Genomic DNA, 72,089 nt, shown 5'->3' on the forward strand with positions numbered 1-72,089 from the left:
CACACGGACCACCCACAAAACCACCCTAAAACTATACCAACGAAGGATCTAAGACCACCATCGTACTCCTGAAGACCACACGAACACGATGGTACCAATTTTAGGTGAGTTTCACTTCGGAAAACATGGATTTCAATTTCACCGTGTGTGTGCACTGTTCATGCACACGTAAAACTTGATGTTTTTGGGATTTTGAAGCTTGTAGGAAGCTTGGTGAGGTCCTAAGGAGCCTCGGAGTACTTCGTTGGAGAAGTTTGGACGTCGGGATCATCGTGGTCAAAGTTGGCCGGAGCTTTCGAGGGTTTTTTCCGGTGAATCCACGGCGAGTTAGGAGTCGAGGTAGGTATGGATGTGTTCGTCTCGTCAATACCTTCATTTTGATATATAGTACGTCGAAAATGGTTAAGAAATGAAGAAGTTATGACACTTTGAAGTTTACCCAGAAATTCCGGCAAAACACCCACCGCCGGCGAAACCAGTCCGGTGACGCGAGGAAGAAGACGCGCGCGTGGGCAGCGCGTGAACATGGCGCGTGGGGGCGCGTGAGAGCTCCAAATTGAGTTCTGAAAATTGTCACGTGTTCGTGACGTCGTGTAGATCACCGTGGTATATTCATACACCCAAATTAAGCAACGTATGAGAAAGTTATAGACGAATGTTTGTGTATATGCGTTTAATTGATGATTTTATAATTATTCTTTTATAGGTGAAACTGGTACGAACAATGAATGTAACCAAACTAGGCGTGAGGGTTACGAGCCGGCTACTTATCAGTGAGTGGGCTTTTGTTTTCCGTATATACCTATATACATTTATATTCCCAGAAATAGATTAAAAAGGGTTAATTGATTTATGCCATGCACTTTATTATTATCGTTTATGCATCATCACATGCATTAGTAGCGGCATACATTTATATATGTGTATTTGGTGCTGTGGACGCACAGGTAAGTGCCCTGTAAGTGGTATTCATGTTTGTATTCAGTAGTAGCTTGAGATGCTTAGAGAGCTCATAATCTGCACCCCGGTGTTAGTGCTCCCGCCCGTGGCCAGGGCACAGTCCTTCACGTGATGTTCACCCGCACCACACGCTCAGCTTGGATCCAAGTTAGGTGCACAGTCTTGTCGTACAGCCCACATTAGGTGGTTCCGACTCGTAGGTGACCCGCGATTATTCGCACAGTCTTCACGTGATCGTAACACTAGAGCGTATATATTACACCCAGTCCTGTCGTACAGACCACGTTAGGTGGTTCCGACTCGTGTGCAGATTCAGTTATTGAGTTTGAGATTTGAGCTCTATATGCAGCCGTACAGGTCACGTTAGGTGACTCCCGGCTGCCAGATTATATGTTATTGTTATGAGTTATGCTTGAGCACTTACATTTATTATGAGATTCTGATGTGGCATATTCTCGAGCATGAATGGCATATTTTGGAGCATGATTGGCATATCTATACATACGTATATATGTTCATTTTCTGGGAAGTATACAGGTTTTACGGCAAGGGGTTAGAATGTATTTTGCTAAAGAGTTTTCAAAGAGCTTTGTTTTTGCCCACTCACGCTTTTGGTTTTGCGCCCCTCCAGGTTCAAGAATTGCAAAGCTGTGGTGACTACGAGGAAATTCAACGGTGTTCTGACAGAATGGACCAAATGAGGACTCACCTTCGGGTGTTTCATTTTAGAAGTTGTATATTTTAAAGCTTCCGAACTGTGCAAATGGTTACGTCACTCTCACGTGACGGCCAGCATGCCCTCCTTCGGGACGGGGTGTGTCACTCATAGTATAAGAAACTTGTAGTCATTCATTGTTCAATTAACGATAGATAGTTATTAAACTTTTATTATTGTATTTCCTGTTTTGTTGTTAAATTAAAATCAAATATAGTGATTGTCGATGCAAATTTCCGCTATCTTCAGTCTTGACAAAAATGCACCTGCAAAACAATTAACACCTTTGATCAAGGACCTAAGCCTCACGCACCCACGAGGTGGGGGGGGAGGGGGGGAGGATTAGGCCAATGGATCTTTGATGCCTAAGTTAGTTTATCTGAGGAGAATAAAGTGTTTAGGGCTTTTTTAGAGTAGCAAAAGCTCTAGAAATTTGGTAGAATATGAGGTATTTATAGGGATAGGGCAGGCCATAGTGTTAGGGTTTTACCCTACATGTGGTGGCATCCTATTGGCCAAGGTTTGTGGAGAAATATTCTCAAGATATTAAATAGGAAATAATATCTTGAGATAATGGAGTAATTATCCCTAATTGATTTAAATTGAGATTACTTACTTAATTGGAGTTAATCTTCAATTGTGAATGTATTAAAGATAGGATTTGGGTAATTAATCCTTATCTTTAATGCTTTGACTTTCCCTTGCCAAGGGCAGGTGAGCTGTGAGCAGTTGTATTCAGCTGCTAAGACTTCAGGGGTGTGAGCTACGCATGCGAGCATCTGAGAAGCATGCCCATTTAATGAGGGCAATCTTGTCTTTCTTGAGCAAAAGTCCACGTGTCGCCTTTAGAATTTTTGGGATTATTTTAGGCTCCACAAATACCCCGACACCTACTAGGCTACACGCAGGAAAAGGGTAGTCGGTGTAGAAATCCCAAGCTGTTTGGGCTTGTAAAGTTGTTTCCCAATTTGAATTTGATATTCTTTCTTGATTTGGAGATAGACTTCTTCCAGGAAAAGGAAACCAATTGCCCCTAATACCTATTCAATTCTGCCTTAAGCAGGGGATAAAATAAATTTGAAGAAAAATCATCACTCCAACAAAGAAGAGAAAAGCCAGAGGAAAATTTTCCCCCTCCCCTAGCTTTCTTCTTTTCTTGCCCTTACAAAGAGTTGTCTTTCGTTGTTGTTCTTCTTTTCCATGTCGCACCAAGGTAAGAAAAGTTTGAATTTTCTTCATCTTGAATTTTTTGGTAGTCTTGGGACTTGAAAAATTGGCTCGGTGGGGGCCGAAGGAGTGGGTGACACGCGGCAGGGAAGCCATGTAGCTGGGTAAGCTGTGAGGCTCTAGCCCATCTAGGCTTGAGCTTGGCGCGTGTTAAGCATGGAGGAGCAGGCTTGGGCTTACCATGGTGAGCAAAAGGGGGAGAGAGAGAAAGATTGACTCATCTCTTGGGTTGCGTGTTCTGACTGTCTTTATTAGTGGTAAGTGAACTGTTTTATTCTTAGCCTACTTGAATTTTTGTTGAGCTGCTCCATGACTTTAGTTTACTGATCGTCCTTCTTACTTTATGTAGATTCAAAATTTGGCTCAATTCCAAGAACTTCGGCCGATATGAAGAAAATGCACATCGCCTTGGGCGTTCCTACTAAGTATCTTGAGTGGCGCTAGCTGCTAAGTCCTCTTTGTTGAGAGAAAAGCGGGCTGTCTTCGAAAAAAGAGATAAAGCAGATAAAGGATGAGTTGTTTGCTCGTCTGATCGTTGTTGTAGAGCCTTCTGCCAATGAAGGTGGAAAGAATAGATTTTCCTCACCTGCTTATGAGGCTTCGGCAGAGAATAAGCTAATGACTTCTTCCGCTGTTTAAGGGCACGTCTGCTGCTGAGAAGCTTGTCATTAATCTGAATTCACCCAAGGGGACAAAAAAGTCCGTTGAGCCTGAGCTTGTGAAACTTGCTGCTTCCAATGTGGCCACGTTCATTGCTGAGAGCATTACCCGGCAAAAAGGTTCGGTGGTGCCCTTGGTGTCCGGGTTTGTGTCGAAGTGCTCGTCGGGGGCTAAGTTCGGTTCGGCTTTTGAGATGCTCACCATTATAAAGAGCGGTAAGTGAATTTTATTGCTAAGGTGGCGTTTGGGCCTATTCTTCCTTCTGTTACGACTAACTCGTCTTCTGAAAAAAGGAAATTTACACGGGTAACTGTGAAAGATCCACCGAGTTTGAGGCTGGAAAGTTTCTCGAGGTTTGTACACTGCTGAAGGCTGACCTGCTTAAGGACGTTGATGCATGCATGAAGAACTGACTCGTCTTCTGAGAAAAGGAAATTTACATGGGTAACTGTGAAGGATCCACCGAGTTTGAGGCTAGAAAGTTTCTCGAGGTTTGTACACTGCTGAAGGCTGACCTGCTTAAGGACGTTGATGCATGCATGAAGTTCGTTGATAATGTTGGAAAAGTTGTCATTCGCTCAGACTTTTTTGTGAAGCGTTCTGCCTACGCGATTAGGTCATCCCTGATTCCCACAATGCATAAGACTTTGATCCTTGCAGCTGAGTCTATGCACATTGATCAGGATGTTGTCAAGTGTGTTAATGAGGTTGAAGTGGCATTGATGGCTTAGTTTCGCTCGGTTGTTGAAAAGATCGAGAAGCTCGAATTTGAACTTGCCGGTTTGAAGGGTCCCTCTTCTTGTAGCTGGAGACCACGCATCAGGAGGTTGCCCATTTGAAGGCTAAGCTTAGTATGACTCAGGTGATGTTGGAAGCTGTAGAGAATGAAGTCAGTCGTGTTTCTCCGATGGTCAAGGACTTTAAACGTGCCAATTCATAGCTACGATCAGCTTGTTTTGCCAAGGAGGAGGAGCATGTCTTTATGCGTATTGAAGTGTCTCATCTCAAAGATATTCCCAGTAAGCTTGAGTCTAAGAAAGTGGATCTGCAGGGTGCGTTGTCTGCTAGCGAGAACCTGAAAAAGGAACTGGATAAGCTGCATGGGGCTCACATTGGGCTTGTTGAGCAAAATGTGCAGCTGAAGAATGAGAAAGCTGGTCACAAAGTGAAGCTTGTTTCTTGTTATGTAGATTTCTACAAGCTTGGCTATGTAGACCATCTTCGGGGCAGGCCGTTGGATTATGAGTTTTCTGAAAATGACTTCAAGACTTTCTTTATTTCTCCAATTAATCTGCTTGATTTCTCATTTGAAGCTGCCTTTGGTGGATCAGCTGAGGGTCAGGTAGTCCAGGCAGAGATAGGCTGAGGATGAGCTGATAAAAGCTTTGGTGGCTAAAAGCGATGCAGCTGTTGAAGACATGGCAGTCGATGGACCAATGATTGCACAGGTTGCCGATAAGTAGTCTTTTTGCTTGGACTTAGGAATTTTCTTCTTTTCCTTTTCATTATACTTTATTCAAACTTTGTTGGCCTTCAAGTCGGTTTATCTTTGCTAGAAATTTAATAAATAGCATTTCTTGCTGTGCTTTATTCCTTGTATTTCGCCATGTCTTTTGCGAAACTTTACCATAGGACGGACGGCTAGGTGAGCTGCTTCAATGAAGTAGTCGATCACACATCGTCACTTAGGTTTTAGTTTCGACTTCGGGGCTTCGGGAACCTTGCTTGCTTGAAGTGACTTGCAAAACTTTACCGTAGGACATGCAGTTATGTTGGCTACTTCGATGGAGCAATCACTCCCACGTCATCACTTTAGGCTTTAGTCTTGGCTTCGAGGCTTCTAGAGTTTTACCTGCAAAAGGAAAAAGGTGCAAGACTTTTAACTTATAGAGTCGGCAGCCGAACTTGTTGCCTTCATATGAAGCAGGCGAGTCTGTGTAGCTACTATAGTCGTGAATCTCGGCTTTAGTGGCTTCATGAGCTTTGACCCTCCCAGGACGTGTTGCGAAGTTTTTAGCTTATAGAGCTGGCGATCGGACACTTGTTTGTCATATAAAGTAGAGGAAGTCTGCATAGTTGCTTTAGTCGTACTTCGGCATTAGTGGCTTTTCGAGCTTTAGCCATTCCAGGGCATGTTTGCGAAGTTTTTAATTTATAGAACCAGTGGCCAGACACATACTTCTCGTAGAAAATAAAGGAAATCCACGTAGCTGCTATAGTCGTACTTCGACTTTAGCTCGTACAAAACTTAAACCATATACCATCAACCTGAAACGCTACTTTTAAATAAGCAGACGAGTCCACGAAGTCATAGCAGGTGTAAATCTCGGCTTACAAATTTCCTTGGGCTGTACGTCGTTGGGTCGTCAGCTGGGCGTCTTACTTACAGAAGCAGATGACTCGTGTGACCACTTTAGGCGTCATCCTTGGTTTTCAGAGGCATTTTAGGCATAAGATGTAGGCAAAATCGCACCTCAGAGGCCATATCTTTCCGAGTTGTAACTTGATTCTGCAGGTCGCTTAACTAGTATTGCAGAATTGAATCATTCAGTCAACTAAGTCTATTTTAAGAAAAAGACTATCTTGGCCAATTATGGGAGTCTTCCGGCGCAGGTAGTTTATACATTTAGGGGGAACTGAGTAGTTATATAACCTATCCACGTCTAGATATTCTTGAGCAGTTTACCCTCTTGCGCTAGAAAGTAGACCCAGATAGGTGTCGGGGAATTAGTTTACCCTTTCGCGCTGGAGAGCTTACCAAGATGGGTGTTGGGGGATTAGTTTACTCTCTCGCGCTGGAAAACATACCCATATGGGTGTCGGGGGATTAGTTACTCTATCGTGCTTGAGAGCTTACCCAGATGGATGTCGGATGATTAATTTACCCTTTTGCACTGGAGAACATACCCATATGGGTGTCGAATGATTAGTTTACCATCTCACACTGGAAAGCATGGAAGTGTATACCTAGATGTGTATTGAGGGATTGGTTTACCCTCTCACGCTAAATAGTATGGGTCGACACGGTGGGGAGCCGCATGACGAGTTTGGCACAATTGGGAACCACATAGCTGAGGTCGGCTAGGGCAATGTTACACAGGGCAGGAGGCGGTGCTCAACTGCCGGTATTGAGAGTAGTGGGAGACGATGCTTGATTGCTAGCGCTGGGCTGCTCCATTTATGAAACCATTTAAGTAATGAGAGCTAAGCATGTTTTCGATCCCTGATAGTTGGAAGAACTCTCCTGCAAGTTAGGCTGATGCGTCTTTCTAGTGCTCATCTACCTCCAGCATGGCTTTGGGCTAAGTTGTCGCATTTCTCGGAATGTTCGCTAATGTATGTTCTTTTAACGTTGTGCGTCTAGATTGTGCAGAATATCACGTCATGATGATTGCTGTGTATGTTTGAAGGTATGGCTTGAGCATTTGAGTTGCAACAACTAACGCCAGAATCAAATTTTTGATTTTTGGGTAGTTGTTTCCACATAGAAGAGAGCTTTCGAATTGTGGAATACAGGTGGTCGGGCTCCTCAACTCTTCTCGTATGAGGGTAGATCTCAGTGCTTTCTCGCACTTCTCCCATTTATCTCTCTGCGCCCTCTTGATTGTGTTGAGGAAGGGCTTAGATCAGTCGGTGGACCGCTAGAAGAAACGATTAAGTGTAGCTGCTCGTCTATTCAGACTTTGGATCTCATTCAGAATGGCGGGGGACTTCATATCCAGGATCGCTCATATCTTCTTTAGATGTGCGTTTTGCGTGGTCTGACCACTGCTTAAGGTCAAATGAGATGTGCTCGGCGTTGTCTTTGAGTTTCCATCCTTGACGCCATCTTCTTGACTCGTCTGCTGTGGTTGCTATTTGGTGGAAGTAGAATCGTCTTTCTGTACTTTAGCTGTTACCGCTGGGGCGAAAGACTTCTTCTTCGACTTCTTAAAAACTTGGTGTACGTCTTGGGTGTCGTGCCTTCTTTCGTTAGGGATCAGTACTTAAGTCTGTTTCCTGGCTTTTTTTTTTGTTTTTTTTTTCACTAAGTGGTTTATCGTCCGCCTTCTTTTGAGTTGGATCTGCGTCATTGCGTGGTTTCTTAGGCAGCTTTTAGGAGCGATTGGCCTCATTTTAGAGGGAGTGATTTTTTGCCAAAGCATAGGAATCTGCTTGGGTCAAGTTCTGTCCAATGATCAGTTCTCCGAAAAGTGGGTGATCTGCTGGGAAGCTCTTCCAGAAGGCTGAGCTTGCAATGTTGTCATTACATCCAACGATCCTCGCCTTCTCCACCTTGAACCTCTTGACATATGTGCCGAGTAACTCATTCAGGTCTTTCTTCATGTTGAAGAGGTGGTCAAATTTTTCTTGATCGAGCGGTAAGACAAATATCCCTTAGTGAAAACTAAGGAAAGCTCGCTGAAGTTCCAGATTGAATGCGATCCCAGGGTGTGGAACCAATCTTGAGCTTCGCCTTGGAGTGTCGTGGCAAATATTTTGCATATGAGAACGTCATTACTGCAGTAGAGGATCATGGCGCTCCGGTAGTGCATCAAGTATCCATCCAAATTTTCATCTCCTTTGAATAAGGTAAAATGTGGCGGGTTGAACTTCTGTTGGTGGCTCTATTTACTTGTAAACGGTGACCTGCTCATGTTGGTCAATGTGTTGGAATCCGCCCAGCTGCTCTGCTACGAGCCTTTGTACTTCCTCTTGGATTCGCGCTTGGTGGGGGTAGCGGAGCCTTCAGCTACCTTCGATGTTGACTTACTGGTCTATGTTGCTCTTTGGCATGTCTTACTCATCTATGTTGCAATCGCAATGCATGTGGTTCGTTTTGTGCTGCTCGTCATTGCGCTTCACGGAGACTGCCAATGGAACTTGAGCTGGACTGTTCACGTGCTCTCCTTGGCCCACCATGTGGCTGCCTACTTCAGTGCCTCGTAGGAGGATCTCTTTGTGGGCCGCCTCATGTGGACGCTTCGCTTAGAATGTCATGAGTGCTCGTTGGAGTGTGGACCCAACCTCGAATGCATACTGACTCGTGAGACTAGTCGGGAATGAATGCTTATCTGCGCATCTAGGCGGGAGAAGACGTTCTCCCAAGGGCCCCAACGAGAGTACACACTACCCGGACACATGGTTAGTGGTAGGCTGAGCAGATCTTTGCCGAGATGTTATTGGAATGAGTCATGTTCTTTCACCCTTGTCCTGTTTTAGGACACTTCATCTAGGGTGCGTTGCTTCTCGATACGCTCAAGAAGCTGGTTCACCAAGATGGTCTGCTGGGCTACGGCGCTCGTCAAATTGGCAACCTCCTAGGGAATATGGTGCTCGCCATTTGGATTGGAAAAGTCTAGATAATGGGCGTCTCCATGTGTGGTGGAAGTGTAGTGGATTGCAGGTATAAAGCTTGAGCCCGGAGTGAGCATTTCTCTAGAAAAGTGGGGTGAAAATAACCCTGGGTTGAACACGGGATCGATGGTCAGAATATGGATTGCCAAAGGTGGCCTCAGATTGGATTGGGCCACGGGCCGGGTCGCCAGAGCGAGTTGTGGGTGGCTAGGTGGTCAGGTCGTGTGTGTAGGTGTACTAGGCTCGCACGTGTGGCAGCTGGCCTTGGGGCTATCCTGCGCGCTGGGCTGGCGCTGGCTTCTTGCGGGCCTGGGCTCGGTTGGCAGCTAAGTGGGCTCGAGTTGCCTTAGCATTGAGTTGGGCCTGGGTTGCTACGGCTTGGGCTGCCTAGCTGGCGGCTTAGGTCTATTGGGCTCGGCTTGCGGCTTGGAGGTCTTAGGCCTCATGCCAGGGTTTTGAAGTTGGTGGCGCTCCAAGGGTAGCGATGGTTGCATCTGGGCCATGGCCTGGTGGCCCTGCGGTGGCTACTGGGTGGCGATGGCTTGGCTCCGCTACTATGCAGCTTCTCCTGCCGTCGCGTTGAGACTTGAAGATCGCCATCGTGGGGCTATGTCCTCGTCTCCAATCTCCAGTCCAAATCCTAGTAGGTACGTGGTTTCTAAATTTCCTACTATTGCATCCTTTCTCCAGGGATTGATCAAGAAACTTTTCTAGTTAAAATTAATTGATACGACATGTGAGAAATTCAACGTAATAGAAAATTCTAGAAACCAAATGCAAGAGACTTCTTTGAGTATTTGAATCAGCTCTCAATGAAAACACCAATTTGTCGATGCAAATTTCTGTCATCTTTAGTTTTGACGAAAATGCACTTGCAAAACAATTAACACCTTTGACCAAGGACCTAATCCTCACGCGACCACGAGGTGTGGGGGGTTAGGCCAATGGATCTTCAATGCCTCAGTCAGTTTCTCTGAGAAGAATAAAGTGTTTAGGACTTTTTTAGGGTAGCAAAAGCTCTTGAAATTTTGGTAGAATATGGGGTATTTATAGGGATAGGGCCGGCCACAATGTTAGGGTTTTACCCTACACGTGGCGGCATCTTATTGGGCAAGATTATGAAGAAATATTATCAAGATATTAAATAGAAAATAATATATTGAGATAATAGAGTAATTATCCCTAATTGATTTAAATTGAGATTACTTACTTGATTGGGGTCAATATTTAATTAAGAATATATTAAATATAGGATTTGGGTAATTAATTATTATCTTTAATGCTTTGACTTTTCCTTATCAAGGGCAGGTGAGCTGTGGACAATTGTATTCAGCTGCTGAGACCTTCAAGGATGTGAGCTGCGCGTGGAAGCATATGAGAAGCCTGTCTATTTAATGAGGGCAATATTGTTTCTCTTCAACAAAAATCTACGTGTCCCCTTTAAAATTTTAGGGATTATTATAGGTTCTAAAGTGGTCACAATGTTCTGAAGACTATTGAGTCTAGAAGAACGTGACTAAAACTATTACGAACGCCACGAGAAAATGCTTGACCCAAACTTTAGAGTTTAGTGCATTATTGTCTTATCCTATCATGTCAGTTTTTTGTCTTATGCAATCATGTCAGTTTATTTTGATTCATTGGATATGAGAGTCAACCAATAATTATGATACTATCACCTATGCATTGGCGATCTTTTGTTTTTTATGAAAAAAAATTAAGAAAAATTAATGAAAAAAGTTTGAAAACTTTAAACTTTAACGATAATAGTAAAATAAAGAGTAAAGTAAATAGTATCAGGATTGATTTTTTAGTATAAAAATATGATTTTTTTGTTAAAATAAACAGTATCGAAAACTTTTTGTTAAAGTTCTTAAAAATTTAATCACCTCATTAAGGCTGATTAATTAGGTTACAACATATCCGAGACAAATTTTTGCTAGGATCTTTTGTGGTAAGAACATGTTTCTGTTAGTTGTCGTCATTTGTATACAAAAACGTAGGAGTGCTGAAAGGACATGCTATTTTTGGGATGCTCCAGAGTGTTCGGTACTTTACGTGTTTTAATTGTTAAATTTTTATTTAAAAATATACAAATAAAGATCTAACAGTCTAAATATCTAAAATGACATATATTTTGGTGCACTCGGGAGTATTTTATGAAGGGACTGGTTTTAGATGAAGCTACCCCATTAACAGAGTAATGTTATACTTATTTATTTATACTATTTTTCTAATAAAGGTAGAGCTCACTATCACGTGAATTCTATCTCTATTAGTGAGATGATCTAAATGATATTACAAATAAATAGTAAGAATAATATTTTAGAAGAGAGAGGTGCGTGAGAGTTGAGGGAGGAGAGGGGTTTGTGAGTGACATTTAATAATTAATGGGAATAGAAAAGAAGTGGCAATGTTTGGATAAATATGCAAAAGGCTGTCAAAAGTATGGAATTGGAAATGAAGGCCCTAACCCTCCACTCCTTTTCTCTATAGTGTCATTATCACTGTCCCTCGAGTCCTTTATATACCTCTCAAAATTTTACTATATGCTACATTATATCATATACACTGAAATTTTGACCCTTAATTTTTTTATCATTGAATCTTAACTAACGATCTAACAGTAAAAAGCTCTCCCCCATTCTCTTTATGTACTCAAATATCTCTCATCCACCTACTACTCGCACAGTTACACCAATTTCAACAATAATTTACCGTAGGCTCAAACCTCAACTTAACTTCTGAAAAGGAAGAGAGAATCATGTGCGTGGACAACATTGATACGTTGTTACATTGTAAAATGGTTGTGAACTACATCCTATCACATCTTTTTACACTGAGTTTGAAATTATGAATCGTTTTGTTATTGAGTCTACAACAAGATGACACTCAAATAAAAAGTTGCTACGGTCAGTCACATCCACACACACCATTAATTTCTAACGAAAGTCAGATTAAGGTTTACATGCATCAACGACTACATAATAGACACATGCTCATGACTAGCGTTCTGTTCTCCATGACACATATTCACCAATGTTTTGTGTTACTAAGACTGTCTCTCTCTCTCTCTCTCTCTCTAAAGTGTCTAAAAGTTGAACAGTGGTGAAAGGTATTGGAGGGTGTTTCCAGGTGGCTGACAGGCATTGCATCAGATATGCACAAGAAATTAGCAACTAACAAATCAAGCTTTGGTTTTGGATTTCAGGGGGCCGGGAGGGAATCACATGACGCTTGGATTGCGTCACCTAAAGTTAGGAATTCATCTTATTTACATTTAATTCTATTGTTATCGTGGGTCAAGTTTGATTCTCATAAATAATGAGTTACTTAATTGTATTTTAAAGTTTTAATCCTTACTCTTATTCTTTACCAACTGTTAGACCTGCTGTTAGTGGTTTGTACTTTCCGAGTTATTTAACCTAAAATGTTTAAGCTTAATAACTTCATAAATCAATGTAGTATTCGTTTTTATTCTCAGATGTGTATGGACCCCTCAAAAAATGTTTGTGTCACGTGTAAGACTATTAGTAGAGTAGAGCGGGTGCCCACTATCGAGGACAAGTCCACATCAACCCTATGCCAAGAGTAAGTGCAACGGCCAGTCGAAGAGTCCAATCCTGCAGAAACCAATCCAATCCAATCCAATTATTCAAACTCCATCCTGCTAAATTGCACAATGACAAGGTTTTTAATTTACCGACATCTTGAATTATATTCATACACATGTAGGGTGCATTGCATGCGCATGAGTAACATCAACTCATTCCATAACATGATAGGCTGAAAGGTTTTTTGTTTTTTTTGAGTTGGAATCTCAGGATCGGTGTGAAAGTTTCGTGAGATTGTTTATCCCATAAAGAGTGTTCTTTGATCTTGAAGGAATGCCAAATAACTATATGAGAGAGGCAGAGGAAACAGAAGATATGTAGTACATTAAATTATTTTGTCATTTGCAGAAAATCTAATGGACAGTGAGATTAATACGCATTTTTTAGCAATCTGCACTCTAAGTTAAATATTTCACAATATTTTTTATAAAAATAAAAAAAGAAACTCATAAAAGAAGTGCATAAGTTCGAATCTTACATATGAGTGTTAATATATGACTAGCCAATCTTATTTGTAGACTTCTGATAATATGAGTAAATGGATGTTATTGCATTTGGTTTGAGTTCAATGAGTTAGTAAATGTGTATCCGTAATCAAAAGTTGAGGTAGGATAGGAGGTTTTTTTTTTTTTGTTTTTTTTTTTTGAGAGAGAGAGAGAGAGAGAGAGAGAGAGGGGGGGGGGGGTGTGAGAATTACCATAGGAAAAACACTAGTATGACTCAACCTCTACAACGGTTGTTGGAAAATCTATTCAGCTACAGTCCATACGCTTTGAATTTGGAGGAAATTGACGCTAAAATTAACAAAAAAAAAAAGGAGGATGAAAGCCCAAGCTTAACTCAGTAGTCAAATTGCCTTTGTCTATGGAGCAAGGACTATCATTATCTCCTCCATTCTTTCCATCATCTTTCATTCCCTTTTCTCGCATTCTTTTATTTTGTCTTTCTTTTGCTATAAAAAATTAATATAAAATTAAAATGGTTTAATAGTAATCGTTCAAATAAAAGGGGAGGGAAGGGGAGGGGAAAAAAGGGGAGAGAATCCTACTCCATGGAACAAATCTATTTTCTTATACTTTGGTGGGTCATTTATGTGTTTCTTTCCATTCTTTTGATTCCTTTTAAGGGTAATATTAGAAAGATCATTTATTTAAGGGAATTTTAACGAAAAGCTTACAGTACTATTCACTTTAACGAAAAACCACATTTTTACACTAAAAAGTCAATCGTGGTACTATTCACTTTACCCTTTATTTTGTCTTTATCGTTAAAACTCAAAAATTTCAAACCATTTTCATTAGTTTTCCTTTTATTTAAACCATATTGAGTGTAAATCATATGACGTGACTTTTATGATTGGATTATTAGTTAAATGTTGGTTAACATGTTTATTTTTTATTGGTGACACATTACATGATTATAAACGTTACATCCTACATCGATCAACGGAGAGGGGGTGATGTGCCTTATATGTACATGTCCACCTCCATATAGCACCAGGCCTTTTGGGAACTCATTGGCTTCGGGTTCCATCGGAACTCTGAAGTTAAGCGAGTTCGTGCGAGAGCATTCCCATGATGGATGACCCACTGGGAAGTTCTTCTCGCATGAGTTCCCAGAAACAAAACCGTAAGGGCGTGGTCAGGGCCCAAAGCGGACAATATCATGCTACGGCGGAGGCGAGACTAGGATGTGACAGAATGGTATCAGAGCTACTCTGTAGTTCGGTGCGGATATGCCGGCGAGGACGCCGGGTTCCCCTTAAGTGGACCAACGAAGAGGGGGTGATGTGTCTTATAAGTACATACTCTCCTTCCTATAGCACGAGGCCTTTTGTGGTCTAAAAAATTGGTCTACCTAGCACTACTCTTTTCTTTTTACGAGCATTTGAGAAATTTGCAGGGCCATGGCCAATGTTGGTCTCTTCCATGCTCTGCCCTTATATGATTTTTTTAATAAATAAAATATCGTATTTTTTAAAAAAAATTAGTAAAATTATTCAACCTATGAATTATAATCAACAACATTAGTTATTGTAAGTATTATTTTTCATATTGATTAGACGTGGGTCTTTCGTGGTTGAGATTATTTAGTGTATTTTTTATGAGTTTATAATTGGAAAATTATGGTTTTTCTTTTAGTATGTGTAACCTTAGTTACATTTGACATGCATGTCCTTTATGGACATTAATCAACCCCAACTAATTCATTAAGAGAAAAGGGAAGATTATTTGGTGGGCATATGGTCATTAATCACATGACTAGAACATCATTCATTTTATCTAAACTACCTATTAATAGAACATTTTTTTTTATCAATCAAAAGACGGTGAAAAGACTATTTAGTCTTTTGCCACACAAAAAAATGATGGGAAATAAAGTAATGTCACAAATCCAAATTTTACTGTTTATTGTTGAAACCTCACCTACAAGAAATGTTAATTAAGATATATCTTAATATTTTTTTTTTTTTTAAAACCCCAAAAATCTCCCACTCCCATTCCCATTCCCACCCACATTCTCTCCTCCTGATGTCCTTCCCATTTTAAAAACAAAAATACAAAGTGTGTAGGCATATGCTAATTTGTATTATCTATACTATTATTAACCTCTTTTCCAAAATTGTCCTTATTTACATTAATATAAAGAAAACACAAACTAATAAAATGAGAATAAGATGAGGATAAAACAGTAATTATCAGTAAAATAAAATTTAAAAGAGGAAATTGTAGTAATGGTTCCTTAACTTTTACTCAATTGGAATAATGGTCCCTTAACTAAAAATCCATGATCATAGGTCCCTTTGACTCATCAAAATGTGCAACTATGGTCCTTTTCATCAACTCTGTTAGAACTTCTGTCAATATGAGTTACATGCAACGCATATAAGGCTAAATAAAGGGGCAACTATGGAAAACCAAATGAGAAAAATTGTAGCAAGAAATGGTCCCTCAACTTTAACCTAATTGGAGTAATGGTCCCTCAACTTTAACTCAATTGTAGCAATGATCCTTCCAACATAACTTGTTTTGACGGAATTCTAACGGAGTTGAATAAAAGGACCATAGTTGCACATTTTGATGAGTTAAGGGACCAATGATTATGAATTTTTAGTTAAGGGACCATCACTCTAATTAGATTAAAGTTGAGAAATCATTGCTACAATTTTCTCAATTTAAAAAGAGGAGAAAAACTCCACATTTTCTCCCACTATTTTGTCCTCTCCTTAACTTGCAACTCCTTTTTTTCGGATGCTTGCCAACCTCATTAAAACAAACAAAAAACAAAAAAAAATTATTTGGAAAAATAAAAATAAAAAATTATCTAGAATGTTTGGCCTTTGCTAGTTTATGTGAAGCTACTTTACATTGACCTTTCGGGCCTTTTGGTATGTGATAATTTGTTGCATTTTTTGACAAAGTGGTTCAAGTATCAGGACTTGCTCGCCTTGAGCTTTTGTCCGGCCCTGAGGATTATACATATAAAACTTTGGCTAAACCGGAAATTGTGTGGTTTGATTTTCTGCATTTTCATTTCAAGTTTTCAAACAAACCATGATTTTTGTACGTTTTAGATGACTAGACATTTTTGGATGTGGTTGACTAAAAACAATATTTTTTGTTGTAAATGATTTTTTGTAAGAATGACTCTTGAGTCATGGTCTAATATATACAAATTTTGCTTGTTGAATTTCGTCATGTGGTAGACCTAAGAAGGATGTCATTAACTTAAGCTAAGGGTATATTCTTAATTAACATAAAAAGGTTTATGAAAAAAATTAGTATTTAGATATGTTTGGAAGTGTGTTAATATTGGCACTTTTAGGCCCACTAAACTACGGCAGGCCCAAGAAAGACTAATGAGCCCAAGGCCCAAGTAGTTTAAAGGATGATGTCCAAAGCGCTCAAGCCGACCGAGATGAAAAAGGAGCCACTCGATCGCTAGAAATATGTTGGCAGACTGATAGCTTTATGGCACAAGTCTTCAAAGGCAGATCTACTCAAATATCATTCATACTATGTGATGACTTGCAGTCAACATCAGAGGCCTAGGATGGGACATAAAGATGGTTGGAACAACGCTCGGTGGGACATGATGGGATAACTGAGGTCTGAATGGGATGCTCGACCCTCATAAACCTAAAAAAAATGTTATCCTCGACTGCAAAAACGTGACTTCACTGTCAGGAGCCTAGCTGAATAGGTGGAAAATGTTGTACTTTTATGCGCAAACGGAAGTGAATTCGAACAAAGTACCAAATATCAACGTCGTAGGGAAAAACTAAAACAAGCAATCTCAAAATAACACAAGAGAGTTGCGTGGTTCGCCATAAAAGCCTACGTCCACGAGCGAAGTAAGGCGAGGAATTTCACTAAACAAACGGAGATTACAAAAGAGTGTTTAAACTCTTATAACCCAAATCCCATAAATTACAAACCCTAAACCAAATGACCAGAGAACCCAAAACAAATGGAGAAGATTCTCTCAAATTGCTCTCTAACTCACAAAACTCACAAATTGACTTTCACCAAAATTGCCGACTGAAAGAGCCATAAATTTGCCACACACACATGACTCCAAACGGTGACATCTTCCCATATAACCCAATAAAAGAAAATTCTCTAACTGATGGTGTTTGTGGATGCAAATTTCTTCTTCCTTGATCTTGGACGAAATTGCACCTACAAAACAAATAACACATTAGGTCAAGACCAAGAGCCTCACGCGCCCATGATGAAAGTGGGGGAGGGGGGGGTTTGGCCAAAGAACCTCCGATACCAAAGTTAGAATTTAAGGAGAAAAGTGTTTAAGAGTTTTTGGAGAATTTTAGCAAGAGTGAAGACCTAGCTTTTTAGAGAAAATAGGGTCATATATATAGGAAATGGAGGTGGCCGGCCCTTAGAGGTTTTTTGTGTGAAAATGGGTGATTTAATTGGTGATTAATGGATTAATTAGGAATTAATCCATTAATTAGCCAATTAATCTCCATTTATATGGAATAATTTGTAGGTTATGAAGTAATTACCTAAGATGAGGATGGATGAGATAATTTGGAATTTGTTACCTATTTTGGACACTCTTGGCTGATTGTCCACTGCTTGCACGTAGGACAACCGGTGTGTCTCAGGGGTGACTTTGTCATTTTTACCAAAAATCCACGTGTCGCTTTGTGATTATTTTTGGCTCCACAAATGCCCCCACACCTGCTGGGCTGCTCTTAGGAAAGGGCAGCAGATGTAGAGATCTTCTTGCTCTAGGAAACTTAGGATTGCTTCCTATTTTGATGTAGATTCCCTATTTAATATGAAATTAGATCCTTTTAGGAAAGGGAAATAAATTTCTCTCAAAGCCTATTTAAGTCCACCTTAGGTGGGTTATTAAATCAACTTTGGAGAGTGATTTATTCTACCCTACAAGAAAGAGAGAGAGCTTAGAGGATATTTGTTCCCCCTTCTCTAGCAATCTTCGACATCTTGCGCGTGCAAAGGACCGTCTTTCGTTGCTTTCTTCGTCTTCTCCGTGCCACACCAATGTAATAAAAACTTAATTTCTTCTAGTCTTCTTCTTGGATAGTGTTGTCGTGGGGCAGCTGTCGGGGTGGTGCAGCACGTCGACTGGAAAAAGCCAGAAGTCAGCTCGGCATGAGCAAAGGAGGTGTTGTGGCAGGGACCACTGTTTTAGGCTGCTTGGCTTGGCTAGAGCAAAGGGCAGCTTGTGCGGCTGTGGTCGTGGATTGTGGCGCTGGGGCGCAGTGCTAGGCGAGTCACATGGCTCATGTCCTTTAGGCTCTTGGACCTGACATGGGCCAGGTCGGCGATTGAGAGAGATGAGGAGGTCGAATGCCTCAGGGGCTGCTGAAATGTTGGGCATGCAGGCCTCCTGCTTGCTGGTCTGAGAGAAAAAATGAGGAAAAAGCTAGTATGGGTTGATTTCCCATGTTGAGTACCGTGAATATCGATGGTTGCTTAGTTCTCTTCACCGGGAGAAATATGGGTTGCTCTCTTGAGAGAAGGTAAAGAGGATCAAGATGAATACTTTGGCTCATTTGATTGCTATTGTGGAGCCTACTGTGAGTGAAGGTGGAAATAAGAGATCTTCCCCGTCTGCTCAAGAAATGCTGGTTAAGAAAAAACTAAAGATTTTCTCCGCTGCTCGTGAGGGTCTACCTGCTGTCGAGAGGCCTGTGATTGACATGACTTCTTCCAATGGGAAGAAAAATGAGGCTGCTAGATCTGAGCTTGTGGCGCCTGTTATGTCGAGAATGGCTAATTCGATTGTTGATAGTATTGCTCAGTGTAGAGGTCTTTTTATACGCCTAATGCCGAGGTCTATGCCAAGACGTCCGTTGGGAGCTAAGTCCGGTTTTCATTTGGAAATGCTTGCTATTATGAAAAGCAATAAGGTGGACTCTGCTGTTAAAGTGGCGCTAAGGCCCACTCCTTGTGCTGCTGAGACTGATTCGCCTGTTGGGAAAGAGGAGACTGCTCGCGTGGACAGCTGTGAGAAATCCATTAAACCTACTTCTAGATAGGCTGTTGAGATATGTGTGCTCTTGAAACTAGATCTACTTAAAGACATGTACACTTGTGCCAAGTTTGTTGATGGCGTTAGAAATGTTTGTTTGCCCAAGTTCCTTTGTGAAGCATACAACCCAATATAGAAAGATGGCTCTGCTTGCTATGATGCATATATAGCAAGGTTGCCAAGGAGATGGTGAAGACTATGGCAGCTGAAGCTTATTCCTTGTTCGAGGAGATCAAGAGGTTGAACTCTGAGCTCGTTGCTTTGAAGGGGTCTAATATTTCTGCCCCCACTTCTTTGCAGCTTGAGACCGCTTGCCAAGAGATTATTGTCTTGAAGACTAGGCTTAACGCGATCCAAGTTAAGTATGAAAGTGCAGAGAATGAGATTAGATGTTACATACCTCAGATTCAAGATCTTAAGTTTGCACTTTCTAAGCTTCACTTCGTTGCTTATGCAAATGATGAAAAGTTGATTGCTACTTATAATCAAGTGATCCACTTTAAGAGAATCGTCGATAAGCTTGAACTCCAAATGTTGGAACTTCAAGGTGTACTGAAGATTAATGAAAGTTTGAAGAAGGAAGTGGATGAGCTGCAACACTTCCGTGTTGTCTGCTCGAGGAGAATGAGTTGCTAAAGGGTGAGAATGATGGGCTCGAGGTTTCGACACCTTCTCTATTTCTCTAGAAGACTTGCTTGCTTTTACTTTTGAGGCTTCCATTGATGAAGTAGTTGAAGAAGTTAGTGCCCAGGCTAAGGCAGCCAGGGGTGAAACACTGGATAATGTCGTTGTTAAGAGCGTCACTGCTACTGAAGGTGTGGTGACCGAGTAGTCGTGGGATGTCCAAGCTGCTGGAGTGTAGTCTTTTAGGTAACCTTTAGGATTTTCTTTGTTTTTCCTTGTAGCTTTTGTTTTTCTTGAACTCCTTTGGCCTTTTCAAGTTGTTTATAAACATCTTTCCTTCGCTTTCTTCATCTTCGCTTCTTTTGTTCATACTCTAACCTTTAGACTTTATAGACCAGTGGTAGGTGTGCTACTTTTCTATAAGTAGACAGGCCCGCATAGTCTATGCAGTCGTAGATGTTGGTATAGAATTTTGCAAAGTTGTTAGCCATATTGTTGGCAGCCGAATGCCTTACTTACATAAGCAAACAAATCCGCGTAACCACTAGGCTGTTAACCTTGGCTTTCTCCAATTCTGTAAGTTGCATAACAAGTATCACAACACTTTAGGACTTGGTGTAAATTGTTCCGCGCTTGGCAAAGGTGAAGCTTATCGACTACGTAGCATGTCGGCAGTGGATAAAGCTTCATATATACATGCTAACTTGTTTAACCTTTCACAAGAATGTGTGGTTGTATAAGTCTAACATGGCTTTACTGCTCGAAGGGCAAGCCGTACACAGTCTTCTGGAAACCGTAGGCTACCTTAATGCATTTGGTAGCAGCTTTAAGGTTCCAGGGTAGTCGTCCATCGGATGTATTGCATAATGTGCCCCATCCCTCTCTAGGGCCCGGTTCCCCATGGATTAGGCTAAGAAACCCAAATCCTTCAGTTAGCTAAGCATTGAAAAAGACCATTGTGGCTACTTCTAGGAATCCCGGCGTAAGTCATCGTGCATCTAGTTATACTAGGGCAGCCAGGCTCATCCACGTCGGGATATTCGAAGTGTAAAGTTTATCCTCCCGTCTTGGAGAGCTAACCCATGTGGGTGTCGGGGAATTGGTTTACCCTCTCGTACTGGAGAGCATGGTTGGTCACTCGGGGGGGGCACAATTCCTGTGATGAGTCCCTAAGAAGGTATTGTCTTCTTTTGAAGTGGAGGAGTAACCAGTTGTTGTAAGCAGAAGTTGTGATTACTTTTGAATTCCTCATTGAATAACGAGTGAAACGAACGAGAACTTAGTTGTAAGGTAGGAACTGCATAACAACTGGATAGTCTTCAGCTTGTGAGGTGGTCCCTGTCGAGCTGCTTGAGTCTTCGAGCTTTGATGTAGTGGGAGGTCACACATGGTATTTCCTTAGATTGTAGGCGTTCCATTACTTTTCGATCTTTTTGTCGTTTCATGGTGGCGAGGGTGTAATTACTCTTGCCGCCTACTCTACTGATCTTGTACGAACCTTCCTAGATGAGATACATCTTTTTGGAGCCTTCTCTATGGGCAATGATGAAGGCTTTTCTTAGGACTAGATCTTCAGGTTGGAATTGCCGGATCTTTCAAATTGCAACAACTATCGCCAAAGTTATCTTTTGAACTATGAAATACAGGTAGTCGGGCCCCTAGCTCTTATCGTGTAATGGTAAAGCTTATTACTGCTTCAAATACCGTCAAACATGTGAATCAGTCATCTTCTGCTTCCAGTTTAGATAGTATAGAAATGATGTCGGGTACTTCTTCAAGTCCTTGAATGTGCATTGGTGTGCCTCGCCCCAAAGTGCATGCTTCTCTGCTAGAGTGAAAGAGTCTGCTAGATTTAGATCTTCTTTCATGATTAATTTTCTGAATAGCGGGTGGTCTGCTGAAAGTCCTTTTTGGAAGGCTGCTCTAATTATCGAGTCGTTGCATCCGACTATCCTTGCCTTCTCTGCTTTGAACCTCTTCGCATAGTCACGAAGCGACTCTTTTGGGTTCTTCTTAACGTTGAACAAATGGTCGGACTTCTTTTTGATCGAGCGATAGGATGAATATTCTTTGGTAAAAACCAAAAAAAGTTTGTCGAAACTTCAGATAGATTGTGGCGGCAGGTTGTAAAACCAATCTTGTGCCTCGCCTTGTAGAGTGGTGGCGAATATCTTGCACATGAGATCGTCATTGTTTCGATAGAGAATCATTGTGCTTCGATAATGCTTTAAGTGTTTCTCCGGGTCTCCATCCCTTTTGAAATATGTGAAATGTGGCATGCTAAACTCGCGTGGAGGCTCTGCCTACTCGATCTCGTCCATGAAGGGTGACCTGCCTATGTTGGTCAGGTCCCGTCGTAGAGCCTCGTCGGCCACTTCGTTGTGTTGGAAATCACACGATCGTTTATTTATGAACCTCTCTACTTCTTCCTGAATTTTCCTTTGTTGGTGTAGCGGAGCTTTCGACTACCCCTAGTCTTGACTTGCTGGTTTAGGCTGCTTTTCTACTTGCTCGGCTTGTCTATACCGCGGTAGCGGTGCATATGATGGATTTCTAACAGGTGAGGAATGTCGCAGGCTACTGGTTGAACTTGAATCGGATTGAATGACTGCTTCTCTCTGTCCATCGTGCTGCCTACTCCGATGTGATATGGATGATGCTCCTTGCAGACCTAGCTGCGAATGAACACTTCGCTTGGAAGGTTGCTCATGTTGATTATCGGAGTGTGGCCCCAAATGTGAGTGTATGCTCGTCCGTGGACCTAGTCGAGAATGCACGCTCCTCCACGCACTAAGACGGGAGTATACGCTATCTCGGAGGCCCAATCGGGAGTGTACTCTGCCCAAAAGCTCAGTTCGTGGCTGGTTGAGTGGCTGCTTGTCAGGACGCTGCTGGAGAGGTTCTTCGTCTGCCTTTGTCCTTCTTCGGGACACCTCGTTTGGAACACGTTGCATCTTGGTGCGCTGCAAGAGCTGGTTCACCAAGGTCGTTTGTTGTGCTAGGGCGCTCGTCAACTCTATGACTTGTCGAGACAAGTGTTGATCGTCATTTGGATTGAAAGAGCTTGGAAGAAATGTTTCTCTTTGAGCAACAGAAGTGTGGTAGACTCCTGGCGTCAAATTTGAGCTGGGAAATGTTAAATCCACAGAAAAATATGGTGAAAATGCTCCTGGTTTGATCATTGGTCTGGAAATTTGGAGCCGAGACGTTTGAACTAGTCTTGGACCGATTTGGGCTGCTTGGAAAGCCACGGGAGCAGACTGGACTGCGAGAACAGGCTAAGCCACAGGAGCAGACTGGGCTGCGAGAACAGGCTAGGCCACAGGAGCAAGCTGCTTGATGGGAACAAGCTGGACCACGGGAACAGGCTGGGCCACGAGAGCAGACTGCTCAACGGGAATAAGTTGGGCCACAAGAGCAGGTTGCTCGATGGGAGCAGGTTGGGCCACTGAAGTGGGCTGCTTGGCATGTGGCACACGTGGGTGCGAAGCTAAGGCTCGGCTTGGCAATGCATTGGGCTTGGAATGATATGGCTTGGGTCATGGCCTTGGTGCCATGAGCCTTGGATGGCACGGCTCAAGCCGTGGTGGTGGTGTCATGGACCTCGTCGAGGGTGGCCACCGTTGTGGTTCCCATGGTGGAACCTTGTGGTGGTGGTGCCGCTCTTCCTAGGATCACATTTAGTCTCGTGGATCGCCGCGGTCCCATTTCTTGAATATTGGAATTTTCACTCATGGAGTTTTCTAAATTTCTAGCCATTGTATTTCTCTTTTTCGTTTTATCAAAGAATCTTTGCAAATAAAAAATTCTAATAATAAGAACGTACGAAAAATACAAGTGGACTAGAAAATAGAGAAAAAACCTTTTTATGCGAGAGTCTTCTACGATTGTGAATTTCAACTCTCAATGAAAGCACCAATTTGTGGATGCAAATTTCTTCCTCCTTAATCTTGCACAGGTCAAGGCCAAGAGTCTCACGCGCCCACGATAAATTTGGGAGGGGGGTGGGCTTTGGCATATTGGTTGAAGAACCTCCAATGCCAAAGTTAGAATTTAAAGAGAAAAATGTTTTGAGAGTTTTTGGAGAATTTTAGCAAGAGTGAAGACCTAACATTTTAGAGAAAATAGGGTCATATATATAGGGAATGGAGGTGGCCGGCCCTTAGAGGTTTTTTGTGTGAAAATGGGTGATTTAATTGGTGATTAATGGATTAATTAGGAATTAATCCATTAATTAGCCAATTAATCTCCATTTATATGGAATAATTTGTAGGTTATGAAGTAATTACCTAAGATGAAGATGGATGAGATAATTTGGAATTTGTTACCTATTTTGGACACTCTTGGCTGATTATCCATTGCTTGTGCGTAGAACAACCGGTGTGTCTCAGGGGTGACTTTGTCCTTTTTACCAAAAATCCACGTGTCACCTTGTGATTATTTTTGGCTCCACAGTGTTGGCATACAATATAAATTAACCCTTAGGTCCTATTTATAGTGAACAGGAGTCAGGTTACAATGAGAATCCTAATTGGTAGAAAATCCAATTCCTAATCAAATAGGTAATTCACAAAATCTTCAACCAAGCAAGGAATCCAACCAAAAAGTCAATGTAGACATCGAAATTTCGGTGAAATGAATGTTGACTAATAAATAAAATTTCAACGCTCACATGTTACATAAATTTTACACGTAGCGTGTGACTCAACGAAAAATCGAAATGAATCGGAAAATTCATCAAATAGGACATGTGGCAACACCTGGCAGAAATGATTTATTTCATCTGAATATTATATTAAAATTAGGCCTTGAAATTTTCTATAAATAGAAGCCAATTTCATTCATTTCATTTCACCAATTCACATTACACCAAAACCTTAAAGCTTTGAAACTCTAAAGCTCTCAAGTAAATCCCGAAGGATCAAGAAAGCCCTCTTCGTTCTTCGTCAAATCCTCCTTCAAGATCAAGCCCCGACGGCCCTTGAAGAACTTCCACCAACTCAAGATCAAACCCCGACGGCCCTTGAAGAAATCCGCACAACCATTATTCAAAGATCAAGCCCCAACGGCCCTTTGGATCAACAACTTCAAGATCAAATCCAAAAGCCCTCGACGATCTGTTCATCCCTATTCTTCAAGATCAAGCCCCGACGACCCTTGAAGAAACTTCCAACTATTCATTTGAGATCAAGCCTCGACAGCCCTTGGATCAACAACACGTCAACAAACCAACTTCTTATGGAGATTGAATCAGAGGACCAAATTACAAAGATATTGTAACCCCAAAATCATTAATACAAAATATTACTTTGTACACGTGTTCTTGTCTCGTTCGTCGTCAGGAAAATTCACGTTTTCAAATTTGGCATGCCTAGTGGGACAATCTCTACCGCTCATCTTTATCCTCAAATCCGCAAAAAGCGCAAATGGCATCAAGAAAGGATCAAGTTGTTCCCGCAATCAAAGCGAAGAACAAAAACATCCTCGCCTTAAATGGTGATATTTCGGGCATCACAACCCAAAGCAAGGCAAGAGCTCTTTCTGCCACCTCTGCATCAACTTTGCTAAAGGAACAAGAACACCTGAGGCACAAGCCTGTGATCACATAATTGTTAGTTCAAATTCCAAGATGAAGTGAAATGGTAGCTAAGAAAAAGAAAGATCACTTACTAGAAGCCTTCTGCTTTTTTCTGCCAGCCTCGACTGGGGAAGCAGTGGAGACAGTGGAGACAGAATGAGCTTTGGAAGCTTTAGAGACATAAGCCCTTGTCTTCTTCTTAGTTGGAGTTGCCCATGGGACAGGCAAGACAGGTTGAAGCTCAAGCTGTTCTTCGGGCTTAGATTCTGAAGTTTCCACCACGGTTGCCCTTGCCCACTTGGGTGCCACAAATCTTCACTTCGGGCTCGGCCTCTCCCTCGGAGTCTCCAAATAATTCAAAGATATCCCTTGCCTTTCCCATTGCGTGACTAGGCCTAGCGCATCTACAACCTCTTCTTCTGGCCCGACATCCATTATTTCAATGTTGCCTTGGGCTGCAAGTTCAAAGTAAGCAAAAGAAGGGTCAGTGGAAGACAGATTATAAAATATCATAAAATACAAGTTAGGAGAATAAAAAGTACCTATGAGAAGAAGCTGGTTCTTTTGGTGCACCATCTCCTTCCAGCTTTCAAGCTCGCTCGGCTTAGTATAGGATTTGATTGAGAGCTGCCCAAAGAGATGGTCATGAGATTCCCTAAGATCCCATCTATACTTCTTGGCCTACTTGGTCTCCTACCAAGTAGAGAATAAGGGAGTACATTCAAAATTTAGTGTCATAGGCTTTCAAGTAACCTTGCTCATTACTTCTAGGCTATGTCGAGCTGCCCGAAAAGTGACTTCTTAGGGAGAATGAAGGCAATAAAAAGTGCCACAATGCGTGGAGTAAAAAAAAAAGGAAAAGGAACTGGAATAGCTTGCGTGAAGACTAGTTGCCTACCACAGAAGTTCGGGTGGTAGATTTCTAGCCCGCATTCATAGCCATGGTCGCTATGTACTCCCTAAGCCAAGTTTTTTTGCTGGAGGCAGCTGATAAATTTCTCCTTGCAAAGTTGGCTGGCATCTTCCCCAAAAGCATCTTGGAAGGCTTGGTCTAAGAACTAGGGATACCTCCTGAGTATTGAAGCTCCCCACTACAAATCTGCCTGAGTTCAATAGACTCTGAAAAAGTAGAAGTAGGAGAATGTGGCGTGGTTGGTTGGTGATGCCTCGGCCAGAATACGAACAGGAGCCACTCTTTCAGGAAACTAGAGGTTAGGTGCCCAAAGTTCAGGGAAGTACCATTGCAACCACAACTGGACCATCCAGGTTGACTGGTTGAGGTTAGTTTCGAAAGGTTCACCCCTTGTCATCTTGAAGAGAAGGTGATAAAGATGGGAAAGAAGAAATGGCCATGTAGCCACATCGCTAAATGAATGCAAGGCCCTCCACCAAGGGAACCCACTCCAGTTTTACTCCCTTGGATTTGTTAGGGAAGATATGCTTGTTGAGCCAGTACAAAAGGAAGTATATGTGTTCTTGATCCCTATTTGTTGTGGCAGAAGAGGGGCTAAATGCGTCCTTGGCAAGTGAGATGAAACCTTTGAATGAAGTCTCATAGCTCTTGAAGGTTGAAGAATCATACTTCAATCGGATGATAGAGTCGGAGACGTCCGAGGCTTCAGCAGTCGAGCGAGATAAAGAGGACCAGTTATGGGTAATATCCATGACTCTGCCCGAGGGCCTTAGCCCGAAGACTTAAGCAATTTCGAGAAAGTTTGGGGTCATGGGACCCATCCTGAAATCGAATGTGTTGGTCTGGTGTTCCAGAACAGAAGAGCTATGGTCAAAAGCTCGGGCTTGGCGACCACCGTGACTTTTGAGAGCATGATGAGCTCGTAAATGCCATTAATTATCCACTTCTTCTTAAAAATGGGTTTAAGCTCATTTACCCATTGTGCCCAAGCCTCATCCTTCATCAGAGGGAAGCCTCTTCGATGGGTAGACCACTTGGAGGATGAGATGTCAGCTTTGGCTGAATACGAGTTGTGGGTGAACCAATTGGTCTTGGGCATGTTGTTCTCCACAGAAATTGGAACCCTTGAAGTCCAGGTAGGTCCCAAAGAGTGTATTCATCCCTCTTCAAAGAAAATTGAAGTGTTCAGGCCAGCCCAAGGGCGATGAAGGCCATTAAGGAGGCGACGCATGTTGACAATGCCTTCGCCGGATTCATATGCAGGACAAGTAGTTTTGGGGGTCATTGGTTGATTTTGAAGAAAATGGGGGAAAATTGAAGTCAGGAAGCGAGAAAGAACATTGAGCAAGAGAGTTCTGAGAAATCTGGGGATTTTGGAAATTAGAAGGATTGGAATTGCTATAGTAATTTGACCGAGAGGTTTAAGTGAAGGTTATATAGTAAACAGTTAGTAAACGTTAAAAATCATGGGTTAGTGCAAAGTTTTAGTTAACAATGGCTGTTTAAGTGGCGCAAGTCCTGAGTAAAGGCATGATGTTCATTTTAATCATCATTGACGCCTCAGATTGCAGACTCAACAATAATTAAAGGGGGCACTGTTTGGGTTAATATTTGAATATTAGGCTTGAATGAAGGAAAGCCCAATGATGCCAAATTAAATGAAGACTTTCCCGAAGCCCAACATTGAGCCCATAGACAAACTGAAGCTTTCTCAGCCAAGACACAAGCCACATGTCTATAACTGAGATGACAAGTGATGGACACTGACTTACTATCAGCTAAAAAGCATTTTCCAATGGCACTATAAGTAAAAAGCTAATGACTCACTACCCTTCAAGAGCTTTCGGGCAAGAGCAAAGCCCTGACCCTCGGGCCAAATCGCCTATAAAAGGAAGAAGAGACAACAGAGACAAGGACTCTCAACCAATCAAACAAAAAAACATACAAACTCTGCTTTCAAGCCAGATTTTACATCCAAAAAGCTAAAATCTACCCAAATTCAGTCCTTTTAGCGATAGTCTCCTTAGAAAAGCTATCTTTGTCTAGTATAAAAGCTCTGCTACCACCCCAGTGTAGTAGTATTGATTCCCTCATGTACACTTGCCCGAGTCTCTTTGTTTGTCCTAGAAATTAGTAGATCTATTGCTTGATGCACTATTCAGCATGTATTCAAGTCATTTCCACCTATTTTCTACTTTAAGAGTCCCATTTACATCTAGATCTGGTTGACTTAATGGATCTTTTTTCATTAAGAATAACTTGGAACCAAACAAATGACTTAAAGGGCATTGGACTCCCTCCATTCGAACATATAAGATCATGAACTAAAAATCCTTGGTGACAAGAAAAGAAAAAGAACTTAATGCAAACTTAACCCACCTGCGACAATCCTTTGATAACAAGAAATTTGAGTAACTTGAGGTGCAAGTAATCAACTTAAAACACACTTATTCTACATCTGCTATACTGAAATAGCAGTGGCACGCCTAAGCATTTTGTTAGTTTGATTGCGAGTCTTAAGGCCTACACCTAACGCCCCACAAATGCACATTTCAGAACTAACTTCAAGCTCTTATTGCAGCACACAAGACAAGCAACAGCCCGACTACCAAACATACACATCCAAAGTGCCAATCCCTTGGGAAGCTGTACTGAGGTCCATAGACTCTCTCCAAAGAAATCTTTGCCTAAACAGGATGTCTAATTCTTACATATAATAATCAAACGAAAGTAACTTAACGTAAATGAAGGAGGCAAACTTAAGTTTCGTCAAGTTGGCTAAAGTAGTGTGTTTTCTCTGCATCTAACTCAATTCAGTTTTCATAATTTAAATAAATTTAATATATTCTTTCATTGTTTGTAAACAGAAAAAAACAAAACAAGAAATGTGAATGAAAGGGAAATGTTTGGAGGAGGACTGGGGAATTGATGGCCACATTCTCCAGCCTCTTATCTTCTTCTCCATAAAAAAGTACCCATGACAAGATAACAAAAAAGTAAAAGAAAATTAACAGTATTTGAAATAAAAAAATCTAAATAATATTAATTACTATTATGTAATACATAACACTTGGATGTAATACAAACCAACATTTAGCAGTAGTCATTTACATTTGTCTGTCTCCGGTTGAGGAAGCTTTATTGTTGGTGTTGATCGTCATCTTTATTAGTTCATTGGGTTCACCAGCAACCATGTAGATCTTCACTTCTCCTTAAGAATTCAGAGAAGAGAGAGGGAGGGAGAGAGAGAATGGAATTTGATGAGCACGAAGAGCAAGATGAGGAGATGGAGATGCAGGCGGCGCCACCGGGTTACGCCTCTGTTGCAGAGAGTTCCAGGCCCAAAATGGGGCCCGCCGGCGAGGAGACCGTCTCCAGTTCTCGAAAAAGGGGGACTGCCGCAGCACCCAATTCCACCACCACCACTACCCTAGCCACCATGGTCAGGTACAGGGAATGCCTCAAGAACCACGCCGTCAGCATCGGCGGTCACGCCCTCGACGGCTGTGGCGAGTTTCTCTCTGCGGGGGATGAGGGCACCATCGACGCCCTAAAATGTGCCGCCTGCAACTGCCACCGCAACTTCCACCGCAAGGAGTCCGAGGGCGAGTTAATTCATCACCACCAGGGTGCCGGTGGGTCCCACCAGCTTCACCACCACCACCATCAGCATCAATTCTCCTCAGGCTACTGTCGCCCACCGCCACCGCCTTCTGGCTACCTGATCACCTCGCCGCACGCAAGGCCTACACTAGCCTTGCCTGCGGCATCCATCCGCGGCGGCGGAGGGTCTCATAGTAGGGAAGAGGGAGAGGACGTGTCGAATCCAAGTTCGAGTGGCGGTGGAGGCGGAGGAGGATTTGGGATGAGTAAGAAGAGACACCGGACAAAGTTCACGCAGGAGCAGAAGGAGAAGATGTTGGAGTTTGCGGAGAAAGTTGGGTGGAGGATTCAGAAACACGACGAGGCGGCGATTGAGGAGTTTTGCGGAGAGACTGGAGTGAAGCGCCATGTGCTCAAGGTTTGGATGCACAACAACAAGCACACTCTTGGTAAGAAATTAGTGCCCTAATTAACCAAATTTTATTTGATTTAATGCCTACTTGGCTTGGCTAAGTAGCTAGCTCAGCGAGAAAGAAATGTTGCAGTGTTCTAATTACCCAGTTAATTAATCAAATTATGTTCGTGTTATGATTAATCTTTAGCTTTAGCACCCTTAACTCATGATCATGCAAGTACAATGATGATTTTTCTTAATCTAGTGTTAATTAATAATGATTTAATTAACTAGCTAAGCTTAGTTAATTAGATAGGGTTTCATCACTTGGTTTCAACAAAAAAGGGTTTCATCACTCGATTTTAACAAAAACAGGTTTTCATCTAAATTTCCTTCTTCTGATTAATTTGTGTGATTAACATCTGGATTTGGTGCTAATTAGTTAACATATATACTGATTAAGACCACATTAATTTTTTGACATGTTTTGCTCAGTGCAGCTTGTTCTCACTGAGATATAACGTTTGCCCTAAAAACCCAAAACTGGAATGCTGTTTCCTTCAACTGGAATTGCGTTTTAGGGCAGTTTTTCTATTTCGAGTAAAAATTAGAAAAATGGAGAAAACCAATAGAAGAGGGAAAGCTTATGATCATTTAAACTAAACTGGGTTCTGATTAATTAACTAATTAATTAATTAGTTCCCACTAATCACATGATTAAAGACCCAGAAAATTTCATAAACTCCACTCGAAACGTGTAATAAGCATGCAAAGCAAAGCTGAAAACTGCTCTCACTTTGTTTTGTTTATTAATTTAATTTATTATTCTGGATTACTTTCTGCGTTTTGGGTTTTTGGAAGTTCATCCACATTTGTCAATCTTATCCTTATTTTCTTCCATGATCACCGCCTTATCTTGCTTGACCCTCTCTCTATCTCTCATATTAATTTTGGCTCAACCTTCATATTGCATTAGTCTGTGGACACTTCCATCTCAAAACTGGAAGAAGATGATAAAACTTCACCTATTTTTGAGCTTACCGGACACATGTGATCTCATCAACTGGATTTGTTTTCATTTATCTACTTTCTTTTTGAAAAAGAAAAGGAAATTCCTTTGGTGCTTTCCTATTTTCGAAAAACTAATTATAAGCATGTAACGGCCACATGATGTAGTATATATGCTGCGACGTGGTGTGTATATGTAAGTCTTCATTTCTATAACACGTGTATTGGACCACATTTTTGTTCTACTTGGTCGTGTATGCTTGTTGTTTTGTTTAGCTTATCTTTTACGCGTAGTGTTATAATCTCATTCTTTTTTTCCCTAGTTATGAATGATGAATAAATTTATTTATTTGTGAGAAGATAATATTAATTCTTATGTGTGAATCAGTGTATAGTGTAAAAAATCGTTTGTACTAAGAGGATTTTCATACTCTTAATTTTTCTCAATTAATAATGATCAAAATCCTCTTCGCTAGTAACCTAAAAAAGGGGTTTCATTTTTACAAGTCTTGCACTACGCCCGTACGATTTTAATCTATTGAATAAAATAAGCATCACTAATTATTGGTCTAGTGATAATTTTCTTTACATTGTGAGAAGAAATATGTAGTTTAAATAACCCCACCCACATTGATAAAAATAAAATTTGAGGAAATGATCCATAAATTTTTTGGTTTTTACTTTAAGAGGAAAAATAACTATTTCTTTACCAAATAGAAGAAGGGGTTAATCGTTTCGCATGGAACAACATTAATGGATGCTCGTGGAAAGCCTCAGAGGCTATGGAATATATGATGGATGGATGATTATCTTAACATGTATTTTATGTTTTCTCTGATTAATTTTAGCAATTCAATCTCAAGTTCCTAATTGATCTGGTCGACGAAATTTAGTTGCATGAACAACTGAACAAGTACATTGTAGGGTCGCATGCGAAGCACTTATCCTTTTTCGAAAAAGTGAAGATCATTACACTCAGAAAACTCCCGCTTGTCCCTCTACTAAAATTACACATCCTATAGGAGAGTTACGGAAACAATTACACGTCCTATATTACTGTAATAAATTTCGATTATCGTAGCTAGCATTTGATCTTCTTAAATAATTGGTCAATTTCTTGACAGTAGCAAACTACTCTCTTCCAGTTTGTAGTACTTTTTTTTTTTTTTTTTTTTGAGTTCTTCGATATTTTTACATTAGAAGGAAGGGAAGTTTGGCTAAATCATATAATGGGCAGCCTAATTTAGTATCAAATTTGTTATCCACGAGATTCAAACCTAAGACCTCTCACTTCTAAAATGAATATTACCAGACCGTAGTACTGAGTGACTCCAATTTGTAGTGCTTAACTAAAGAGAGTACTATCTATGTAAGCATCAACTACGGCATCACCATCCTCAAGAGCCAGCATAATCATTAGATCAGAGTCACAATATAGCATATATATATATATTGAACAATCTTGAAAAATAATAATTCAAAACTATACATATATGTACCTTTAAATAAGATATACATCGGTAGTTTAGTTGACAAATAAGTATGACATTTTTTTAAATGTGGGCAATCTCGTTGGTATTGTTAATACTACGAACTTAAAATTGTCAATATGTGATGGATATGACTATTGATATATATGTCGTAGATATTGTGTTTACAAATGTTGTTCATTAGAACGTAGAAGAATTGTTTATATATTGAAATATCTTTTGAAGTTGTATTTAAAAAATAAATGATTTAGAACGTAAAATCACATCCTCGACAAAACACTAATAATATATATCTTTTATTTACTACACAATTAGTGGAGTGGTAATGGTAATGGTGAAGATATATGGAAAAGAAATAGTTACGTAATTAGTGGAGTGGAGGATTGAAGGTGTTGGAAAAATTATGTAAGCTCGTGTTGCTGCTGCTTTATTCTAAACAGGTGGCCTCTCTATCCAAGGATCTGATCACAAAATACAAATGGGACTGACATTACAACTAATATATTTGTATGGGTGAAATGCCGATTTAGTCCTTAAACTATCATCTCAATAAAAATTAGGTCTTTGAATTATTTTTTCGGTAAAATAAGTCCTTAAAATCTTTAAAAATTACTAATTCCACCCCTACTATTATATTCATTAAAAATTGCTAATTCCACCCCTACTATTATATTCAAAGCTATTTTATCTAATTTTTTGTCAACTTAAGTCACTTGACATACTTTAGAGTGTAATACCATCATTTTCTCGCCTATAAGCCCTTAACATTTCATATAGGTTGTGAATCTAACATCTAATTTACCCTCCAAAGTTAACTTACACTATTTCTTGATGAAAAACTACCAATTTGCCCTCCAATGTGTGCCACATGCAAGTAACATAACTTAAATTGACGGAAAATTGAATATAGTAGCTTCGAATATAATATTAGGGACGTAATTGGTAGATTTTTATAACTCAGGGACTGATTTTTCTGAAAAATAGTTTAGGGACCTAATTTTCACTGAGATAATAATTTAAGGACTAGATTGGCAATTCACCTTATCTGTTTATATCGGTTGTAAATATAGATGAGTAACATCATTGTACGTAATTTTGTTTGTAGTAAAAGAAGGATAATTTTCCAATAACTACAGTGCGCATCCACACACTACTGATTCCTGATTTTTGATACATGTACGCTCAATTATGAGACTGTGCATGAATTAATGGCTAGAAATTATTCGGGTGCAACCAAAAAATGAGTTTTATAAGGTTCCATTTTACCTTAAGAAATGACTTATATTTTCAATCAAGTAACTTCTTGATTTCTTGGAGAACATCAAACTTAGGCATTGTTTGGTATTGCCTTTGCCACTATCACCATCACCACTGTTGCCATTGTCGTTGTCGCTATAACTCCTATACTCACCCTTGCTTCTATTATGCTTTTACATTGCTATTCATACTCGTATAATTTTGCAAAATACAGTTTACCAAACATCTAATTACTTTATTTTATAGTTAATTATTCTAAAAGCATAATTGAAGTAGTTTTTTAAGTGATCAATGATAATGTAGCTTACATACACATTATCCAAATTGAATCGCACCTACATGTAACAGGCTATATACACATTTCTTCCCAAAAGATACGAACTGAAATTTGAACATGGTAAGGATAAATAATGATAACCCCTTAAATTACAAGCCTGTTGTTTTCTTGTGCATTTCTAAAGGCCTCAATTGTGGTTGCTCATTCCATAACCACAATTCTACAATGCCTCTGTCTTCAGAGAATCAGAGCAGTTTATACAATTGTGGAAAGATATTACTTATGGGTAGTGATGTCAACACGCCTTTTTCTTTTTTACTTTGAGCATATCTTCTGATATTCTTGACGGTTAATTTTTTTTTAATTGTTAAATCTAACTGTTACCAAATTAGAGGGGTGTGTATGAGGTGAAATCATTGTCCTGTCTGATTATTTGATCTCCAATTAGTATTACTGATTTCTGTATTTGTACTATCTCCCACATATATTGGTGGAATCTATTTTTATTAAATAGATGATACAAATAGATGATAATTATAGCATTACTTAAAAAAGAATATACTAGATTATGTCAATTATAAACCATCGTAGGTAAGTTCTTATATTAGAGAGCAGCTTATATGACACAGGTTCTCTATCACCGCGTGATCCATGCTAATGACACAACACCATGTAAGCAGAAACTTATATGTGGTATTATATCTTTGACATAAAACGTCATCGTGATGGTGTACCCGCACCATGAAAGTCCCCTGATTGGGCAAATAATGGACCCCTACAAGCTACATTGGTCCATCTTCAAATTCTTTCTGATCAAGCTATGGGCTAGAGCTTGAGCCCAAGTGTAGGTGTACGTCTTGCAGGTGCAGGAGTAGGCCTGGGTCAATACATGATGTAGTTTTTTGGAAAAATCGACCTAATGGACCAGAGTCCAGACTAGGCCCTATATTCTAAAGCTATACTCTTTTTTCTAATTTTCTTTTCAACAAAAGATATTATCTACACCAAAATAGAAAGGATAACCTTAACCTCATAATGAACTGTAATAAAGTGATTCAAATTCTCCTTTGGCGAAAATCGAACCTTAACTATCACTTATAAGTGAAAAAGAATATCACTCAACCGTAATACTAAGTAACAATCTTCTTCCTCACTTGGTAATTTTATAGAAAACAAAATTGCTCACATTCGGAATATGCAAGTTTTCTCGTTGATTGACACCACATTCGCAACAAAGTTATAGTCTGGAAATATCATGTATACAATCACAAATGTCATTTACAACAAATATAGACTCCACTAAAACCTCCGACGTCCCAAACACCATCAATCGCTACAACGGAAAAGTAAAGTTGCAATCTGTGGGTTCCGACAAGAAATATAGCACAGCAATTCCACCAACCGAACAAAAATACATACACCATCCACATTATAGCTCATGGATTCCATATTCCGAAGGATAATTCATCTCCGTACATGTTTTGCCAACATGATTTCCTGTTGCTTACACTCATACGCTGTGGGGATGAGGATGCGGCTGCAGCGCTTCTTGAAGATGTTTCACAGCACTATCGTAGTGCACAAAGCTCATGAACCAAAACTCATGGTTGTCAACAGAGACGACCTGGATGTACTTTTCAGCTGCTTTCACTTTGCTCGTTGATGGATTGACTGCCTTCAGCTGATGTAATGGAATAATCACCTACATATAACAAGGAATCAAACCAGATTATGTTGATAGCTAACAGAGACATTTTAACGTATAAACAGTAAATCAACTACTGAAAACTAACCAGATGAAAGAAAGAAAAAAAAAGCAATTAGTGGGATCATAATAGTCTTTAACATGATGAATAAATAATAAAATATAGAGTTTCGGTTTCACTACTTGTAAGTTGTAACACTTAAATAAGAAACCACGGCATTTTACGTATTTAAAATGCTTCACCAATCAGACAGTTTGGCTTTATACTGATATATAGATAGGACATGGACATGCAAAAAAATGTGTCAAAGAAATAGGTGGCTTGTTAAAAGTATATTTGGAAAAAGATTTTGTGTCAAATAAAAAAAACAGATCCTCTCTTAAAAGGATTGTCAAAGTGCACCATCTACATTAACAACGACAATAACCAGGATTCGGTTGTTACAAAACAAGCATGGGTTCAGCAGCAATTAGACAACTAAAGGGAAGAAATCAAAATATAGGATCGTTCTCAATACAAGATTTCAAGATCTTCTATTTACCCATTACCTTGCTTGGCCAACACTTTCAAATTTCAATTAATATATAAATCCTTTCATCCTCTGTTCAACGTTGAGGAAGGTAACAATCGTTGAAGTCTTTAAACCTTTCCACCTACTAATATCACTCAAGTATAACCTAGAGGAAGGATCATTTTAGCTGTATTCTTCCTATTGCGTGTTCTTTGTCACATCATTCTTAACGACAGCCTTGTCATGTCAAACATTTCTGCATTCAAGTCTATCAAAATATAACTAGGTACCTCATGACTAAATTGTTAATGTATATAAAAAATAAAGATCAACCAACGTATCATACTCCCAAACTAAAGTTAGAGTTCCTATAATACCAAGTTCAAATATTTGAATCCCCTCGCCAAGATTGACCCATTAAAGTCAGCACCACACCAAAACCTTCAAACAATAGCTACGTATCTCAAAAGAATCATTCAATACCAACCCACTAATAGTTTCCAAAAGAATAAATGCAATCGGGCTTTTAATGACCAGAAATCATCATAAGGAAATGATAGTAGTACACAACCTGACCATATGTATTGTGATAGACATAATAAGTAAAACTATTTTAGCAAAGATTAATCTCAGAACTGAGAAAGACAAATTAATGTAAAGTGACATCTTACAAATAGCATGTTTCTTTTTATTAAGTGTTCATACAAACCAACACAAGGTTGAGTTACCTAACTCAGGATTTAGGTTGTCATGGTCAAAGGTTGTGTATATCCTTCTTACCTCATGAAACGTGATTTCCTTTTCAGGTAAAACCAACAACTGAAATGTTTTGACACCTATAGGTTGGGGGTAAAAAATTAACAAAGGGATATATTGCTCACAAGGTCAAAGTAACACAAGCACTAAGCTAAATTATGGTTTTTTTTTTTTTTTTGGGGGGGGGGGGGGGGGGGGGGGGGGGGGGGGTGGGGTGGTTGGTGTGGGTTTGGGGGGAGTGGCATGGCTATGTAAATTAGTATATGCGACACTACCTACTTGTGTGTAACATTTGATCAACCCAAGTCACTCAACTTGAAATCAATTCTGACACATCGCCTTACACCATTCGGTCAATTGGCCTTCAAAAGAGGGTGATGTCAATGGTTGAGCCAAATCACCACAAAATTCGAAAACTACAAAGTTCTTTGTTTATGTTTTCCTTCTTTTGACTCAACTAGCCCATAACTGGAATACATAATTGGAGGCAATTACTACTACAATATAACAAGAAACCTATAGATTACATGTACCTATCCCTGAGGTTAAGTGGAATTACATAAACCTCCCTCCTACTTTTGAGAAATTAAATTAATCTACAAAAAAAGCTGATCCCTCATATTTTTATCATGACCTATCTTTCAGAATCTCAGATTAAACGCACCATGGAAGTGAAATCTCTATTTTCAATTAAAACCTACCTCAGCATTCAAACTGTCTCAGCAGTAAATTTTATTTCAGAGTCTTAGACCTACCAAAACACAAGAGAAGAGTCTAATTTCTAAAATTGAGCGGAAGTTTCTATAATATCACTAACGTCAAGAGGTTAGGTAACTTACTCTATTTTATAAATATCAAATCATGTAATATGAAAGTTAAAAATCTGAGAGAAATTCAAACTGCACTATCACCATTTGGAAGCATAAACGGCTCCCAAGTCATAACTCCAAAAAGGTGACAATTGGTTCAAAAGCATAGGCAAACAGAAGTAATCCAATATACCTTATAATAGCTCCACTCAGTCCGGTCACCAACTGTGTATGAAAGGGGATCGTCACTGCAAAATGCAAGCTTAGCTGATGACAAATATAAAATTCCCATTACCGGGCCAGCTGATGTGGATAGGTAGCAAGCAAATGTCTTTAGTAGTTGCTCCTCTGGGACAGTCTCAAAATTGTGTCGAAAGATCTTCTCGTAACCACCTTCTGCAAGTACTTTTGTGCTCTGAGCAATTCTTGTCACAGCGGCATCAGCAAAACTGGGTCCCGTTTTCACTAGTTCAGGAAAGCAGCAGTACATTCATTATGTCTCACAAATACAACAGCAGAAAGTTTACTATGAATTCAGTACATGATGATGATGCCAATGATGAAGTCGGTAGCAAAAACAATCCAGAGGCAAAATCCTAACTCCAAAGATACTCCAACTAAAAGCACACATATTGAACCCATTCCTGATTCCCAACTCCCAACATGCAAAATTGACACCAATCCTTCTACCAAACAGGAATGCTTCGCATAGAAATGTCATGCAATTGCTTAACCATGTTGGAACAACACAAAGACCGCAATTAACAGCATACTAGACATAACATTTGCTCGTGGCAATGAATTACATCGGCTAATACAGAATTCTAGAGCATGCACAAGACAATTGTCATTGCGAATTCACATTCAAAACGTTCAAAATAACCAGAATTGAATACTTACAGTGTTGCCACATGTTGCCAGCAAGATCCTCGGCCTTCTTGGTGGCCTCCGCAGCCTTCTTTCCCCATTTTCCGAGAGCATCTTTCACTGAATCCATCGATTCTAATACCCACAACAAACAATACGACACAACAACACTCACAAATTCATCATTTCAACAGCAAAACCCCTAACTTATCAAAGAATTGAACACACAAGTGTTGGTTGGTTACTCACTCTTGACGGAGGAGGGGGGAGGCGGCGCAGGAGTGGCGACGTAGGGATTGGACTCCGCCGGCATGGAGGTGGCGGCGTCGCCGGGGATCGGACCGCGAGCCTCGGCTTGAACCACCGGTGGCGGAACAGGCGGCTGCACCGGCGGGCCCTCCGACTTCGGGGGTGGAGGCGTTTCAGAGGCGATGGAGACGGAGGTCCAAGTTTCGGAGTGGGGAGGCGGAGCGACGTCGTTGAGATCGACCTTAGGGTATGGAGCGTAGTGTTCGGAGTGAGATGGCGGTGGCGGGTGATCAGGTGCAGGCGGTGCTGCTGCCACCTTGTGGTCGGTCATTTTGTAGTGATTGGGACAATGGAATCTTTGTCGTGTTTGGGAATTCAAACGGCTTGTTCGGCGGCGGAGTCTGCGAGAAGACAACTGGTGCGAAGAGATTAATTTGGGATTTTGGATTTTGAATTTTGGATTTTGGATTTGGACAGTTTGTAAAGAGGGGAATTTGCAGTCCATTTTGTAGTCAAATAGTCAATAGGCCCAAATCTTGACAAGTCATGGCCGAAAAGGTAATTTTATCCTAACAAGGCAACGTATCTTTTTCTTTTTCTTTCTTTTCTTCCGCTAGTTCACTCCGTTCCTGTGTATTTTTTGTTTGAAATTATATCTCATGCTATGAATCTTCTCTATGGTCTTACTTTTTCAGCAACATGTTGGGGTTGTGATGTCATTTCATTAACATTTCTTATGACTTGATTCACATGACTACTTCGGTTCACCTATTTCAATTCAAGCTCCAAATTCAAATACAAAAAATAATTACTCAGCCCAACAAGTTCATTACTAGAAACTTATCAATTATGAAATTAAAGTTCATGGGAGAAATTGACATGTTATAAAGTTTAGGGGGTAATCGGCTGAAATTAAATTTCAAGAAAAAATTAGTCAATTATAAAAGTTCAAAAGAGAAAATTGACTAATTATAAAAATTCAACAAATTTACGAGGCTTAATGGGCCTAGGACCAGTTTTGAACCACACTTCTTGGCTGGACATCGGAGAGGTGAAGTTGCCATAAACTATTCCATGCAGGGTTGACATATTGCATTGGTGAATGATGTTACTGCAGACATGAAGTGGCCGCAAGGTAAACCACATAGATCCCATTTTCGGCAAGAACATGTGTGTTTGTTCAAATCAACTACATAATCTGCCACTGTTAGATGTCTAATTTCAAACTTTCCTCCACCTGCAGCATAGGCAATCCATAAGCCACAACCCTCGGTGTTTTTTTCTTTCCAAAATCTTCAGAATTCTTGGTCCAACAGATAAGATGATGAATTTACCCTCAAATCTAACGGGAAAGTGGATGAAATTTTCTCAAATCTAACAGTAAGGGGTTAATTAGCTGATTTAAAATAGTTCAAGGGTCAATTTACTAAAAAATCGTTCAGATGATCAATTCAACTGACTCAATAATTTAAGGGATCAAACGATATTTTATACATTCAGTTTTTAAGTATGCACTCAGTATGGAGGGATCATCATGTTGTCCCAATGTATGAGCACTTAAATAAGTCCCAATGTTCACCAAAGAAGATCCAAACTTTATGATCCAACAACCCTTCCAGTAGGAACAACCATGTAGAGCAGTGCAGAGTCTTAAACAAGTTAGAAATCCTCTTGCGACCTAAGTATCTTTGTGACCGTATATAAAGAACTATGTTGATTTAAATCGGTCTCCACTTGACTTTACAAAGTACATTACCTAATGTTACTACATGAGAGAGGATCCTCGCCGGATCCTCTTTGTGAGGATTCTGAGGATCATTCAATCACATTCATTCATTATACATTGTACAGTCAAATTTTGTAGGTAATGTTTATATTCAATTTTAAATATAAAAAAAATACAATGATTTTGACCCACTATATACGATAAACAGATATTAATTGAAGATCCCTAGAATCCTCATAAATAGAATCCAGCGAGTATCCTCACTTGTTACGACATTATCAACAATTGACAAGTTGTCCAACACTTTAAGATGTGATTATTAATACCAAATCAGTTCTCCAAAAAAAAATATATATATATCATTAACGTAATCTACTTTTTTAGTGAAGTTTGTAACTAAAAAACATGCTAATAAAGTGTTTGGCTGAACAGCAATTAGGATCATTAAAAGGCCTCTAAAAGAAAAAAGGCCTATAATCTCTGCAGTAACCTTTAACTTAACTAACAAAGACGAATGTTTGACATTATATTAAATCCGTAAGTTAATGTATGACATTATATTAAATTCGCAAATTAATGTATGATATTATAATATTTAAAAATGAAGTATGAATTTACTATGTGAACTAAAATTAATGCGGTAAAATGTTATTTTTCCAAAAAATCACAAATAATTAAATAAAAAAAAGACAAAGATGTAACACATAAGACAAGAGTTAAAAGGACAAATGATAGTCGTAACCTAAGCAACTGTACTTCCTTTACCAAAAAAAAGCAACCGTATTTCGAGCTTAATAAAAATAAAGATTATGATTCTCTCATCTCATCTTTTCATCCATTTTTATCCTATCTTCTCTCATTCTCTATTTTATCTTTTTCTTTCAATAAAATAATTAATATAAGATGTTAACGCATCTTGACCGTGATGATTCAAATAGAAAGGGAGGGAAAAAAAAGAAGAGGAGATAATTCTACTCCTAAAAATAAAGAGACTGATAGAATTCACTTGCATTTCCATCCACTTTTTTTTTAGTTAATTTTTATAATATTTTGCTACAAAGGAAAATAGAATAAAAGAAATGAAACTTTAACGAAAAATTTCTAATACTGTTTACTTTAATGAAAAATTATATTTTTACTCTAAAAAGTTAATCCTGGTACAATTCACTTACAACATATTTTTATCTTTTCTGTTAAAACTTAAAATTTTCAAATTATTTTCATTAGTTTCCTTAAAAAAAAAAAATAAGGGAGTAAAGAGAGTTGGCAGTTTACTGACGCGAATATACTGCGCGTGCATATAACGCCAAACAGTTGTATTTTCTACCTTTCGTTTCGTCAGCCTTTTCTCAAAAGCAGCCCCTGATGGAGCTCCAGTGAAATACAACTGTTCACTCCTTTTGGATTGGACCGTGCCTTCACTTTCTTAGAGAAAGCGTACGTACTGACAGACGCCTTTTCTTTTTCTAATTGTGGATGTAACTCATGTAAAATTTCTTATCTTAATAAGAATTTTCTTTTGTCCTATAGTTCTATATTATGAAGAATGATACTTGACTAGACGAGCCCTCCTACTCAAAATTTTTCGTATTTTATACATAAATCTTCATGGGATGAAAATATAAAAGCATTACGAATTATCTATCTATTTGCTACAATGGATTCACTTAACGACCTTAGTTTTGATTCAGTTTTTTTTCAAAGAATTTTATAGAATGATATGAATGGTTCCAATTATAAGTACAAAGTAAATCAGGCATGAAGAATTTTGGGTAGCCAAATATTGCTAAATAGCAATATGAAATTAATTTTTTTTTTGCAAAAGATAATAAAATAAAGTCTTAGTAACTTGCTTACTTTCATTGACAAATGAATGCGATAATTTGAAGTATTCCTATAGATACTCCAGTTTAATATCTCTTTGCGGCGGGAAAGCTAATTTTTCTCGAGGCGTTTGCTACTCCAGTTTATTCTCATTTGTACATGAAACTTTGGTCTCTAATTAGTGTTGACTAGTGTGATTGTTTAAGCTTTCAACTTTGATCACTTATAATTATTTTATCGTTGGGATTTTCTTGGTAATTTTACTAACTGGTTTAACGGATTTTAGTTAACGAGAGACATATATAAATATTGGAATTGGATCCTCTCCTGAGCACAAGCTTAGGATCCTGCTAACCAGCCTACGTGAATCATTGGATCGGTTACAATTATTATAAATTTTAGAGGGATCCTCTATTTATAGCCAATCAAAATTCAATAGCTTAATTACATGTTGGTCAGGAGGATCATGAGCTTTTGCTCAGGAGATCCAATTCCATAAATATTCAATCAGTTTTAATAACGTCAGGCTAAGTTGACTCCCACTTGTTGATTGTCACCAAGTTCAAGTTAATTCCCACTTGTTTTAAAGGTTATATAAGCCACAAGTTAAAACCAATTATTTCTTCTTGTTGCTTATTTGTTGTTTCCTTTAGCTTTTTTATATGGGAAAAGGATCCTCGCCGGATTCTTTTCCTAGGGATCCGAGGGATCCCGTGATTATATCCGTTCATCATACATCGTACGGTCAGAAATCATTTGAAATTTAAAATTAAATATAAATAATACCTAACGTAAATTGGCCGCATAATGTACGATGAACAACCATAATCATGGAATCCTTTTCCTTTCATATGGTTGGTAAAATCAATTCATGTTTAAGTTATTTATTTTTAAGTATCGAATTACATATTATAATGTGGGAGCTACAATATTTTAACTCTTCAATCTATATGCAAGGGAAGTCAAACCAATTTATTCAGCTTAGGGTTGACGAGTTCGAAGTAATTTATTCATCTACTTCTTGTCTTTTATAGTAGTCTGAGTAAGTGTAATACTTATGTATAGAAATTAGGCAGCCTGAGTTTAATATTGATATCACACTCAAATTTTATGACTTACTATAAAATTGTGATTTTTATATGGGTTCAAAATATTGGTGTCACACTTACTTTTTCTGACATTTTGTAAAAAATATTAATATAAATGTATTTGAAATTTATAGTTGAAGAAAATCAAATATAAAATTTCTCATTTATAAATAAATTATAATATTACTAAGTCGTAATACAAATCATGCTTAAACCTACTACTAATGTAAGTAAAAGTAAGCAGTGAGAAAGGAACAGTTCACAAATTTACTGACCAAAAGGGCGTTGTCCATAAATTTACTGACCAAAAGGGGGTTGTCCACAAATTTACACGAAATGTTAGGGAGAAAATAGCAAAAGAAAAAGGAGGAGGAAAGAAAGAAGGAGATACTAATCCTAGAAGAAAAAGAAAAGGAGAGAAAAAAGACAAGGATTGTAAAGGGCAAAAACCCCAAATAATGGAGGAGAAGAAGTGTGGAGAGCCATTGGATGGGATGGATAGTACAGATAAAAGAGAGAGAAACAAGAGAGAGAAAGCATGGAGAATCCCAATGTTCAGAGAGACACTGAGACACAGACAGCATAGCCATAGCCCTACTGTTCACTCTCCCCCTGTGACCAATTAATTGTTAAATTAATCCCAACCCATCATCTCCATTTCTCTGCAGATCACTCACACCCACCTCTCTATCCTTCTCTCTCTCTCTCTCTCTCTCTCTCTCTCTCTCTCTCCCCCCTCTCTCTCTCATCAAATCAAAACCCCCAAATCCAATTCACTCCTCCATCAGAGCCCCATAACGTGATCTGATTTAAAAATTCACCAAAAAAGATTCGATTTTTGATATTTTTATTTGATCAAAAACCCAAAACTCAGATCACCATCCCAGTTTCAGAGATTGTTAAGAGAGAGAGAGAGAGAGAGGGAGAGAGAGGAGAGAGAAGTGAGAAGGAAGGGCTTTTATGGTTGAGGACCCATCAATCCCTTCATCCTCCTCATCCCAAATGTCCGAGGATGACGACCGATCTCCGTCCTTGGATCTCATCGACGGTCCAATCCCCTCAACCAAGTCCCGCAACTGCTCCGGAGTTTCTGTGTCCGGCGGCGGCACCTCCGTCGAGTACACCGTTCCCTATCCGGACCAAGTCCTTGAGAATGTTCTCGAAAACGTCCTCTGCTTCCTCACCTCCCGCCGCGACCGCAGCGCCGCCTCATTGGTCTGCAAGTCCTGGTACCGCGCGGAAGCCCTCACCCGATCCGAGCTCTTCATCGGCAACTGCTACGCCGTCTCTCCCCGCCGGGCCACGGCCCGGTTCACCCGGGTCCTGGCCGTGACCATCAAGGGCAAGCCCCGGTTCGCCGATTTCAACCTCATGCCGGCCAATTGGGGGGCCCACTTGGCGCCGTGGGTGTCCTCCATGGCCAAGGCGTACCCGTGGCTCGAGAAGCTCTGCCTGAAGCGGATGTCCGTGACGGATGACGATCTTGCCCTCTTGGCTGAGTCGTTTGCTGGGTTCAAGGAGCTCGTCCTGGTTTGCTGCGATGGGTTCGGGACCAGTGGGCTCGCCGTCTTCGTTAGCAAGTGCAGGTACTTTGCTAATTTCGTTATTAGTTTCATATCAATTTCTTAATTAAGTTTTTATTAGTGTAAACAATGGTGGGCTAGTTCCGTGAAATGGATTTTAATTGGGGTTTGAGTAGAAAGGTTGAAGCTTTAATGGGTATTATTGTTTGGATCTGAGTAGTGTTTTTAGATCTATTTCGGGCTTCTGGGTTTGTTTGGATAAACTGCTTAGTCTTTTTTCCATATGAAGCATTTGAATCAATGAAGTGCCTAGATGATGTGAATTTGCAGTGGGGAATCGAATAGTGGGGTTAATGAGTGTATGTGTGTGTGTATTCTGCAGACAGCTTAGAGTGCTTGATCTGACCGAAACCGAAGTTATGGACGATGATGTGGATTGGATATGTTGTTTTCCAGAGAGTGAAACGTTTCTCGAATCTCTGATGTTCGATTGTGTGGAATGCCACATAAATTTCGAGGCATTGGAGAAGCTAGTGGCTAGGTCACCTTCCCTGAAGAAACTGAGGTTGAACCGCCATGTTTCAATTGGGCAGCTATACCGCCTGATGGTCCGAGCTCCTCAACTGACGCACTTAGGAACGGGCTCGTTCAATTTATCTGAGGGCATGGCTCAGGGTGATCAAGAACTGGATTATGTCTCTGCTTTTGCTGCGTGCAAATCCTTAGTTTGTCTCTCTGGGTTCCGGGAGATCTTGCTGGATTACATTCCTGCAATTTACCCTGTCTGTAGTAATCTCACCTCTCTGAACTTGAGCTATGCAAACATCACTGCGGAACAACTTAAACCAGTCATATCCCAATGCCACAAACTCCAGTCTTTTTGGGTATGTGTTCTGTGTATTAATGCGTAAACACTGGAGATAATTGACTTTTGAAGCTTAATATGGATATCTTTGTGCAGGTACTCGATTCAATATGTGATGAAGGACTTAAGGCAGTGGCTGCAACTTGCAAGGAACTGCATGAGCTTCGGGTTTTTCCTGTTAATGCTCAGGAGGATGCAGAGGGCCCTGTTTCTGAGGTGGGTCTCGAAGCAATTTCTGAGGGTTGTAGAAAACTGCGGTCTATTTTATACTTCTGTCAGCGAATGACAAATGCAGCTGTAATAGCAATGTCAAAGAATTGCTCAGAGCTTGTGGTGTTTCGTCTTTGTATAATGGGGCGCCGCCGGCCTGACCATGTTACTGGTGAACCTATGGATGAAGGTTTCGGAGCAATAGTTATGAACTGTAAGAAGCTCACCCGCCTTGCTGTGTCGGGCTTATTGACTGATCGAGCATTCAGCTACATTGGAAAATATGGAAAGTTGGTTCGAACCCTTTCAGTTGCCTTTGCCGGTGATAGTGACTTAGGGCTTAAATACGTGCTTGAGGGCTGCCATAAATTGCAAAAGCTTGAAATAAGGGACAGCCCATTTGGGGATACAGCATTGTGTTCTGGTTTGCACCACTATTACAATATGAGATTCCTTTGGATGTCTTCATGTTCGCTAACACGCCAAGGTTGTTGGGCAATTGCTCGAGAACTGCCTCGCCTCGTGGTGGAAGTGATGAAGAGTAATGAAGGGGAGGAAGAGGGTGATAATTTTGATACGCTATACATGTACCGATCCCTTGAGGGTCCCAGGGATGATATTCCGCAATTTGTTGAAATCCTGAGACCTGGCATTTAGCTTGAAGCTGTTTCATCTCTTACTGTGGTGGCATCTGAGCAAGTTAAACACTTGTTTGTTGGGGGAAAAACGTTCTGCGGGTGACTTTTATATAACCCGTGAGATGGTTCCTGCAGTGGCTTTTGATTCTTTGAACGAAGGTGAGTAAACAACTTACAGTACTGTGCTGGGGCTGTTGCAATGACGATCAGGTGCCACAATTGCAATGGCATTCACAGCACTGTCTGACTGCATTTCTTCTCGGCTTTGGTTCTTCCCGAACTAAGAGGAGGGGTGCAGATGCTGTGGATCAATGGCTCTGCAATGTATTGGATTACCCAAATGTTGTATTGGTACGCTTCTAAATTTCATGTTTGTTTTTGCTTCCATATTCATTTGATCATAAACAAAGGCTACCGGAGGGGGTGAAGGGAGGGTTGATTAGAGACTCACAAGCTATCCCATCTTCAGAGGAATTGGGGAAATGGAAGATAGGTCTTGAAGCGGACGACCGGACAGATTAAATTTACACGCTCCTCCCCTGCGCCGCCGGTAGAGAAGTAAAGGAAGAGAGAGCTTAGTCTGTTTATTTTGATTCAAATGGTAGTTTATTTTTTAAGCTGTAGACTGATACAATCTTATCTCATTCTCTCTCTCTCTCTCTCTCTCTCTCCAGTTTCAAAGTGTTTGTTTCTTTCAGATGTGTTGTTGTAGTATCTGACTCTTGAATTTATTATTGTTATTATTAGCAAATGTTGATCATCTGGTTAATAAATGCATAAATATGCATGGGACCATATCCTTGCCTATTTTTTTCCTTGGGCTGTGGAATGATCAAAAGGCACTGAAATAAATCCTTAATGATTTTCTGGATTCAAGAAACCCGCGGCGGTGTCGGGAGTCCACCCGCCCCCGCCCGCCACAAAAGATACGAGTTGATATCAGCTACCGCCGGTCGGTGGATACCGCAGAATGAGCAACCTGGTCCTGAGACCTCAGGTGCAAGGGAAAAACCCTAATCAATAAAAATTGCTGTGCTTGCAAAAGTTTTCAGGTCCATTTTTGGGTACGAGTAAAACCTGTATATGGTTAAGAGTGGGGCCCTTCATCTGATGACTTGTCACACCCCCGTGATTGCGTTATAAAGCAGCCAACTCTAATGACTTCACAAACTCCTCCTTTTCTCCCCATCTCATAATTAAAAGAAAAAAAAAAAAATTTATCTGCCCTCTTTGTTGTTTCCATCAAGCAATATGGAATCGCGAAGATTGTTTAAAAAGACGGACTATTTGGTAGCGGGATTACCTAAGACAAACCTATAACAAAAAGTAAGTGGTTTCCCTCTCTGCTTTTTAACCCGGTCTCATGAATCGTGGTCATTCTGATAGACGACGGACAATCCATGAGGGTGGATTGGGGTCTAATTGCTTCGGATAAGCGGGTGTCATGTATGGGCGCTTATCCACAATGCATATGGTGGGCATAGTCGCTGACAAAGAATGAAAGGATGATAACCTTTGCTTTTTGATTGTATCATTCCTTCTAAGTTTGCTTTTATTTTTCCTTTTTTCCATCAACCATCCTTGTCCCCAGAGAAAAAGTGAAGACCCGAAGACCCAAAAAAAACAAAGCCTGATAGAGACCTTACACAAGGACGAGGAGCGACATATCAATCAATCTTAGCCGTCCATTATATAAAATGACCCCTTGTGATTGAGCCGACTCACCTACTTGCACGCATCAAACCCCATCATTTTTATCTAAATACAAAACTTCACCAAATTAAATGGCCCTCGAACACAACCCCATTTGCTTAGCACATGCATTATACTGTTTGCTTAACACACCCGCACATTATTAATATGTGTTTGCAGTGGGAAGCTCCGCTTTTTTAGAGAATGACATACATAAAACTGATTTATCAATAAGTAATGTTTTGAATTAATCATACATTGCTATATATACGTCATTGAACGCCACAAACAGCACAATGACAGTAACATATAAGTTATTCTCCCTTCTTCGGAACCGACTGGTGAAGGGATACGTAGATCAAAAGGGTGACCCACAAAACTTGTGATTAAGTATGTGGTCACGTGTATGGCATAAGAGCTTGCTGGAATACCATTTATTATTATTTAACCAATTAATTAAACACATAAATAATGAAAGTTACAACTTATTAATATAATCATGCATTTAAAGGAGTGGTCGGAAGGCAGAGAAGCAGAGAAGCCAAACGGACAAAACAACTAATATGTAATTGGCTGGTGTTTGAATCCAGTGTGTCAAGTGGTAGTGGGGTGTGCTCTTGTTCTCTTCTGATGGAAAAATTAAAAATTAAAATAAAATAAAATAAAAGTCGGTGAAGCCAAAGGAATTAGGGTTTTTCTTAGTTTTTAATTTTTTTATAATTATTTTTATTTAATTTTATAATTTTTAACTTTATTTGTGTTAAGCACATTCATGGCTGAACTAAGCACGAGGTCAACCACTAAACTTTATTTGTGACAAATCTTATTTTATTTTTTTGCTTTTGTAGTTTGCCCACCATGCTTTTCTTGATTGAACCTCTTCCGTAACCCTAATTAGTGAATCTCTTAAGAATAATCAATAACTTTAAACATTTGGTCCCATGATCGTATGGTATGTGCTATGGAGATTACAGTACACACCGTCGTCAGACACTTCGTTTGGTAAGCACAGGAAGAGCAACTCGACTCTTTTTTGAGTGCATATAAGGTCCGCTAATTCTCTAATGTGAAATCCGCAATCTCAACACTATTAATATGGATACTAGATATATGTGGTGCATTGGTTGATAGAAATGATAGGACACAATCTGAAACCAAATTGAGTATTATCTCAAATATCCGACTCCTAATTTCGTAATAACATGAATGAGTTTCTACTTAACCAATTTTATCAGACGTGTTTAAAATATCGGTATAGGTGGAAATATCGAAATGTAAATTATATAATCATGGATATATCAATATAGATATAAGCTGCATTCGATGGAAATTATAGAATTTGCAATAAGGTGGCTATATCAACTTCTTTAGATTTAGTCAAAATCATAGAAAAAAAATTTCCAAAAAAAGAAAAAAAAATCAAAAGTTTGAAATCTAAGATAGGTTTTGGCAAAATTTTTGTAGTGAATTGGTGAATTCATAAATATTCATTGATTTTCCTATATCTCACCGATATAAAGTGAAGTTTGCATTTCATCCCCTTCCATATCAATTCTTAATTTTTCGAATATTTCGACAAAAATATCAAAAATTTCGTGAATAGCTTAAACATTGATCAAACGTGAGTTAGCTAATTTTTTTATTAATATATGTTCTTATTAAAGGTCTAAAGTAACGGAGGCAGATTGTCTGCCTTCCTATTTGGTGCCCTTCCCATTTCCTCCTATTTTGTGCGGTCACGGTTAAGCCACGTCAACATTTTATATTGATTTTTTTATAAAGATAATAAGAAAAAAGCAATAAGAATATAAAATGTTGACGTGACTTAACAATGACGGTACAAATAGAAGAGGATGGGAAGGACACCCAAACAGAGGCAGACAATTTGCCTCCTTTTTGAACAGGCATGTCTGCTACGGCTAGGGTTTTAAGATAACCTTAAGCTATTCAGCTATGAGTTTTCCGAGAGGCTTCAAGTTGTAAGTTACTTTCAATATAATTAAACTTGAACTTTGGATCCAATCATGGGGTTGATAATTTAATTTTTATATAACATTTTTATAATATTAAAGGGTACGGTCTTTTTAAATTTTAATATTTAACGTTGCGTTTGCCGACATCTTAGCTGATGAACTAAAACTCGATTATTTATTGCTTTTGAATGACAACTAAATTTTATTAAAATCTTAAAATTGGGGTTTGGTATAAAATTAAGTGATAAAAAAATTAGGGTGGATCGGTGAGAGTTTGTTTGGAAAATCCCTTTTCACATGCAACGTGTTATGTAACAAAATTAAATTAGTAAAGCCAGTAAGACGCAGACAGCGGCCGAACCAAACATGGCATATGCTGCTGCTAAATAAATAGTAAGAGGTGGAAGCCAAATCCAAAGTCCAAGTGAAGGAATAGATGTTTAACCAATCCTCTTTGAAATTGTGTAAGCATATCAATCAAATACAAACAAATCTATGTTTTGATGTAAACCTAATTTTTGACTGATGTGGCTTAGTTATCGAACTGTATAGAAACAATTGAATGAAATTTGTAAAAGTATTACGAACCGTCAATGTATTTGTTAATAGATTGACTAAACTACTTTAGTTTAATTTATTTTTTACAAACATGATATTTACAGAGTGATTCATAATATAAACGGTTATGATGATAAACATAAAGCTCTATAATTCGAACACGAAAAGTTTGATTACGAATTTATACTCATATTTGAGTGTCAATCCATATGTAATTATCAGAACATATTGCAGTACTTGGATGCAGCCATGCATGCATGCACATTTAGATACTAAAACTTCAATATGCGAATAAGAAGCTAACTACTAATTAGATAGAGACTACATAAAAAAATCCGCACGGATGATTTACTGAAATAAAAAAAAGATGACAATAGAGAACGTTAAGTTCAAACGTTATGGGTTTAATTTTTTTTTTTTAAAAGAAAAAATATAGATTTACCTAATAAATTGAAGGAACTTTGGATGCGGTATCTAGTTATGAATATTCTTTGACTGAAACCTTATTGGTTTTTATTTTTTTTCTTTTAATCAAAGTTCCTAACATTATTACAATAATATATTTCTATGTAGGATATTATATTTTCTTAAATTAAAAATTAAAATTCACTTGTAAGTGAGAGATCTTAGGTTCAATTATCGGCAAAGGTAAAGTTGAACCACATTATAATGGTAAACTCATTGTAAGGTAGACACTATTGTCTGTTAACAAAAAAAACATTAAAAATCTTTTTAGAAAAAAATTAATGTGTACAAACTTATTCTAATTTTTTTAGTTCATTTAGGAGTGTTTGAATTGAAAAATTAATTAGGAGCTTAATAAGAGTGTGAGTATTAAAACATAAATAAGTTACTAATTTTTATTTAAAAAGTTATGTAACTTACATATAAATTCATTAATACATTAATACTAGGGACTTCGTTTAAAATCTGAAAACTAATAAGGTCTCAATTAAGAACATTAGTAACAAGAGACCCGATACTAATTTACACTAAAATTTAACTTGTGTGCGATTCTATGCAAGTAAATTTATGTCATGAAATTGTACTAAGAGACCAATGAAGTTGGTTGTAGAGAGTTTTTTTGGGGTTACCGAGGACAAGAGACTCGAGTCCAAGGTATATATATAGATCGGTTTTCCTCTTTTATTTTTTTTTATTTTTTTATTTTTATTTGTCTCTGCGGGACATTAACCTATTGAATATGAACAAAAAAAATATCATTTCCATCGCCCATTAATTGCATTTTTGACCCAATAAAGTGGTGCATAACTATCTAAAGAGTACTAAATTATTTGATGGTATAAATACGCATTTGATAAGTCATTTGTAAATTTTTCGTACTCAATAGGTTAATGTACTTTTGAAGGAGGTTGAAGCACCAAATTTAAAGTTGGCATTTTCCCAAAAGCAAAAGGGTTAATCTCTATTAGGGGTTAAACTTCAGTTATATCTCTCAAAAAAGATTGTGGAATCATATAGTAAAAAAGAAGAAAATGAAAAGAAAGAAAGTGGATTGACATCCTGCAATAATTCACAAGCAAATGTACACATTGGCACTAATAAAAATTCCAAAAAAGAACAAGCCAGGTCAAATTGTTAACTATTAATATTCCTATGCTGCTCATAAAAAAGGTCATAGTGTATGGATGGATTGAGATTTACTTTAGATATCTGTGTCCGAAGTCCGCAGATCGAGAGATTCGGACCACTCAAGTTCCATCATGCAATTTTCATTAACTCATCTCATTAGCACACTTCACTAAAATTTAAAAACTTGAACGGCCTAGATCTCTTTCTCCCTCTCTTGAGCAGTCCGAATATATCGATCCTCGGACTCTGAACATAGATATCTAGAATGAATCTCAATCCAGGATACATAGCATAATACATCTGAAACTAAACAACATATTATATATATATATATATATATATATATGTATGTATATTTTTATATAGATTATATATTATGTTTGTTTTGGTGGGGTGGGTGTTGGTCCTCCTTATATTTCCCCCTCTTCAGTTCTTTTGGTTTGTGTTTGACGAGGGACACCAAAATATAATTTGGCATTGGAGATAAGATTGAACCCCACTTTGGATGTCTTGTTGTACATTCAGAAAAGTATTTGAAAGGAAAAGGTTCGACTCTTTGAAAGCTCAAGAAATCCACACATTCCACAACTCAACAATCATGATTTAAGCAGGCCACTACCATCCGTCTCAATTCTATTTGGCTTTCCATATATTAATCATCAAAACCATTCCTTCTCACAAATTTTTACAACGGTAAAATCTTACTAAGTTTTAAATTTGGTATAAATACGCAGTTCATTTTTGTTTAATCTCCCTTTGACTCAACGTGACCGTTAACACTCACATGGCTTGTTGCATATTATTCTATCTCCCTCAATCAAACATGACCTAAAAGAATTTAGGTATCCCAAAAGGCACTGAAAAATGCTTAAAGTTATCTATAAACGCTTCATAAAACTATATAAAAATGGGATTTGTCCATACCCATAGGTGCTTGCTTACACACAATTCGAATTCCAATCAACTAGTCAAGGACGTGGCCACTCGCGTAGCAAATTGACCAAATGGGTCGATCTAAATGCCTCCCTTTATCCTGCCTATGATTTTCTCTTGTAATAGGTGATTTAAATTGACAACTATTTAACGGATGAACATGTATTATATAAATACATGATAATTATCTATGTCCTCAGTGATGCTAGGCTGACAACATATTGAATGCTGACAGTACCTAAGGGATTAAACAGTGCCATCCTGCCCCGGGAGAAGGGTTGGGGGGTTTGTGGGGGAGGGGTGAAGATCAAATGTCTCCTAGCATATAAGAATTTTTAAGGACCGTTCGATGAAAACACAGATTTGCCAACTTGTGGAACATATAACACGAGGCCCAGGCCTTTTTGGATGCATGATTTGAAAGAGAGGAGGAGGGAATATTCTAATCATTTCTCCTCTAGAATTCTTTTTAAATATTTCCCTACCTCTACTTCTTTGGGATCACTCTGATCTGAGTGATGTGTAACATGCCACATGGACTTAAAATCTTTTTACATTGTACAAATATATCTTCTTGTATATACAACTAATTGCAACGTAGTTTCTCTTTTCATTTTTTGTCGGACTAGGGGCAGATTGCCTCGAGAGTCACAAACACCTTAGAACATATACTCTTCCATTCAATTAATATATATATATATATATATATATATATATAACATAAATAATTCTACTATACTTCAGCGTAAGACATATGCATCGTAGCAATTGGTAGTTAAATGTGCAGTACAAGATTTAACGAGTGGGGTGGTCATCGCACGACTAGAAATTCCGATGCATGCTCTCCTACATTATAGAGAAGGAAAATCCACAACCAAAACCCTCTTAAAAGCAAAAGTGAGTGGGGTGGTCATCTTCCATCAAATTGGCACTTGAAAGATAAGTACGTGTCAGCCTTCAGTTTTCTTCAGCTGGTCAAAAGATCCATGGAAAGAAATTTGAGTTTGTTTTTTGAAATTTTTTCACGGTGGAGCCCAATTTGGCCATGAATCATGATCTTTAAATCTAAGCAAATACTAGTTAATATTATATTATGAAGAGAAGCATGGATTAAAGAAACCTGCAAATTAAAGGCAGGAGGCTCTTTAAACTTTAAAGGCATTTTTCAAGTGTTTAAGCCTTGAAAATCTCAATAATTCATTGTCCACTATTTTACAAACTATCATGTACACTTTAAAAGTTTATGCCAAATAAGTCTCCAAAAGCATGATTCTAATGTAATTAAGAATTTAGAAGAAGCATGTATTAAACAAACATTTTAAAAAAAAAGTTTCAGGATTTTAAGAAGTACTTCAAAATTTCTGAAGAGCAAAAATAAGCTCAACTTTCTTTTGGTATGATTTTAAAATGGAAGGTGATTTTCACAATTTTTAATTATTTTTTGACGTTAAATTAAATAAATTAAATAAAACTAACGGACATGATTAAATAAAAGCGTGACTAGAAAAAGCATGCATTTAAAATTAACAATTTTATTAACTTATTATGCAGTACCAATGTGCAAAGTTGAAGCTAGAAAGATTAGACTCAAATTTGATCAAAACTTTGCGGGTAGGTTTGTTAATTTCTTGCATGAACCGTTAATCCAACACAAAATGACACGAAAATAACACGTTATGGGTCAACTCATTAAGGAGTCAAGTCGTTATCAAGCCATTTGTTAAGAATGGTATGACACGTAAACTACCCGTTTGCTAGGTCCAAACATTAGAAATGGCAATATTTTGGATGATCCATTAATCCGACACAAAAATAACAAGTACCGGACTAACTTATTATGGAGTTAGGTCGTTATTAGGTCAACTGATAAAAATCCGTTAATATAACAGATTTTGATACGGCACAATTTGTTAAAATAACGGTATGACACAAATAATATAAATATGACAAACATAACCTGTTTGCCAAGTTTACTTGTGGATATGCAAAAGAGAAATAATTGTTAGCCAATTATGAAAACAGTACAACTTTTTGATCCACTAACAAAAGCAATTTCTATCTTATCTTTGCATGTGACAAATTGTCACACTTCGAACTCCCTAACACACAACTGCGGCCAAGCACGCATGAAGGGTGGCCGTGTCCAATGATGGCCACCACATTTAAACCTCATCAAACCTCTTGAGGGGACAATAGAAAAGTTGAAACTCTCCCACTGTTTCCGTCGCTGCCCATGCTCGCCTTATCCTAGAATTTGCTACATAAGACAGCTTACAGTTCCGGTAACTCCAATAACAGCGACAATTTACCCTACACTTAAAACTCGAACCTCCTCTTTCCCTCTTGGCCTCCTTTATATTTTAAAAAAGGGTCTACCAACCATTCAGAATTCAGATACTCTTCCTGCATTCCAGCCCAGGATCGCTGATGAGTCGATAGTTTACTATATATTTTACCCTATTCTTAGTATTAATTTATTAGTTATTTTGGTAGAATTTTGATACTTTGTAATGTATTTCTAATGTAGGACATTCGACTTCCTCTAGAGCAAAAAGTGATCAAACAGATGAATTTTGGAGTAATTCCAATTGGAGGATGTTCGTGTGCCTTTAAAGATGATTGTATCAAAATTCTAGATTTTTCTACCAAGCCGTTTGACCGTGACAATGAAATTAAGGCCCAGCACACAGCTTTCCTAGATTGACGTTTCTAGACTTTTTGAGTATTTTGGAGGTCAAGATGACGTATTTTGAGGAAGATTCCTTCTGAGGATTTGTAGGAGACTTCTTCAGCTTTCAAAAGAGACCTTTTGGGACCAAATCAAAGTTGATTTGGTCGGTCAAAAGTGTGATTTTCTGAGAACTCTTAATTCTAGTTCAAATAGGAAACATTTTATTTTCTGTTTTATCATTTAATTATGTTTCCTAGTTTTATTCTAAGACCTTTTCAAGGTAGGGTTTTATTTTCTAGTAGTATAAATAAGGCTTGTTAGCTATTAGGGTTTTCTACACAACATTTTTTTTGGGGGGGGGGGGGGGGAAAGTACGTGAAGAATTTAGCTAGACTTTGACGCTTTGTATTTTCAAGGTGTTTTCTATCCTTTTTCTATCTTAATAATATTTTGTTCTATGGTTGTTAGTAAATAGTTTTGTTTGCTAGGGCGATGCCTTGAGCCTTAGTATGAATATGTAGTTTTTATTTAATTTCTTATGAATTTATGTATGCAAGTGTTGGATTGTTAATCACTGTGCTTCAAAACTATCTATTTGTCTTAGTGATTCGCGACCATTAGGATATTTAGAAAAGTAATTTGATGTAATGTTGGCGGAGTGCTGTCCCTAAAATTGACTATGGCTTCTTATGGTTAACATGTGTAACTACTTAGGGTGGACGACACGTCTTAGGAGTTACATGGTTGTTCAAAAGGTTTTCACCAAACTTAATGAGTCTTGCATGTTCACATTCGATCTGGACGCCACGGACGGGTTGCATGTTAGATATACGTTTTATGTTGGGGGTTCCAAGTAGGGCATACTTTAGGAAAACCTAACCTTCAAAATATGCATGTGTAATTCATAAGGAATTAGAAGAACTATATAGGATTGTTAAGGGGACGGCGGAACCCTAGGCTTTTACAATTTGGTTTTCAAAACGTTTTCTTTTGTTTTCTTTACTTTGTCAATTTATTTAATTGTTTAATTTAAAATTCGTTTTTAATTTTATAGGTCATAAAATCAACATTTTCCAAACTTTGTTTTCAATAATTAATTAAGAGTTGGTTTTAAACATAAATTATTCATTCAATCCCTATGGAGAACGACCTTACTTGAGCCGCTATATTACGACAACCTTGTACTCTTGTAAGTATTTTTCAGTGTTTTTATCCCTACTTTTGCAGGTGGTAAAATCCCTATTAATCTCCCCTTTATTTCTCATATGAAAGGAATAAAAAGTTGAGCTACGGCTTAAATTGATCCAGAGTTTAAAAATAATGCTTTGAGTAAGGCGCGACGAAAGACTATAAGGAGAGGAAACATGAACTTTAGCTATGGTTGGGAGAGTTAGGATATATCTAAAGAACATAAACTAAGCTGTGCCTTCCAATTGTTCGGGTGGCAGTTTTGACACTAACTGCCTGCCAAAACAATGACCTTATATCAAAGGAAAACTAATGAAAATGGTTTGAAAACTTTGAGTTTTAACGATAAGGATTAAATATATGGTAAAGTAAATAGTATCAAGATTCACTTTTAAGTGTAGAAATGTGGCTTTTCTTTAAAGTAAACAGTACTAGAAGCTTTTCGTTAAAGTTCCCTTGTATCAAAGACCCGTAACAAATGTATTTCACTATCAATGGAAGTGGTATACTAGAGCATAGTATTACAATGCAAGAAGATTCAATTGCACATGGATTTTGAATTGTACGTGGCAACTGACATGCTATGTGTAGGACTTATCTTATGGGATAAATAAATTAAAGGATAACCCACCCACGTGAGGATATTAACCTCCTAATTATCCATGTGATAATCAGATGAAAATCAAGAGATATTCTTATTAGAATATACTTGGGATTTTCATGGGCATTTCAGTATTTGTATGCTCCCACTATATAAGGAGGCTTTGGGGAAGAGAGAAACCACAAGAAACACAAGCTTTTCCATAGTTCAAATATTCTAGTTAGGTTTTTAGGGCTATCACTTTTGGCCCTAGGTTTTGGGAGGCTTAAACTAAGGAGCAACTTGACATACTGTAGCCAATCCAACGACCCGTGAGGTTTTAGACGTGCATGGAGGGTCAGAGCGGTTGTTCGTGTTGTAGGAGCGTGTCAAGATTCAAGCTTCCACTAAAATGGCACACACGTCCTTCCAAATTTATTAATAGTCTTCCAACAGTGGTATCAGAGCCACTCACACACTCCTCACACGAAAGCATGATATATATATATATGAATATGCCATGTATGAAAGAATGAAAACCATGAAAGCATGAGATATATATATATATATATAAAAGCCATGAAAGCTTGTCTTTAAAATTTGCGTTTTTACCATACTTATTTTTTCTGGGTTTAATATTTGGGTTATGTTCTTTACATTCATATGAGACTATATTTAAAATTTGGTAAAGAAAAACCAAGTGGTTGGAGAGATAATTGAAACCCTAGTTTCATAATAGCATGAAAAACAATTTTTTTTCAAGGTTTTTCCAATCCTTTTTTCGTGCGTTTACAATTGTTTTTGGAATTCGCCAAAGAAAACTTAATTGTAGATGGTAATCTAATCTTTTTAACGACATAAAACACGCATAAAACGGATGAATATTGGCTAAGTTATGGCCTCAATAAACAGGCCTCGTGAGAGTGAAAAATCTAGAAATTCCAGATTTCTTGGAGGAGGAAGATGAACAGTGGTTCATCTCTTCCCCTCTCGGCCTGAGCGAGTATGAGTACAACGCTAGGCTTTCAGGGATGTTGGCAGCGTTAGATTAATCTCAGGGAGCTTAATTGAACGGAGGTCAAAACAAGGGCATCAGACTGCCTCAAGGCTGTGCATGTGTATCACACACCACCTACGGTGAGGCGAGTGGGTTTGCACATTATTAAATTAATTAAAATTAATTTTTTTTTTTAAAAGTTTTAATTTTGCACCGCCACCTTGGGTGGTGCATGGGCCATGTTTTTGGGACACGACTGGCGAGCGGATCATCGTGGTTCACTGACCTACGTAGGTGTATATTTAGTTTTGGTATTAGAAAAGTTTTTAATTTACTAAAATTAAGGAAACATTCTTAATTAACCTTTAAAAATATCCAACACATGCCAAGATTTTAGGAAAATCAAAACGAGATAATTTCGATCAAATTTGCTCATGTTGATTGAGCATTTTAAATTAGAAAGAAATATTCTTTAGGAGAGTGTTTAAAAATGTTTACCTAATTAATAAAAAAAAATTGGACTAGGGTTGGTCACCTCTTATTTGATGTGGTTTCTAGGAAAAAATTTTAAGGAGACACTTTGGGTGTCAAAGAGGTTTGGTTTTTAAAAGCTTAGCATTGCCACCCCTCCCGGATTGACCTGGTCGCACTTACGGAGGCCCACCTGTCGAGCCCATTGTCTAAAAACCCTAATTATTTTGCACTCAATTGGATGTTGCATGAAAAATGGACAAGCTTAAAACATAATCGTGTTTAAATAAGATTTATTTCAAATAAAATTGGAAAATATGATCTTGATTCTTAGAATTAAATGGTAATTACGAGCGACTTAGCGAATTTTTCAATTTCCACCTAGTAGAAAAAGTGATATATTTTCTAATGAGTTTTTGAAATAAATAAATGTAAGATGTGTAATTAATAATGTCAAAATTATTTCACCCTTGTAGAAAGAAATGGCTACCAAAAATGTTTTTGCTGATTTGACCAAAGGAGAAAAACTGGTTGGAACCAACTATGGTGTTTGGCATAGGAAGATCCAATATCTTCTTAATGAATAAGAGCTCTTAGAGCCTTTGGAGGCTTCTATGAATGAGCCTGATCTTGAGAAAGATGGAACCATTGCGGCTCAACATACAGCTAGAGTAAGGTTTTATGAATCTTGGTTTAAGAAAGATTGAACTGCGCGCTTTACTATGTTAAGCAGTATGCATGATGATCTTAATTGGTGAGTATGAAGGGTACTCGATCGCCAAGAAGATGTAGGACCAACTGAAATTTGCTTTCGGTGGAACCTCAACTACTAGGCTGAGAAGTCTAGTGCTGAAGTTTGAGGTTTACAGGATGAATCCCAAGAAATCTGTATCTGAAAATCTTAGGAAGATGTCCACCATTATATGAGATTTGAAAGCTGATGGGAGTATCATCACTAATGAACAAGAAATCCAAGCTGTGATTAGGTCCCTTCCGAACTTGTGGGATGCCCTTAAACAGATCATGGCGCACAATGATCAGATTAAGAACTTTCATGACATCTTGCATCATGTTGAACTGGAAGGCAAGCGCCAAGTAGTGATCCAGAGTACTACCTTTTTGACTCAAGGTGGGTCCAAAAAAGGTAACTAGTTCACAAGAAAGGGCAAGACCAAGTATGGTAAAAAAGATGCAAAGCTTGCTTCTAATTCTAATAAGATCAAGGCATGCAGAAGTAAAAGTGGCAAGAAAGACGAATCCAAGTAAACGTGCTTTAACTGTAAAAAAAGAAAAAAAAGAAAAAAAAAAGGGACACTTCGCTCGTAATTGCACTAAGTCGAATAGAAAGGTAATCCCTCACCCCTACTCTGTCATTGTTTATGCATGTTCGCATATATATGTTGCTCACACATCCGGTAATTGGATTGTAGACATTGGAGCAACCAAACATGTGATGCGAAATAAAAAAGCGTTAGAAAATTATCAACGTTTTCCAGCAAAGTCACACTGTGTGTACGTGGTGAAGGAAGTCGTACAGAAGCTTTGGGAGTTGGTTCTTATCGACTTTAACTAAGCATTGGGTGCCAACTACTTCTGCATGATGCCTTGCATGCCATTGGGATGCAATTTACCCCTGGGATGCAATTTAATTTACTTTTAGTTACTGTACTTTTATATGAAGGATATTGTTTTTACTAAAGCCCGTCTAGACTTGTGATCTATTTGGATCAAGCTAAAATTGGATATGGTTTAATAAAGAACAATTTTGTTTGCTTGGATTTAATTGATTCTTGTTCATCTACTTCTTTAGTAACCGTTATTAAACATGTTAATTCTAAAACATGACATGTTAGACTAGGGCATATAGGGTAAGATAAAATGACAAGTTTAGTTAGAGAATGCATGTTGGGGTCACTCACTAATGTCAATTTGCCTGTATGTGAGCCTTGTTCAGCTGGCAAAACTGTTAAAAAGCCTTTTGGAAATGTCATTCGAGCTAATCAACTGTTAGAGTTGATCCACTCTGACATCTGTCGACTAATGAGTGTGAAGGCCCGTCATGGCGCCTCTTATTTTCTGACTTTGATTGACGATTACATACGATATGGTTATGTGTACTTGATTGCTCATCGTTATGAAATTTTGGATTGTTTTAAATGCTTCGTAGCTGAGGTTGAGAATAAAAAAGGGAAGATTATATAAGCTCTTCGCACTGATTGTGGATGTAAGTATTTGTTTGACCAATTCAAGGTTCTTTGTGAAAGCAAGGGGGTAGGCATACAACTTTTTGTTCTTTACAAGCCACAACAAAATGGTGTGGCTGAAAGGAGAAACATAACTTTATTAGACATGGTCAGGTATATGATGGTGTAGGCAAATCTCCCCATATCTTTCTGGGATGATGCATTGTTGACTGCAACATATATACTTAACCGTGTGTCTTAAAAAATGGTTCCCTCAACCTCATACGAACTTTGGAATGATGTAAAACCCAATCTAGATAATTTGCGTCCTTAGGGTTGTGCTAGATTTGTTCATAATCATTCATATAAACTTGGAAAGTTGGATCCTATAGCGAATAAATATATCTCTATAAGATATTGTGAAAACCGAATGGTTATGTGATGTATGGTGAACATCCAGATGGAGGGAGAACTGAGATCGAGTCACGTGATATGGAATTCATAGAGAATGACTTCCCAAACCTTGGCGATACTGTCAAAAACCTTGATCTCCATGAGTTGGAGAAAGATGAAGAACTTGCAACATCTTCAAGCAAAAAAGGGTAATTAATTTTCAATCCGATGGTCACTGAAAATGATGTAGGAGGACTTGATCTGAGTGGGAGTGCACAACCTAATGAGAGTAATGTACCCATGGACACTCAAGATAATACGTATAATGATGGAAGCATACCTTCTAAAACTCAAGGTCACACAATTTGAATGAGCAATAGAGGCCACATTCCCAAATGTCATTTTGAGGTTGATGGGGAGGCCTGTTAATAGAAATATGAATCTCTAAAGAAATACAAAGATTAAGAGCAAAGTGGAAGAGTAAAGGATTCTCAGATTTCTTAGTAAAATGAAGAATTCTTACAAAGCTTTCTTACTTCATGTGGAAGACTAAATGGCTATATGTACTAACAAATCACAATCACAATTACAATATTACCCTCTAACCTCCTTACTTAATTACCATCTTATCCTCCTTAACAACCTCAATTCCAACTACCTTTCTTTTAACTAACTTGACTCAGCCATGTGTCATTGGTTAATACTCCCCCCTCAAACACAGCTGAGGAAGGCCTAAGCTATGGTTGGGAGTTGCTGTGACCCTGTGATGAAGCTGCATTACTTTCTTCCGCCAACAGTGGTTGATGACTACTCAGCACCCTTGTCTTGAAAGCACCCAGAGTAAGATGAAGACAGTGTTTTACAAAGATTGGACTCTGAAGACCCTTAGTAAAAACATCTACAACCTGCTCTTCAGTTGGTATGTACTGCACAGTGATATCACCTTTCTGGACTTTCTCTCGAACAAAATGAAAATCGGTATCCAAATGTTTGATCCGAGAATGAAACACTAGATTGGAGCACAGGGCTAAAGCAGAAAGATTATCACAATGAAGTTTAGGTGGGAGTGGAAGAAACTGATGCACATCTTTGAGTAATGACCGTATCCAATATACATCAGAGGCACAGTGAGCTAAAGCTTTGTATTCAGCTTCGGTTGAACTGCGGGAGACTGTAGCTTGTTTCTTTGACTGCCATGAGACAGGATTAGATCCAAGAAACACAACAAATCCAGTAATAGACCTCCGTGTATTTATATCTACTGCCCAATCAGAATCAGAATACGCAGCAATGTTAAAATTAGATGTTCTGGTATACATTAAACCACAGTCTAAAGTTCCCTGCAGATATCTCATGATTCGCTTCACCAGATGCATGTGCATATCTGTTGGATGAGTCATATACTAACAAATAATATTAACGGAATGAGCAATATCTGGGCGAGTGAAGGTGAGGTACTGAAGAGCTCCCACAAGACTGCGATAATGAGTAGGATCAGCTAAAAGATTGCCTTCATGTACAAGTAACTGAGAGTGAGACTTAGATGGTGTTGATGTGGATTTACAAGTCTCCATCCCTGCTTTCTTGAGTAGCTCTTTGGCATATTTTGACTGTGTTACCAGTAATGAACCATCGGAATTATAGTGAATTTGCAATCCCAAGAAATATGTTAATCTGCCTATATCCTTTAACTCAAACACTTCAGCAAGATTAGTGATAACAGATTGAAGCTTGCATGAGGATGAGCTGTGAGGATAATATCATCAACATAGAGAAAAAGGAGAATAACATCCCCATCATCAACCTTCACAAACAAACTAGAATCTGATAATGCAGTTTGGAAACCAAGTGTAGGGAGAAAGCTTGTGAATTTGGAATTCCAGGCCCGTGGTGCCTGTTTAAGACCATACAAGGACTTAACTAATCGGCAAACATGATTTGGATATGTAGGATCAACAAACCCCTGTGGCTGCTTTATATATACTTCTTCCTCAAGGTCACCATGAAGGAAAACATTCTTGACATCCAATTGCCTCAAATACCAATTAAATTGTGCTGCCAAAGCAAGAATTATCTTGACTGTAGTATGCCGGACCATTGGACTGAATGTCTCAGAGTAATTTAAGCCCTCCTTTTAACTGAACCCTTGGGCCACCAATCGTGCTTTGTACCTGGAAATAGTACCATCTAAATTCCTTTTGACTTTATACACCCATTTACTCCCAATAACCTTCTCTATTTGATGGACGAGGAACTAGTCTCCAAGTCCCTTGAGCCTTTAAAGCATCAAATTCCTCTTGCATAGCGTTTTGCCATTGAGGGACAGTGGATGCAACTCGAAAGTGTTTTGGTTCTTCAACTTCTCCAATGTCAGCAAGGAAAGAGAAACCACAGTAATCCATAGGAGTAGCCGAGACTAAAGTAGAGTCAAGTTGAAGAGAGGACAGTTCAGGAAAATGTGCAGCAAAAGAAAAGTAATCCTGTCTTGGGATAGCCGCTGTTTTGAGCCTTGTTTGAAGTCCAGTAGGCATATTTGAGACATCACAATTACTGGCCATGTCATTAGAAGGGGATAAAGGGAGAATTACCTGTAGTTGTGCAGGATCTAAGACATGAAGCAAGGGAATTGTACCAGATGGAGTGGAAAGAGTAGGTGTTGATGCAGATTGTGTTTCAAATTCCTGTATTTCTGAGCCTTGATATAGATGACCGGATACATGATAAGGAACTTCAGAAGATAGAGTGTACTCAACTTGACTCGGATGAACCATAGTATTAGGAACTGAATGTCTCATAGGCATAGGTACAGGAATAAACACAGGCACCGATCGAGAACTGGTAGTAACATATTGTTCTTGTTGTAATGACTTTGAAAGTTTCATGTAAGGAAACATAATCTCATAAAAAATAACATGTCTTGAAATTATTGACTTGCTATTGATTGGGTTATAACAAATCACCCCATTGTAGCCCATTGAATAGCCTAAAAAAACACACATTTCAGACCTTGACTGCAATTTGTTGGCATTATATGATCTTAACCAAGGATACACAGCACAACCAAACACTTTTAAGGACTTGAGATCAGGTTGTTTAGTATAGAATCTATAATAAAGAGACTTCATAGAATTAGACTTGCATGACATTCTATTGATAAGGAATACAGAATGTGCACATGCAAAATACCAGAACTCAATTGGTAACTGAGCTGTGATCAGTAAAGTTATTGCAGTCTCTACGATATGTCTATGCTTCCTCTCAACCAAACCATTCTGTTGGGGGGGTATATGGACATGAGATCATATGTTCTATCCCTTTTGTACCAAGAAAGATTTTAAATGAGTGACTAACATACTCTCCACCCCCATCTGATTGTATACATTTTATAGATATTCCAAACTGTGTATGAATGAAATTGTAAAAGTTGACAAACACAGAAAAGAAATCTGATTTATTGCACAGTGGGAAAATCCAAGTGTACCTTGTGCATTCATCAAGAAAAGTTACATAGTATCTATATCCTTCTGAGGACTTTACAGGAGATGGACCCCAAATATCTGTATGAATCTTCTCGAAAAGGGAAGTACATTTATCAATCCTAGGAGAAAAGAGGAGTCTTGACATTTTACCCTTGACACAATGAGTACACATACTATGTTTATCATCTACATCAAATGATATACTAGACTGTTTCAACATCACATATATTATTTCATTTGTAGGATGACCCATTCTTTGATGCCAGAAACTGGATTTTACCATTTGTCCAAGAAAACCAGATGACTGCTGAACTGCAGAGTGCACTCCTTTTGAACTTTTGACTACAGGAATTTGAAACAAGCCTTGGTCTACTCTTTTCGTGGTACAGAGTTTCCCTTGTCTTTTGTCCTGCACAAAAAACTCACGTTCATCACAAATGAACCAGCTATGGTTATCAGCACATAGTTGTTGTACAGATAATAAACTTCTGGAAATATGTGGAACATGCAACACATTATTAAGAACAAGATCACTAGATTTAGTTTTCAGAATTGTGGAGCCAGTATTAGCAATAGATAACTCTGTGCCATTGCCAACAGTTATTGTTTCGGAACCTTGGAATGGTGTAACTTGATTGAGAGAGTCAACATCGGCAGTGAATGATGAGAAGCTCCAGAGTCAACTATCCAAGCATCATTAAGACTAAATTCTGTTGAATGTTGTGCAGCCATAGCATTGAAAGATCGTGGTGGTGGTTATGCTTGATAAGCATAGTTACTTCTGTGATAACATTCCAGAGCAGAATGACCCTTCTTTCTACATATCTGACACTCAACAATAAAACCTGGAGATGGCATAGTTGAATTCCTTCGAAAATAGTTCACTGCAGTGTGACCTCGTTTATTACATATCTGACATTCAACCACCACATTGGATGGAGTATCAGTGTTCCCAGACCACGCATTAGATCCATTCTGCCTTGTAGTATTAGCTGGAAACCCAGAAGAACTACCAGAGTTAAAAGATTTGCCTTTATACCCATCAGTCGACTTGAAATTATTGTTACCCTTGTAGCTTGAACCATGGAATGGCTTATGTCCAAACTGAGGCCGTAGACCAGTATTAGTACTCATAAAACCAAATCCATAAAAGGCTGGATAAAATATTGAAGGATCAGGAGGAAATGGTTGGGAAAACTGCTGCGGAAATGGCTGCAAGTATGATTGTGGTGCAGGAAGAAATTGTGTAGTTCCAGGATAAAGAAACTGAGTTATAGTACCTCCAGTAGGTGATGAAATATGACTATGCCCTGCAGGATGAGATGTGGAACCAGACCCGGAGGAAGATCCAATACCAAAAGAATTCATACCATTAACATATAAAGCTGACATATTTTAAGACAAGAAGTTTATTTCACCCTCAATTTCCTTCTCAGCACCTAACAACTGTGCCCTGAATTCTTTTAAAGTAATAGAAGACTCCCTAGCCAATATCACAGTTCTTATAACAGAATACTCCTTAGGCAAACCTGCCAAGCCTGCAATTATAATGTCATTATCAGAAAGTAACTCACTAGCTGCAGTTAATTGATCCCTAATACTCTTCAATCGCAATAGATATTTATCAACAATATCTGTACCCTTTTGAATAGTATGCAATTCAGTTTTAAGATGATTCACTCTAGACTTAAAAACTGATGCATACCTATCCACCAGATTATTCCATGCCTCGAATGCAGTTCTACACCCCAAAACATACTCCATAGCCTCATCTGTAAGAGTTGCCAGTAACAGGCTTAATAACGCCATATTCATAGACTCCCATTCAACATAACCCGATGTAACCTCAGATGCTATCCCTGATTCTATATTAACCACATACTTTGGTCAACACCCTATTGCACCATCAAAATAGCCAAAAAACTTATATCCTTTCAGAACTGACTGAAATTGGAACGCCCATTTGACAAAAGTATCATCCTGCAACTTTATAGTTAACATTCCCGGTAAATTCTCTACTTTAAACGATGAAGATGCCATCTTTAGACACCAATGTAGTAAGAATATCACCCAACAAAAAAATTCGCACCAAGAAACACTAAAATCTTGATTTCTTAGGAGATTGACACTCCAAGATTCACAATGTCATAAGAGAATGATACTCCAAGATCCACAAAAACAATAACACTTTCGTCAACACAAACTTCAATTCTTAGAGAATGATACTCCAAGATACATAGAAAGAATGATACTTCCTGAAATCAACACATCAAGAACTAAAACCTAAACCCAGATCTCATACAAATCACAACCATCACAATTTTATAACATCCAAACACTATTGCATTACGAATAGAAACAATGTCACCTGATACACAAGGCAAATACCCCAAAATCCTCGACTTGCACAGCTCCAAATCTGCAGCCCACTCTGGATCTCACAAAGCCACCCAAAATCTGAAGCTTGTGCGATTCTAAACGCCAGAAACCTAGTCGTCTGACCTCTGATTGCCCAGAACACATACCGAATAACAGCGGAAGATTTCTTCAGGATCGGAAATGGCGACAAACCAAGACCGGCTCTGATACCATGTTAACAAAAATATGAATCTCTAAAGAAATACAAAGATTAAGAGCAAAGCGGAAGAGTAAAGGATTCTCAGATTTCTTAGTAAAATGAAGAATTCTTACAAAGCTTTCTTACTTCATGTGGAAGACTAAATGGCTATATGTACTAACAAATCACAATCACAATCACAATTACAATATTACCCTCTAACCTCCTTACTCAATTACCATCTTATCCTCCTTAACAACCTCAATTCCAACTACCTTTCTTTTAACTAACTTGACTCAGCCATGTGTCATTGGTTAATAAGGCCTACATTAACAAAGAAGCGTTATCTTCAACTGCCAAAGAAAAATGGATAGCTACAATGGAGGAAGAAATGAGCTTCATGGACAAAAATACTATGTGGGAGTTAGTTAACCTTCCACCTAGGTGTAAACCATTGGAAACAAGTGGGTTTTAAAAATCAAATGCAAAGAGGATGGTTTCAATTGACAAATATAAGGCACACCTTGTGGCGAAATGATACATTCAGCAATTGGGTATAGACTATGAAGAGACATTATCCCCTGTGGTGAGGTTTGCCTCTATTCGCCTCATTTTAGCTATTGTTGCTTAACTAGATTTGGAACTTTACCAAATGGATGTTAAGATAACATTTCTCAATGGAGAACTAGAAGATGAGATATACATAGATCAACCTTTAGGCTTTGAGGCCAAGGGACAAGAGTGCAAAGTTAGCCGCCTAAAACGTTCTATATATGACCTCAAGCAAAAGTCTAGACAGTGGAACATTAGACTCCATAATTCAACCACTTTATTTGGTTTTGAGATGATTGAGGAAGACCATTGTGTGTCTCTTAAGAAATCTGGGAAAAGTATTCTCACACTTTCTCTGTATGTTGACGACATCCTAATAGTGGGAAATGACAAAACCTCCATAGAAACCATAATAGCGTGGTTGTCATCCCATTTTGATATGACAAATATGAGTATTAGTGCTTGGAGTTAAGATCACGTGAGATTGCTCAAGGAAACTTCAAAGTTTGTCTCAAGAGACTTACATTAAGAAAGTACTTGAACGATTTAAGATGGAGAACTCCAAACCCATAGACATTCCTATGGAAAGATGCACGATATTGTCCTTAGAACAGTATCCAAAGACTAAGAAAGAGAAAGAACAAATGACAATTGTCCCATTTGCCTATGCAGTAGGAAGTCTGATATACGTGATGCTTTGCACATGTCTGGACATTTGCCATGCTGTGGGCATGGTAAGTCATTATCAAAATAATCTTGGACAAGCTCAATGGCAAGTTGTCAAGAGGATTATGAGATACCTGCAAGGAACAAAAGACTTGGCCCTACGTTACCAAGAAGGGGATATGAAGTTGAGAGGATATAATGATGCAGACTGGGCAAACGATATAGATGAATGCAAGTCCACCTCAGGTTATGCTTTTGTTCTTGGAGGTGGAATTGTTTCTTAGTGTAGCAAGAAACAAACTTGTATTGCTTTGTTTACAATTAAGTTAGAATATGCTGCCCTTGGATCAGCTGTTCAAGAAGCTGTTTGGCTTAGGAGGTTTCTACAACAAATGAGAGTTACGACTTATGCTCAAGAAGGTGTACTTGTCTATTGTGATAGTACTTTGACCTTAGCATACACTAAAGATCCTAAGTATCATGGCAAATCTAAGCACATAGATGATATCATTTCTTTAGGAACAAGGTTACCAAGGGTGAAGTAATGTTAAACATATCTCGACCAACAATATGCTTGCTGATCCCATAACTAAGCTCATAATTAGAAAGTCATTTCTGACTCATGTAAAGAATATAGGTTTATGTAGGGTTTGATGTGTTTTTCTTTGTATTTGACATTATTATTGAATAAAAAGGCATTAAAGTTTTTCATTTCATATTTATTTATTTTTGAAATGATTGTTTACACATCTTTACGAGTGACACCAAGCTAGAATCGATTTTTCACATGAACAATTCACTATGACACTGAGATAGCGAGCATGATGAGACATTTATGTCCTCAACACCTTGGACTGCGAGACCAGACATGTGTATGTTAAATGTACTAATATGCACAAGATAAACGTCAACTTAGAAATGTCTAAGATGAGACTTAACAGAAGTCGAACATGAAATTTGTTTCATGTTTAAGCTTGTAAAGCTGGATATGAGTATCTATGTGGGTGCTGAGAAGTCAACTAGGCTAGAAGACTCAGGTTAGGCACTTGTGTAGTGACTAGACTAAGACCCATGTGGTGTATGTCCAATGGATATGGGTGGGCACTTAGAACCGAAAATCGAAATTGAAATACGAACCAAATCGAACCGCACCAAACGGTTTGGTTTTGTGGTTTTGAAACCGAACCGCAACATAGAAAACAATTTGGTTTCAGTTTTGGCTTTTGAAAAACGCACTGAAACCGAACCGCACCGCAAATATTAATAAACATTTAATTAAATGTCAATATTAGATTTTATGTTTTAATTGGTTGTTTGTTACAATCCATACACTTAGTATGGACTCAACTACACTAGAATATCATCATTCATCACTTTCTTTCGTTCATTAACTTGAAGGATCTTTGTTATTTTATACCATCACACCACACACACACACATATCTACTAGGGTGGACTAATCTTGTTATCAAGTGTCGAACAATCATCTAATGAAGTCCACTCATTTGAAGCATGATATGACATATTCTAGTATGAAAGTTACACTCACCTTTAATGAATTCAAAGTTATTCAACTTGTTTTATGTTATACCTTGTACGGGACACCCTTTTATTGCACAAACATGTTTTAACATCACAACTGCATACAAGATGCCAATTGTTTACATAACAAATGTTTTTTTCCTATTGCTAGTAGGAAATGCTTATTAATATGTTAAATTGCAAATTGTACATTTTTTCTTAAAAACCAAACCGAAACCGTTTGAAACTGCACTGAACTGAACCAAACAGTTTGGTTTTATTTTTGTTTTGGCTTCAAAACCGCACCAAACCAAACCGCAAAAAATTTCGGTTTCGATTTTGGTTTCACTCAAAACCGCACCGAACCAAACTGTGCCCACCCCTACCAATGGACATGTGGCACACTCATTGAAATAAGGATACACCATAGGATACAAATCATATATATGTTCTATAACTGACTGATAGTGGGAGTAATGAATTGATCCCTGCTTCAATCACTGTGTCAACCACAATGACTCTATACAATTCCACCCTTATGCCCTTTAAACTAAAGCTTATGTCAAAAAGAAGAGGTTTGATGATCGCTACTTTAGCACGTTTATCTAAGACGGTCATGTTAGCTACTATCCCAAGAGGTGTGTCTAGGCAAGTAGTTAAACCAAATTAGACTGACATGAGAGCTTAAGGAAGACAGTTCGAAGATAACACCATGTCATGTGATTCATTAGCTACGTGACATCTTTTGATATTTGTTATCAAATATAAGACATGGATACATGATACTTTTGAGACATATCATTGTTCATTATTTCATAACAAGGGATAAAGAATGTCCAGTCTGGTGTGTGACGAACAGTCTTGGGTATAAATCGATGAACTTCCAAGTAATGCATTGTTGTTGTTTAGTGATAGCTTAATGGCAGTGCTTCTGGTTATGTAAGTTCTTTCTTGCAAGGTTGTGTGTCCCATTTCCTGTATGAGGAGATATACTAGAATGGGTGTGAACTAAGTGTGTTGATTGCGATTATGCCGTACCCTATGTGGGTGAGTGGGAGATGTAGGATTTATCTTATGGGATAAATAAAAAAAAGGATATTCCACCCCATGAGGATATTAACCTGCTAAT

General features: G+C 38.6%; 3 protein-coding genes and 2 pseudogenes across 3 annotated transcripts; 2 read left to right on the forward strand and 3 right to left on the reverse strand.

Moving 5' to 3' along the window:
• Positions 1-21,368: 21,368 nt before the first annotated feature.
• LOC148694628 (uncharacterized) lies at positions 21,369-23,370 on the reverse strand (annotated as a pseudogene).
• A 2,185-nt stretch (positions 23,371-25,555) lies between these two features.
• On the reverse strand, positions 25,556-27,438 carry LOC148694629 (uncharacterized; annotated as a pseudogene).
• A 1,780-nt stretch (positions 27,439-29,218) lies between these two features.
• On the forward strand, positions 29,219-30,351 carry LOC137718379 (zinc-finger homeodomain protein 2). The gene has a single exon (XM_068457917.2). The coding sequence runs from the start codon at positions 29,404-29,406 to the stop codon at positions 30,223-30,225; it is 822 nt and encodes a 273-aa protein (XP_068314018.2). The 5' UTR covers positions 29,219-29,403; the 3' UTR covers positions 30,226-30,351.
• A 5,068-nt stretch (positions 30,352-35,419) lies between these two features.
• Positions 35,420-39,589, reverse strand: LOC137717269 (GEM-like protein 1). The gene is made up of 4 exons (XM_068456576.2): positions 39,081-39,589; positions 38,865-38,966; positions 38,158-38,429; positions 35,420-35,884 (listed from the first exon to the last, which is right to left on the reverse strand). The coding sequence occupies exons 1-4, from the start codon at positions 39,583-39,585 to the stop codon at positions 35,693-35,695; spliced, it is 1,071 nt and encodes a 356-aa protein (XP_068312677.2). The 5' UTR covers positions 39,586-39,589; the 3' UTR covers positions 35,420-35,692.
• A 4,512-nt stretch (positions 39,590-44,101) lies between these two features.
• LOC137717268 (transport inhibitor response 1-like protein) lies at positions 44,102-47,705 on the forward strand. Its single transcript, XM_068456575.2, has 3 exons — positions 44,102-45,304; positions 45,624-46,125; positions 46,203-47,705. The coding sequence occupies exons 1-3, from the start codon at positions 44,679-44,681 to the stop codon at positions 46,971-46,973; spliced, it is 1,899 nt and encodes a 632-aa protein (XP_068312676.2). The 5' UTR covers positions 44,102-44,678; the 3' UTR covers positions 46,974-47,705.
• Positions 47,706-72,089: the final 24,384 nt, after the last annotated feature.

The sequence above is a fragment of the Pyrus communis genome, chromosome 8 (genome assembly GCF_041283825.1).
Source record: "Pyrus communis isolate YQ-2024b chromosome 8, ASM4128382v1, whole genome shotgun sequence".
Taxonomy (NCBI): domain Eukaryota; kingdom Viridiplantae; phylum Streptophyta; class Magnoliopsida; order Rosales; family Rosaceae; genus Pyrus; species Pyrus communis.

What these genes read in the sequence shown, in the direction of transcription:
- LOC137718379 (XM_068457917.2), top strand. Translation starts at nt 29,404, where the DNA reads ATGGAATTTGATGAGCACGAAGAGCAAGATGAGGAGATGGAGATGCAG.
- LOC137717269 (XM_068456576.2), bottom strand. Translation starts at nt 39,585, where the DNA reads ATGGACTGCAAATTCCCCTCTTTACAAACTGTCCAAATCCAAAATCCA. An exon ending in TCCCCCCTCCTCCGTCAAGA is followed by an intron (nt 38,967 to 39,080) that starts GTGAGTAACCAA and finishes TGTGGGTATTAG; the next exon opens with AATCGATGGATTCAGTGAAA. An exon ending in CTGAGTGGAGCTATTATAAG is followed by an intron (nt 35,885 to 38,157) that starts GTATATTGGATT and finishes TGTTATATGTAG; the next exon opens with GTGATTATTCCATTACATCA.
- LOC137717268 (XM_068456575.2), top strand. Translation starts at nt 44,679, where the DNA reads ATGGTTGAGGACCCATCAATCCCTTCATCCTCCTCATCCCAAATGTCC. An exon ending in GTCTTCGTTAGCAAGTGCAG is followed by an intron (nt 45,305 to 45,623) that starts GTACTTTGCTAA and finishes TGTATTCTGCAG; the next exon opens with ACAGCTTAGAGTGCTTGATC. An exon ending in ACAAACTCCAGTCTTTTTGG is followed by an intron (nt 46,126 to 46,202) that starts GTATGTGTTCTG and finishes ATCTTTGTGCAG; the next exon opens with GTACTCGATTCAATATGTGA.